Raw genomic sequence first — 72,089 nt, 5'->3', positions numbered from 1 at the left:
CCAGACGTCCCTTGACAATTTGCGTCGTTTTGAAGCAGATCCCGATGATTTTGTGGCACGATTTGTAACCATGGATGAGACCTGGATACATCACTTTCAACCAGAAACAAAACTACAGTCAAAACAGTGGAAGCATCCTGATTCACCAGCTCCGAAGAAAGCCAAGTCTGTTCCTTCAGCTGGAAAGGTGATGGCATCAGTCTTTTGGGATTCCAGGGGTATTCTGTTCATTGATTATCTTGAAAAAGGTCAAACTATCAACGGCAGATACTATGCTGATCTACTGAACCAGTTGCGAGAAGCAATCAAAGCCAAACGACGAGGGATGATCGCTAAAGGTGTCCTCTTCCACCAAGACAATGCGCCTGTTCACAAATCGGTGGTGGCCATGTCAACAATCCACGATTGTGGCTTTGAACTCATTGACCATCCTCCTTATTCACCTGATTTGGCTCCTTCTGACTTCCAACTGTTCCCCAAAATGAAAAAGGAACTCGCCGGTCGCCATTTGGCAAGTAATGATGACGTCATTTCCGCTGTGACTGATTTTTTTAGGGTAGCTGAAGAAGATTTCTTCCTGACCGGGATTCGGGCCTTGCAGCATCGCTGGCAAAAGTGTGTGAACTTGGAAGGGGACTATGTAGAAAAATAAATTACAAACGTGGACTTTCACAGTGAGGCTTAGAACTTTTCAGCCAACCCTCGTATATACGCTTTGGGGTTTTTGTTTACATGGTTACCATTAGCTCATATTTCCGCAAGATAACATCCTTGAGTATTGCCCAAAACACTATTTTCGTTTACTCACCGTTGTCATGGTTGTACGCATGCCGTGGGTTATGGGTCGGGAAGGCTACTTTCTTAATTATAAAGAGGAAAGTAGGGGTAGCTTTACCGGTCATAGAGGATGGGGTGCGTCACGATATGTGATTACGGAGATGTAGCTTTACCGGGAATGAAGGCACTAAAAAACTAAGTTACCGTATTCACCATATTTAATTTGTTTGGTTTTGCTTGCCATATATTACAAACAATGTAAATGAAATAAATGTATATACATGTAAAATGTAAGTTTACACAAAAAATATTCCTGTAAGCAGTTACTGTCATTTCATCATTGTAATCCTCACATCACTCCAGTTTTAACAGTTCAGATACACAGTCAACATATTCCATATCATCTATGTCCTGGTTCCGTAGATCTTGACTCAGGGATCTAAGACGACTGTCTATCTGCCGGTAGCGGCGTTTCCTCTGTGGAGCACTAGGGTAGGTTGTTAGTGGGGCACAGGACACTTCGCTCACTAACTGCTCCCTTTGGAAAAGTTCAACGACTTCAAAAATATTGGGGTGACTCTTTCTGGCTTGCTGATTAAGTTTGTGATGGAACCCTTCTAGGTGTTTTTTGTCCTTGGTCCTTCATTTCCGAAATGGTTCCACACCAATGGTGAAAACTGGTTACCCTCCACCCGTGAAGCAGTCACATAATCCATGAATGATTGCACTTTGAGGTCATCGGGGCTGTCAGCAATACGTTCAAACCAAATATTATCTACTTTGTCAAGGGGGCACAGGGGAAGAGCAGCAGCTCGACGTACTATCCTCCGCACATCATCGTCCTCCTTGTAGCCGTTCACGAGGTTCTCTTTCTGGACTCTCCTCCAATTGCACTGACAATAATGAAAAAGCACACCCGAAGAAGGGTTGTTGGGGGGAAAGCCGATCTTACTGCATTATGGGCTGCCAACTCAAAATACAGCTGAACAACAGGAGGACTGAAATGCAAGTTCAGGGTCTCAGCCAACTGATGAAGGTACTCGAACACAGCAGAGTAAGTTGTCTCTTTCCTATCTGGTAGTAGTCCATACACTAGGGGAAACATGCCTCCTTGGAACTGGGCTTGAATTGTATATATCTGATCGAAGAGACGAGGTGCAGCAAGAATGTTCCGTCACAATATATTGTATCTGCGTCACACAGGATCTTCATGTTCTTGTCTGTGGTGAAGAGGAGGATGTCGTTGCTGATCCGATGAAGGAATCTCTCGCCAGCTTCTGTCTCAGCCCACTTGTCCTCAAGGTGAATCTCAGGTCTGGAAGCAGGCAGTCTGGGAACAGTCCTGTGTCTCTGTCTATACATGATTATCTTCACAGAGTTGAAAGATGGAATCTCTGGCAGCAATCCGTCTGGAAATCTGTCATGGTTGCGCCGGAGAAGTGAAACCTCATCGTCGTAGATCGTTGGTATAGGGGTACACTCTTCCTTGGCAACCTCCATTTCGAATGGTACAGCAGGATGTGTGTGTTTACCTTCTTCCACGGCATGAAGTCTGCTGTGTCTGTATGCAAAAGGAATATTCATGAGTTGATATCCAAAAGTACATGCTCGCTTACGCTCGGGAGTACGTCTAACATAGTAACCTCTCTCTATATATATATACTTAGTTCTATCTATCTAACATCGTTTAATATTTCAAACATTTTTAGTTTACCCCGTAATTTGCTTAGCAATAACGTATCAATGTAAAACAAAATGTACTACCTTGTAGTCAAACGAGCAGGACGTCCAACAACAGTGCATCTCCAGTATTTCTTTTCTGCCTGACCTCTGCGACACTTGAACTTGTATCCATCAAAAAATAAATGTTGTCCTCCGCGCACTGTGTCAACGAACGTTACTATTACTTGTGCATTTGCCATGATGACTGAAGGTATAGCCCCATCAGATAAATATATATAATAAGAGATAAGAAATTGACAAACATGAGTAGATATGAGTTGGAGACGGATGTAGTTCTCATCAAAATTGTAAACATAACACACTTGGATGCTGTACTCTGTGATCCTAATAGGAAACAAATCGCATTAAAAAAGAGAAAATCATAGGGGTCGTTTTTTCCATTAATCGGTAATTGTCAGGGTTAACTGATCACAGTGTTTATTCAGTTAAGTAGCTTTGGTGGTACAATCTTGCAATGGAGAAAGTAGCTGTCCCGGAACTACGCTAATTTTAAAAAGTAGCTCTCCCATGCCGACACCAGGCCGTGTGCATCACCCGGAAACGAGCGTATGCTAAATAACATTCGGAATCGTTGGGGTACGAACCTTTTCGAGATAAAAAGTTCAAAAGGTATGTGCGAATGTCCACTTTCGCGATTTGGTAAGCTGTGTTCTGACTGGTCAATATCAAAGGTTACCTGACACGACCTCCCATAAGGTTTTGTTAGACTCGGTAGTGGAGTGTAACGAAAAGTACTGAGGATAAGTTTACTTACACTGTGGAAATGTAGTTTTCCCGGCTACAGTCATGAAACTGAAATGTGGCCTTTCCGGCAATAGTCATTTTTAAAATGTGACTTTCCCGGCCTGTCACCCATGTGGGTGTCAACAGTTGTTAACTGTTTTGATAGCAACTGTGCTGCCAGACGGCATCCCAAACAGAAAACGAACTACGTGCATAGGGGTGTAGTATAAAATCAATGCGCTTACAATCAATGAAAAATAATGAACTAGTTCTACGCCAGTGGGTATGCACTGTATTTTATCAGCACTGTCCCCTGTGTTCATGGAGACACATAGAAATAAATAATGCAGTTTAAGTCGTATAGGAACCGTTGTAGTTCAGTTTTACACTTTTAACTTTGTAATTCTTGTGAGAATGTACGAAATTGTCATGGAAAGGAAGTGTACTTCGAAGCCATCCAGGATATCGAAAATGAAGAGTCACAGACTGAAGTTCCACGCCATTCTATCAAGTGTCATACTCCAGCACGTCATATCTCGTGTATGGGATACAATGCGACAAGATCGCTACATGTGGACCTTCCATCTACATCAGTTCGATCGAGACTGCAGGACTGGTATGGCCCAAAGAATCAGTGTGTGAGAAGTGTAATTTAGACCCAGATGGCCGGCATTCGCTGTACCTTTCTTAAGACTTACACATCACCGTGCGTAGGAACAAAGCCGTACAAGCATGGAAGAAACTGGCGGCGAGTGTGATTCGGGGGTGAATTACTCGTTCCTGACGAGTCCTGACGCTTTGCACCGAGCTGGGTTCTACATGAGGACAGATTCGGTGGCGGGCTGACAAGTGTAGTGGTGGAGAAGCATATCTGACACTGAAGGCGACTTGTAAGGGAGTGAGTGAGTGAGTGTTTTTCTTTTTTTCTTTTGCATCACCTTATGACCTGGGAACAGCGTTTCGTGCGCATTTAACAAATCAGCTTATTTGTATTTTATAGCAGTCAAATTACAAAGTTATTTTATTTGTAAATAAATTATGACAAGACGACCAAAATGTGACAAAAATGTCGTATTTGCCATTAGAGTATGCATTGAATTTATGTAATTGTAATTCAGTCTTTGTGTCAGACCAGCGAGAGAAGGTATAGTGTTTGCTACATTTCTAGAATATCTGTATTCTTTCCTTAATACGAAAATGAAATTCAGTACATTTCTTCTCTCTTTGAATCCGAAGATAATGGTTTCGGCGTTTAATTTCAAAGTGCATCTATTTCATTTTCAGTCCATTCTAGTAGATGTTGCCATAGCTTCTTGACATGTATGCATTTATATACAAAATGAGTGATGGATTCTATTTCAACATTACAAAATGTACAAAGTGGTGATTCTATTAGTTTGTATTTGTATATGGAGAATGTGGTATTGAAGCCATTTGTGCCTATCACTTTAAGATGCTCGAAATGGTATAAAATTATATGTTTTCCATAGATTAAGTGTGATGTCTAGGTCTTTTCCCACTTAATTTGATAAAGCAGTTTTTGGTTCAGAGTTTCCTTGTGGAAAAGCCTAGCGTAAAATATGCTACATCCTTTCTTAATATTAAGTAGTATTTCCAAATTAGGAGGAATGGCAGGTAAATCTTTCTTAATATTAATTTTAGACAAGCTCTGTTTTGAATATTATTTACATGAAGATAATAATCCTATATATTCATGGATTATTTGTTTCAACCCCATACAGCTGAAAGAAATTTATTGTCATCTTTTAGGATTCATTTATATATTTTACATTTGATTGAAGGTAGTGGTCATATACTACTGGTTTCCTCCCTATTGTTGTCTGATCATTTACCTATATGTACTGCCTTCTGGGGTGGCCATTTTCATGTTTACTTTGCCCTTGTAATTCAGTCCAGGCTTCAGATACGTCTTTCTAGAACGGGCAGACGAGTTTTGGAATATAATGTCTTCAGAACTAATGGCCCCGTTTGTATGGGATTTAGTTGGCTCATTGGTTGTGAAGTATATAAAATATTATTCAATATTGAGTCATGCACGAATAATCTCCAGATCCATGATATTTTCTGGGATTTAATTGTTGCAAGTATAGCTTGTACGTTTGGACCACCTTCTTGGTATTGTTTTGTTATAAAACGTCGTTTTGCTCTATCAGGTTTATCTTTCCAAATAAAGAAGAAACACTTGTTTTGAAGATTCACTATCGTTTCGAATTTAGGGTTTGCTAGCGAGATGAAAGATGATTAACTGTTGGTAAAATCAAGCTCTTTAGAATAGTTATTATTCCTAAAGGCATAAGGTCTCTCAGAGTCCATATTTTCACTACTTTATTACTTTTTTATTTATATATTTTTTTCACCGCTTCTACTTCATTATGTTCAAATAGACTTCCTAGGAAAGGGTCTTTGAGTCCAGTTACGGTTGTATTCTCTGCAATATTGCAAACTTGAATATTGTTTCGAACCTATTCAAATAAATTTAGTTTTGACAATATTTATTTTGAGGCTAGAGAAGGATGCGTATATTTCAAGTACTTGTAATGTTTCTTTTAATGAGCGTTCAGACCCGTTTAAAATTATAGTTGTATGGTGGGCAAATAGAGTTAGTAGGTATTCTAAATCAGTCATAGTTATTGATCTTTTTGTTTTGTCGTAACATGTGGGTCGTAATTTGAAAGAATTCTGATGGAAACCCAAGAACACTAGAATTTATGTTATTATAGAATGTTTTGGCCAAATTTTGATAGATGGTGTGAAAATAAGAAGTCAAGACATTTCTCAATACAGGACCATTCAACCGAAACGAATGCTTTTAGAAGTATCAAAAGTCCTGGTATATTCGTATAATCCGCTTTTAACAATATTCAAACGATATCACTGCGAGCCCACACCAAAGTTAACGCTTTGAGCACACACGTGCATGAATCTGAAGTGTTCGAAGCGTTGATCTAGTCAATAGAAATGAACGAGGAAAAGGCGCGAATTTGACCGGATATGAAACCCTCTCTGTGTTATTGTACCATTATTTGTTCAGGTCCAGGACATCGCCCAAAAATAAGGTTCAGAAAGATGTGCGCGGCATACAAGTGAATTCATTTGAAGATTCATTTGTCATTCACAGTTTATACCTGCCGTTTAGGTATTACAATATCTCCTTCCACAAAATAAGGCCATGGCGTCAATACGTGTACAAGATTTGTCACATGTGCTCCCTACAGTGAGCAAAGTCATACAGCGAAAGACTGTGAAAATGCATCAACTGTTTGGGGAGGCACCTGTCATACTCCAAACACTGTCCTATCTGGAGACAACAAATGGAAATAAATAGAATTCAACTTCAAGAAGCATCAGTTTCTCTGATGCAAAGAAACTTGTTCACTCTCAGTATGGCACAGGAACCTATGTGTCAGCCGTTCAGACAGCCCCTGAAATAACCCTCAAAGTGAAGACATTATCTTTTGACTGTCAGACAGACTTTACATGGTTGACCTCCGAACAATCATATCAATAATTAGCTCAAATATCGGATTCATTTTCTGATATACAGATTCTATATATCAAGACCACTCATCACCTCTCAACCAGAACCAATCACCAGCACACAAATAAAAAAAAGAAATGTCGAACAAAACAAAACAAAACAAAACAAAACAAGAACTGAATCTCCGAAAGGACATGAAAGTGACAGTATTTCAAAGGGGTCAGATGATCAGATAATCAGATCAAACTATTTAATAAGTCTCCTGAAAGAATAGATATAATGAAAACATACAGCCACGGACGCATAGCGTATTGCCCTCTAAAGTGATACGGGGTACGTCCCCAAATCATTCCACCCAAAAGATAACTAACCAAAAATATATTGCTAATGCATGATATATGACAGTCGACTGAAATTAGCCGGAATTACGACGAACAATACGAAAGCATAGCTGAATTCAAACTTCTATAGTCGGTTACACAAGACATGGCAAACACGAAATGAACTGGATTGCCGGCTCAAACATAAAATGAGGTGAGAGCGGTGTTCCAGCTCAGCCCCCTAAGAGCGGCAGTATCGTGCCTGCCTTCGTCCTCACACAGACAGTCGGAATACCGAATAGACAGACAGACAGACAGGTAGATAGACGAAAGGACGGACCGACAGATAGACAACAGTGCACACACCCAACAATGGACAGATAGAAAAATAATAGCACTTCCATGATGGGATGACAGACACAGCCAAGGGGGATGACAAATAAAGGCCATAAATATAATATACAATAATTATTGGAAGTAACAATCAGGAACAGGGAGGAACAGGAAAAAGACAATGTACGAGGTAGTGACAAAGATTAAGAATGCAGATTTAATAATAACAAATAAGCCTCATGTGTCTTGGCTACATAATTTTTGGTTATAAGAAAAATATGTGGACGATGGTTATCCCGAATGTGACACTACAACGATATTTTACAGTGGAATTGTTGAGGACTGAAGACCAACTTTAACAACTGACTACTATTGGTCCAGGGCTTTAATCCATCAGCATTCTGTCTGCAAGAAACATCTACAGCAAACAGATAATTTCACTTTATCTCAGTTCTATGCATATCATTCTTTTTCTCCTGGAAAAATATCTCTAGAGGAGGATCTTCCATCTTCCTTGTAAGGCATAATGTACCATGTATTGCTTAAAAGTAATCATCATCATCACGTCGTTGGAGTACGCTTTACTCTGCATGTTGCTTTTACTCACTGCTCGCTCTATATTTCGCCATCTTCAGCTCTTCAGCAGGATGGTGTCCAAACCCTTTACAATCAACTTCCGAAACCCTGTATTATTTTGAGATAAGCTTACTGGCCACAGCTCACTCTAGGGTGGTACAACTATACACCTCATCAAAAGTAACGCACCGCCCACATTTTAAGAAAGTTGTGGTACATAAGGATGACTGTGCGAAAGAAAATGGTATTCAAAGACTGTGATCTTTGGGTATCTTTCTCAGTTCTCATTGGCAAATCACCTGTTAAAAATGGTACTACGTGAGTTTGAGGCAACATCTTTTAATGACAACAATACCAGCCAAAACAACCCCCTGAAAAGTATTGCCACCCACAATTATTAAATGAACACAAGACATCGAATGTGCTTAGAAACTGAACCTTATATGGGACAGTTCCACACAGAGAAATGTCTTCAATATCTTGTGTATCCACCTCTGGCAGCAATGGTCACTCTGACACGACATCGATATCTCATGCCCTCAATGAGCCTCCGGATCCTCCTCAATGGTATTCTATTCCACTCCTCCACCAACGCCTGGGACAATTCCTGCAGGGAATTGACTGGATGTTCCCTCTGCTTGACTGGCGACCCAGAATATCCCACAGATACTCCAATGGGCTTCGGTCAGGGCTTCGGTCAGAACAATGGCCATGGTATCGTGTTTATGGCATTGTTCCTGAGAAAGTGGCGAACAGCATGGGTTCGATGAGGTCTAGCATTGTCGTCCATGAAGACAGGTCGGCTTGCAAGACTGTGTTTGTCAAAATGAGGCACCACACGTTCATTCAGAATCTTATTCTGGTATCTCTGTCCATTAAGATTCCCAGATGACCAGATGATGCTTGCAGTCAAAGGAACAGCAACCCCACACCATGACACTGTCTCCTCGAAAGGGTACCTCCTCCTGGATGTTTCCCTGGTGGTATGCTGCTCCTCTTGACCTCCAGACTCGCACACGGCCGTCTGTAACGTGCAGGAGGAACCGGCTTTCGAAGCTTGGGTGCCATTTTAACTGAAAAGTCACTCAGGGGATGAAAAACGCAGCCTAATTTAACTGAGGGTAAACATGCATGTTCGTTTTGAGATGGTGGCCTGTTACCCGTGCGTTTCACGTGCACATGAATTTCCCCAAGGTGCATGCTTTAGGCAGAAAGTATGCACAGAACAACGTTTTTTCATAGAGACTTATCGTAAAAATCATCACTGGAAAAATTGTTAAGTTGGGGTAATTAATATTGGGTACTGCGTTTCTTTTGATGAGGTGTATGTAAACGCTAAAGGTAAATACTGGAGGAGTTTATACCAAACAATCATATGCATATATAATGAATGTTCAAACACTCTGACACAGAAGCTTATTCAGCTCATGATTTGTCATTTATTGACTCTAACCTATTGAGTGAATGTGAATGGTTAGTCCACGACGACCTCTGTGGATATGACAATTTTCCCTCAATACTCAAACCTGTGAACTGATCTGATCCTCTATCATCACGATGGAATTTTACAAAAGCTAGCTGGCCTTTATATGAAACTCTCTGTGATGCCAAACTTAAACTGAACCAATTTTGTTGATGTTCCTTCTGCTATAAAATACTTGTCTCACGAACTGAATATCATATAGTCTCAAATGCCACAATCTCGAAAACCATGCTTCAACCACAAATGTAGACAAGCCAGAAAGGAGTGAGTGAGTGAGTTTAGTTTTACGCCGCTTTTAGCAATATTCCCGCAACATCACGGCGGGGACACCAGAAATAGGCTTCACACATTGTACCCATGTGGGGAATCGAACTCGGGTCTCCGGCGTGACGAGCGAACGCTTTAACCACTAGGCTACCCCACCGCCCCAGCTAGACAGGAAAGGGAAGAAGGTGAGCACTATTTCAGTCGACACGCCATGGTGCATAATTTGAATAAACGTAAGCTTTTAAATGCTAAAGGCCCGTGAATGTCACGTTGTAGAATAGGCCTTCAGCAACCCATGCTTGTTATAAAAAGGCGTCTATGCTTGGCGACTAATGGGATCGGGTGGTCAGGTTCGCTGACTTGGTTGACACATATCATCGGTTCCCAACTGAAGTTATGTTTAAAGAAAATACATAAATGGTGTCTTGAAAAGTATATACATTTCTGCCGTGAATATAAATCACATAAAGACCAAGAATTATTTTGTAATGGCACTCCCATCAAAGGCCAAGTTCGGGGGTCTAATTTTGGCGCACATTCAAACCTTGAAAGAAAAATATTTGAAGGCACTCGGTTTGTTAAGTTTCCAGTTCCAATTGGGGAGCTTATCACAATACGCTCCTTCACATCTTTGGTGAGATCAAAACTTGATTATGGCTCCATCGTATGTGGTGAAGCCTGCAAAAACAACCGAAAGCTATTAGATTCAGTCATCCACCAAGGTCTAAGACTTTGTCTTGGGTCTTTCATGACTTCTCCTGTTGCCAGTCTCCACCTTGAAGCCGATGAGCCATCTTAACCAACGTATACAATTATCCTTACAGTATACATCAAAGTTATATTCTCACGAGTATAACCCTGCATTTAACTGTATTTTCAATCCTCTTTTTGAGGATCTGGACAACATAATGTTTTCTCTTGTTCCGCCTTTGGGACTAGGAGTCAAACCTCTACTTTCTGCTGCTGGCATTGAGGTGGAAAACAGAACACCTCGTCTTCTTTCTTCTCACTCTTGGCAGTTGGTGAGGCCAGATGTTGATGTTTAACACTGACAACATTATAAAACTCAGAAACTAATTAAGCACAATATAGACAAGAATTTACTAAATTAAAAAGTACATATAACATATACAAATCCTTAATTACAGGTGGGTCCAAGGATGGGGGGCAGTTGCTTGTGTCACTGTCATTGGAACCAGAACAGTATCTTCTAGATTATCAAATAATCAATTTTCACAGAAGTTGACGCCATTATTTAATATATATTTGTTTTAAGAAACATCATAAATATAAACAATATATATTGTTTTCAGACTCCCTTTCGTCACTTAAGGTTATTAAAATCTCTCGTGCAAACATCCACTTTCATCAGCAGTTATTGAATTAAATAATGAGCTTGCTACTGGCCAATACGACATCTTCCTGTGTTTGTTACCCAGCCATGTTGGAATCCCTGGTAACAAACACTGTGGCCGATTTTTCTGCTACAGCAGCACTCAACAAATCTGACACCACTTCTGATCCTATTCTCCAATTACTAAGCTACCATCAGATCGTATAATCGTGATCTGATACAGAAGTTGGACGCCCAAGTAGGTATTAATAAATTTCATAAAATAAAGCTAAGTATGGGTTACATCAACTTGGGCTGTCAGTCCAGATTTGAAGAGGGCATTTTACGTATTATGTCGTATTGGCTACACAAGATATACGCAGGAATATATGTTACCATCAGATCGTGAAATCAGTTATGTCGTGAAATGACTTAAAATTTAAGTCATTTCGTGCAGTGAATGAGAGGGTCAACCATTTCGAGGTCATTGTGTGTAAAAACAGTAAATATACTTCAGTCATTTCTTGAAATTTCATTTCATCTATATGTGATGGACAGGGGTTTGCGACGTGTGGCTGCTCTGGACACATCAAGTGTCAGCCAAACAGGTGTACATGCTTCAAACCCAAGCTGAAGTGTAACAGTCGCTGCCACAATAGTTTGAAATTGTGATTTACTTCTGTAGGTTAAGTTATTTAGTGAATTTTCATGATATGACTGAAGCGTGTTGATTGTTGTTACACAAAATAACTCGAAATGGCTAACCCTCTTAGTCATTTCACTAAATGACTGATCTCACAGTTTGACTGTAACATATACATTATTAGATACTTGCCGAAACACGTTTCTCAATGATTTGGAAAATTAAACTATAAAGTTGAAAAAAAACGCGATGAAAAAAAAGCCCGCGAAATCGGAGTTCAAACGATTCACTATATTTCACCCAGCGCTGGGGAAAAAGTGGTTTCAACAGCTGTACTGCGCTGCACCCATAACGCATGCGCAGTGAATAAGTTCGTGGAGCTTGAAACAGCATGCATGTCCGGAGTATGGGGTCGTGAGCAGTAGTCTAATCTTGGGTATGTACACAAACAAGTAAATAATCTACACCGTACTTGTTACATAAAAACCCCCAACTTGCTGATTGTGGTAAGCAGCCTCTGTGACAGAGAAAGCTCAATGTCTGGTTTATTGACACCTATATGTCTGCCTGCCTGTCTGCTAAAGACAATATGCAATAGGCAGCTTCAATCATTGACCACATGCAATTTGAACTTAACACTTATCAGGCTAAACAAAATAAATTGATTTATGACTCGTGCACCCGAATCCTGTCTCTGCCACATTATGTAATTAGGTAGGTGTGATACTTGTACACATGACATGTTTTTATGTCTGTTGGTTGCCAACAAACTACATCCATTTTTCTCGGATGACTGGATCTGATGGAAACGGGTGCAAACTCTTGGTTAGTTTCAAGTCCTGCATTGCACTTGGAAAAATGACAGTTTCCAGTCACGTAGTAGCTCACCATCTCAACTGAGATGATTTTTGGTTGGATCGAACGCAAATTGAGAGAATATGTATTTACAAAACCCAACATCTCTATATACATTCTTTATGGATAACAATTTCTTCTAGTGTATATGATTTTGTTTGACAACTGTATATGAACCCACACTGAAACGACGCATCAAGTACAATAAAAGAAGTTGTTATCCATAAAGAATCTTACTTTCTTGTGACTCGCCATACTTCTAAAATGCTCATAAAACAGAACACACAATGGGCCCTCAGCGTATCAGCAAATGAACCAGCCAATCGGAAGCCGTCGTTACACTTGAGTGCACGCCCATCCGCTATGACTGGGTTCGGTCTCCCGACGGCTTCGTGAGCCCAAGTACAAAATATTGGACTTTTGAATCGCGATTGTACGCTTATTATTTTGTTTATTTGTATTTTTACAAGCAGCAATGCATATTATATGTCATGAATAAGTGATAATTGTGTTTTGATTATGTTTGATTTTTGGGTTGCATGTTACGTTTAATGTAACAATGTAATTTGTTAAGTCCTAATGGGGTGGGCGACAATACAGATCATGATAAGCGTTGGCGATGTGCAAAATTCTAGACCAAGGATGCAGTGGTAAATGTAACATTCGCGTTCTTGTGAACCAGAAAATCAGGCTGCTTGATTAAGCGATATCAGAGGTAACAGAGAGTAAACAGTGTCACAGTCATGGTGTATTCCACATATCTGGCAAAGAATTTCGAAGGTTCCAGTCTCTAACTATTTTCCACTGTGAGTCTATAAAATTACTCTGTGGTGTTTTTCAATGCGATTTCATTTATTCCTTTAAGTATTCTTTGAAAACTGTAAAATGCTACTCGGCTTTTTGTTTTTGTATTGATATTGAACTGTCTTCAGGCAGTATTGCTTTTTCGATATCAACACACCTTTAAAGGGGTAATCCTTAACAGATTTCTAGTGGTATAACAAACTCGGGCGCTAAAAAAACAAGAATGATGATAATTACTGTCACGAGAGCTTTAACACAGTCTGTCTGGTTTCAGTTATATGAATGATATGTCTGTTAGACCGAGTACTGGCAACACTATGACAGTCAATCAGGGAGCGTGGAGTTGCGTCAAATAAACATGGCTGACCCAGAGGAGTTGATCGTGAATTCATATTAAAATAAGAAGTAAAATCAAATAACACAATTACTGAACACAAGATGATTCGCAGCGCGAAATAAATATGAACGGAAACAGAAATAAACCAACACATCAAGCTGTCAAATTGCATTTCAGTTTTTTGAGTATTTTATCATTTCCGTACATACAATATATAATTTCTAGGTCAGGCGTATTGAGCATGTATGTGCTGTTTTTATGGTTCAAGATTGAGACATCTGACATCTTACACACTTCAAGGTTTTCAATACACGTGATACAATGAAGGAGTGCGGAGATTGGTCAGGTCTTTTCAAGATTGATTGGGGTTTTGATCCCCGAGATACAAAACAATATTTAATGTAAGCAAGTAAAAGACACAGTTAATATCAACCTATTCTAATCACTATTATCGTTGCGTTATGTAAAGTGATTCCTTAAGATGTCATTTCATTTACAGCTGTAACCAAACAATAGACAACTGAATTAGCTAAGTATTGGAGAAACCACTCATCCTCGGGTATGCCATCCTCGATATCTCCAGGGTATACGGTCCGAGACTATAGTGGAGACTTCGCCTATAATTCATTTGATCCAAATAGTTACGTTTGAAACCGAAATATAATATATATTTAGATTATTTAAATTCACCAAAACTGAGAATAATAGAATATGGCAAAATGTGACCAGTGTAAGTCATTCTTACTAAATTTAAAAAACACAAATTGTATAAATACACAACAGATAACACCTCAGCACCTCTTGATACAAAGCTGGGTCCTGTCTTTACATGTAGCCAGTTGTCGCAGCGCACACTGACTCGGGAACCAGACCGGAAGCGAGGAGATGGACCAAGTATCAACAGGGCCCCATTTCACAAAGTTCTCGTAAACTTAAGATCTGATAACGTTTCTCGTAGTATTCTTACTTCCTTGACTTACCGCAATCGTAGCGCTACGGGTTTTTTTTCAAAACGGGGCCCAGGATCGTGAATTTCGGCTCAAAATTAAATTATTAACGCAGCTAGGGCACCATCAGCAAATTGATAAACCGCTTTAAACAAAGAAGCAACAGAAACCGTCCAAGACTGGGAAGAGCAGGAGTCACGCCACCGACCGAAGACCACTACAGCCTTTATATCAACCTTCGGAATTGATTTATGACGACGATGACAGCACTAGGACACGCCATCAGCAGACGAACAAGACGACTTGGTATGGCTGTATGGCTGGTGCAACGCCCCTTTCATGGAACCGTCTTGACCTGTTTACACCGTTAACGTAGACCACTATGTCGGTTTCAGCGACATGTCTGGGAGAGTGTGCTCGTTGCAGATTAAAGTCGGTTCAGTCTTTTAAGAAACGATGCAGAGTCCGAGAATTTTCGACTGGCACCAATCTGCGTTCAATAGGTTCATCCGTTCCATGGAGAATGGATCAAAGTATGGGGCGACATTTGTGGCCAACGAACACGAGCGGGTGTCATCCGGGGAAATTTAAATGCCCAGTGATACAGGGATGATGTGTTGGGGCCTTTTGCGGTTCCCTTTATTTGACAACAGCCAAGGCGACTATGCTTGTCGTAAGATCGGGTGGCCAGGCTCGCTGACTTGGTTGACACATGTCATCAGATCGCCCACTGCGCGGACCGATGCCCATGCTGTTGTCTGGTCCAACAGCCACAGCCACATGGGTGGAATATTGCTGAGTGCGGTGTAAACCTAAACTCACTCACTAACGTCAACGTCAACGTCAACATAAAGCCTTGGCCAGCGAGTTCTCCAGACGATGAACATCTCTGGAATCATCTTGATCGTCAGCTGAGAGACTGCATGCGTGTGCCACCTCCAACGAACCGACAGGAGCTTGAACAGACTCCCTCTTCAGCTTATGAAAGAAGATTTTGCTGACGTCATATAGGTGTGTATATGGATGCCCAGTTTGGCCAGGCTAGAGCTCGTTATTTACTGTATGCCGTGTACCTTGACTCTTGTCTCATCATGTGACTCTTTTGCACTTATGCACTGAATGCACACTAACCTGTGTAATTTGTACAAGAAATTACAATTTTAGGAGTGAGTGAGTATGGTTTTACGCCGCTTTTAGCAATATTCCAGTCATATCACGACGGGGGACACCAGAAATGTACTTCACACATCGGAATTCACAGAGAAAATTCAATCCGGGTCTTCGGTATGACGAGCGAACACTTTAACCACTAGGCTACCCCACCATCCCTTCAAATCAATGGAAATGATTTCTGTGTGTAAAATAATAATTAACATAAATGCCTTTGTTTCTGTGGTCAAAAGAAGTCTGTGAAAAGTTTCTTTTGCCCCGTAGTTTTATTGGCGACCATGCATTACACCTGATTTTTTTACATCATCTCTCTCGCTTCCGCAAACAGTAAAAAGTGCATTATTTATAAGGTATCTCTAGATATTACTGGAACCGTTTAGACCCTCAGTTATGTACCTGTATTAATCTCTCAAACCGTTTAATGAGCACGTGTATTGTTAGGTTCCCAGTTATTTTATTCATAAACTACTCCATTCTTTCCAAATATCCGTTCAGGGCTATGTCTTGAAGGCTCTCCTTTCAAGTGAGACCTGGTGGGAGGTTTAACGATTGAACTGATAAACACCTAATAAATACCCATCATAAGTGTCATAAACATGCACGTGTGGTTCCATGCCTCATTTCTGATTCCTCCACCTATTACTAGACCGCCAGAACTTACAGTTAAATGGCAATTGTCAACATATGACTCTTTTATGGTGTTGCAAACTTCAAAGCTCGATTAATGTATTGTAATACACTGAGATGCAAAGGAAACTCGTATTCTAATTTGAGAAATTTTGTAAGTGCAACTAACCATTCCATTGAGTGAGAATTTTACTGATAGCGTCCCATATGTCGTCACAAAACTATTCACTATGAATCAAAATGTGAATAGTGAACGTGCAATTTCACAATTTACCTTTTCAAGTCCAGTTCAGAATCACAAAATGCACAGGAGAATGGGTCGTTGGGTGGGGGTTTGGGTGTGTGTGTGTCAGTCCATGGGGTCCCCGTTCAACATTCCTAACAATTACGGCTGCCAAAGAACATGTTTGGCACGAGCAAAGGTATGCCTGACAAGTTTGTTTTCCACTGTCATTCTATAACCTTCAAATAGCCATTTCAGTTTCATGAGGCTCCCATACAACGTCATTTTTAACTTCGAAGTGTAGTTCTCTTTGGAATCGTCTGTGATTCCGCTGTATAAACCACCTTTACATCTTTAACTGTCAATACTTTCCATGTATATTTTTATTTCCCAATACTGCGTTTGGGTGTTGTTTCAAAATGTAACAGCAGTCAGATTTGCGTTTCATTTGCGGAAAAAGTGCGCCTGGTAAAGTGCACTACTCCCTATGTTACTGTATCATGTAACATTAATAATAATTCCAACTGACTAGAAATGATGACCAAGCAAATGTTCACTTGTTTACTTATTAAGATGATAGTCACGTGATAATATGGGACTATATAGGATGTGGCGTTTGTACGGGATAAGATTAATTCAGGTTTTGCATTGAACGAAGCAACGTTATGAAATCAGGGAATATTAACGAATGTAGCATGGTGTTGGTACAAACGTTAGGTGGCATAAAAGTCGTTGACTGTACTGTATTAGAAATCACTATGATAAGATAGGCATCGCAACGTCTTATTTGTCACAGGTTACTCCCGACACACTGGTTACACACGTAATATCTAAAGTTAACTGCTTGGTATCAGTAAGCTGATTGAAAGACACTTTGAATCCAGTCATTTAATAAAATCTACAATGCAGCTGGTTACTTCCCAAAATGAAAGTTTTGGTTTTGGATGTGAGAACAGCTAGAGTCTGTGTGACAGGAATTTCGTAATACTCGAAACGAATAATCTTGAATTGTGATCGAAGGGAGAGAACTCTGTTGAACCCCGTCTCATTCTGTCTTATAGTGCGTCTCAGTAACCTATAAGTAAATTGAGTGCGTAAAATAAATACTAAAGTGACACAGAATGTTTACCTTTTTAATAGTGTAGGTATTGACTCACATGTAGATGCGAGAATCATGATAATTAAGGCTTGTAGCTTTACTCGTTTTAGCCAAAATATGAGAGCCTCGTTTTCGCATACCGGTAGTACCATGTGACTGTATTACAACATGGCTTCCGAAAGAGACGAGTCGAGAGAGGTGATATTGAAGTTATTTAAAGTTGTTTCAGTTTTCCTCTTATTGTTTTGACCGACCGTATTTCCTCCTCAGTATCATCACTTTATTCGTACCGGTATATTAATGTCAGTTTTAAAGAAAACATGCATAATTGTGATCTTGCTTTGCCGTCCGTATGTTCTGGAATACGAACAATGTTGCACCTGACGGCAATCCATATGATTTAGATACGCGGTTTGTTTTAAATTACACATTTAGATACTTTTGGGCGTCTGATATAGAGCTAAATGAAAGCGAGAATACATCCTTAAAACATACCTCGAAGTCACGAGTTATACGCCAGGGAACACGATTTTGTTATTTATCTTCACACGCCACATATTGTGATAGCTTGTATTTCTGTTAGATCCTGTTGGTAATTTTTTGTTAGAAACATGATGATGTGGTTCTTTTGGAGCCAGATTCTTGTTTGCAAATAGTCCTGAAAGCAAACCCAATTAAAAGTGGTATGAAAAAAGGAAAGCCTACACTTAACCCTGGCTTGGCTATCCCCAGTGGCGGTGTAACATATTTCAAATAGCATAATAGTCAGTTTTCTGACGCAGGCAAAATCTGAAAGATTATCATGTAATATTTGCTTTCTCATTAAACTGGTTGTACATTCCTGTTTATGTTACAAAATTATTTGTAACTGTAAATATATCTAGGTGTACTGGCTAGTGACCAGTTACTGCAGTATACCAGCTTAACAGGGAGAGAGATGGGTGTCCTTTTAAAATTCCTTTTAAAACAAATTCCAGTGTGAAATTTCTTCAGTATGTCAAGGTTTGAAATCAGTAGTTTTATTACAACATATATCATAATTGGTGATTAACATGAAAAATTCAGAAATGGCGATAACTGGTCTTGTTAGCTATTGGGAAAGCACAATATACACTAGGGCTGTTACGATACACTCGCGTAGTCGGTGAATTTAACTGTAGCTCTTCATGAATACAATCTGTTATTCAAGGTCATCAGAACCGAATATGAATGAATGTTAACAATTTTTTATTGTCTGAGCATGTTTTGCTTGATCTCTTATTAAAGTGGGACATGCAAGACTGGAATATGTACTTGTACTGCAGTAGTGCAAGTCATGTTAGTTTGCAATGGCTGCACATGATACTGTGGACTACAACTATTAGTCTATTGCATACTAAATTTTAGTATCTTGTCAGATCACTTGTGATTACTATAACAAATTAACAGTTAACATGGGGATTCCGTACTGTGCATCAATCACCTAACTACAGTATTATTTTTGTGAGTTACTTTTTGCATTCATTATCCAGTATTAGTTATACATATCATATTCGCCACTTAGTATGTTCGTTGCATCCCTAATATACTCTGCAGCTCTTTCTGTTGGCCACATTTCAGAGAAACATGATTGAAAACTGTAAACATGCAGGAAACATCAGTGAATAGCTAATCGATCAAGATAAATTTTGTTTTATTATGTTAAACAGTGAAGCAAATTATTAAAAACCATTGAAAAATGTCGATAACTGGTCGCAGTATAGAATTGATGACACTGGACTTTAAAAACAAAAATGCTGTCCTATCATCAGTGGTCTATAAAGACTGTCTTTATACTTAATGGTCACATGCAACCAAAAAATCAAACATAATTACAACACAGTTATCACTTATTCGTGAAATATAAAATGCATCGCTGATTAAGAAAAAAACAAATAAACAGAATTATAAGCGTATAATCATAAAAATCAAAAGTGCAATATTTTTTACTTGGGTTTACCACCCTTGCAACGAAGCAGCCATGATGATGAATCCAGTCAGACCTGGTGGGCGTGCACTCAAGCGTGACGAACCTATTCACTGCGCATGTGTTAAGAGCGCATGAGAAGGTATGAGAATCTTCAAAATTGTGTTTTATGTTGCATGTGACCTTTAAATTAGGATAAAGGACTTGCATCACTGATAAGATTGAGTGAGTTTAGTTTTATGCTACGCTCAGCAATATTCTGTCTATATGGTGGAGGTCTGTAAATAATCAAGTCTGGACCACACAATCCAGTGATCAACAGCATGAGCATTGATCTGCGCAATTGGGAACTGATGACGCGTCAACCATGTCAGTGAGCCTTACCACCTAATCTTACAACAAACATAGTCGCTTATTATGTGTTGATGGTGTTAGTGGTGTGAGGCGTTCTTGTGCTCCAAAATGACTCCTCTTAGCTGTTGTCAAATAAAGGGAACCGCAAAAGGCCCCAACATATCCCTGTATCACCGGGCATTCAAATTGCTCCAGATGACACCCACTTTCGTTCTTTGGCCACAAATGTCAAAAATGTTTTGAGAGAGAAAAGTGTTGTAGGGAACACTGTAAGGGTAATGTGGATTGTGGGAGGCATGATCATACCTGGTGAAGCCATGAGGGTGAGTTAGCTTTCGAATCCTTGCTGAACAAGCGTAGGCACCCAAATGCTGCAATGCAAAAATGGTTAAGTGCAAGTTCCAGGAGTTTCCATTAACTCAAATTTTTGACAGTAAACCGTTTCATCTTGAAATGCTTCTTTGGTGAGAAAAAGTATTAGAAATGCAGGAAAGGAAAACAACAACAAATGGTATGACATCCATGACACTGGACATCTATACCTACCTTTGGATTCTAACTCTAAGCCTAAACCTAAACCCCAGAAAAAAATTCCACTAAATAAAACACATTGACAGAAGTGGCAAGAAAATGGTTGGCATGTAATGTGTTTTTGCCAGTGTTTACGAATGGTGTTTCAAAGTAACAGGACATTGGGTCCTGTGAGTCTCAGATGACTGTCTGACCCACTAAAAATTCACAGGACCCACAGAACAAAATTCAACACAGATTTCAGATTTAACATTTCTCATAATTGGCATTGAAATTATTAACATTATATAATGACAAACATTATAAACATAAATTTATAAAAAGTGAACAAGTGTCAGATGCTACAAATAACAACTTCAGACAAAGTCATTTTAATATATTCAATCAGACACTGGGGCCAGCAGGTTGGGGACGTCTGTCTGACCATTGGCAAATCGGTCAGATTTGTCAGAGGGTCAGACACTATTCGTGAACACTGTTTTACTGTTTCGAAATTTATAATGTAAGCAGAAAAACTCAATTCTTGTTTAATGATGCAAATTACTGAATGAAAAAAAATCCATATGTATATTAGGTCTCATTTATTAGTCATTTAAATCTCCAAAAGTAATTAGTTGATGTAAAAACTGTAAATGCATCGATTGTGTGACTCTCAGTGGTTTAATGATTGACTTTATTTTGTTGAATATTTAAGTTATTTTGTAATTTTTTATTGTTTGGGTGCAGACATCCTGCTTCATTGTTTTAACTGGACCCGTGAAGGTCCCGGAGTGGAACAGGCGTTCAGCTACCCATGCTTGCCAGGAAAAGGCGACCATGCTTGTCATAAGAAGCAAGTAATGGGATTGATTGGTCAGACTCGCTGACTTGGTTGACACATGTCATCGGTTCCCAATTGCGCAGATCGATGCTCATGTTGTTGATCACTGGATTGTCTGGTCCAGACTCGATTATTTACAGACCGCCGCCATATAGCTGGAATTTTGCTGAGTGCTGCGTAAAACTAAACTCACTCATTTGTTTTAACTGTTTACTTCAACTGGGTTTTAAGTTTCTTATCAGTCATTAAGAGAGACTGCAACTACAAGTTATTTTCACTTCATATAAACTATGCATTCAGTTGGGAATTGACTTCAGATGGAGTTTCAGACAGGTTAAGGAGAAAAAACACTATTGCGATACGAGAGTTTTGTGAAACGGGGCCCAGGTCACAATACACAGTGTTACACTATCGCAATCTCAATAGTTTCCCCACTCAATAGTAACCCCTAGGAGCTAGCAGACATAAAACATCATTGAGTGGAGCTTTTAGTAGAGCTAGACAACATTGTTGCTGTGCTGGTGTCAAAGGGCATTGTTTCAAGAACATACTTTTAAATAAAATCACATAAAATTATGTAACCCGTGAAGGTCCCGGGGTAGAATAGGCCTTCAGCAACCCATGCTTGCCATAAAAGGCGACCATGCTTGCCGTTAGAGGCGACTAACGGGATCGGGTGGTCAGACTCGCTGACTTGGTTGACGCATGTCATCGGTTCCCAATTGCGCAGATTGATGCTCATGTTGTTCACTGGATTGTCTGGTCCAGACTCGATTATTTACAGACCGCCGCCATATAGCTGTAATATTGCTGAGTGTGGTGTAAAACTCAACTCACTCACTCACTCACATAAAATTATGTATAACTACAAGAGTATTATGATGTATTTTGAAAGTTTAACTGTTTTATTCAGTTTGGTTATAAAGTAGAACTTTTACAAATAACTTCATCATAGACATTTGGGGTCATCCTAAAGGAAACCATACATGCTGAAAATTCAGCTGGTTTGAATTTATACTTCCAGTTACTCCTTTTAAATCAACAAAACATGATAACTGTGGCATCAACTTGACCTTACCTGGTAAGATTTTGGCAATCATTTAGCAGAGCATAAATTTGCCATTATAAAGTGTTGAAGCTACATGAACATGATAATACATACTATGTCATTTAATGCCAATATTTATCATGAAATAATTAAAACAGTGTTATCTTTAATTAATAAGGGTGTCATGGTGATATTTTGAGGATGGGTGTTTCACCAACCCTTCCCCATAACTTTGTATAAAAGGCTTATACTTTTTGTGAAATGTCATGAAATGTGTCGTTCACCTTACCTACTAGCATTGTTTCCTGAATGCTTCCTGCTCTGTCAGTCCCAAGTTGATATTTTGGCTTATGTTATTTTGAATGTTCTATGGAATGTCTTATACAGTATCCTTATATACTTTACATTTTTCCGTTTGTTGTTTTCTTGCTCGTGCTGAATAAGGTCGGTTACCAACATTTTGGGTTTTCCCATGCTATTAAAGCTGACATGTTAAATAAGTGGCAACTGCACTCTTGACACCTGTCAGTTCCTTTCATGTCAATGGCTTTCAGGGGTTCAGCATGTTGTATCACTTGTTCTTACAACAGCAATGGATGAAATCAACAACTGTATTTTAAGTAGAATAAAGAGATTGACAGAAGTTTTGGTCCATAAGGACCTTCCATGAAAGCGTGAAAATCATGTACAGTCGAACCCCTTTTATCCTGACGTGTTGGTTTCACTTGAAATCATCCAGATGGCAAGATGTCCAGTTAACTGGATCAAACAAAAAAAACCCTGAAAATTAAGTGAAAGCAAAAAGTGAAAATATTTTCAAGTACTTATATCAATATGTACATCAATAGTAATAGCAGTGAATCATCATAACATACAAGTGTACCGATAATACATGGAAGGCGGAACACAGGTTACAAGCTGTCAGGTTGTCTCGGACACAATCATGTAGCGCGTGAAGCTTCAGGTGGTAGATGAAAAACATAAATTGATGACAAAAGGTCTCTATTTGCCGTTTGCATAGTCTTTTTTAAATTTTAAATGCCCTGAAAACATGTGACGTCGCATCAAACTTATGCAGAAAGTAAACTTCTGGATGGGATCACATGACTTGGATCATGTGGCAGGCTATTTTTAACTTGCGTCACGACAGATAGTAGAGGTTGGTTTATAAGTGTTACATGCAGTACAGTTACAGTGTAGCTTAATGTATTCCTACTTACAGTCTTTTTTATTCCATTTGAGACCGATGAATTGCTCACCAACACAAAATCTAATAATTGCAACAAAACCAAATTTTGCACAGCCTCATGAAATCGACAGACTAACTCTGATGATGTGTCTCATGATAAAAAAGTTGTTTAACAAACGATCATCATTTTCTTGTCACCTTTCGCTATTTTGTACGAGGGGGGGGCCTCTTGCTGGTAGAACAGCCAGGTAATCAAAAAGCGTGTGTTGTGAAGATGGGGTCATCTCAAAAGCCGTTATCTGGTTACTACTTGAGATGTTCAATGGCAGTCAGTGTTGCCACTTTCAGAAGACGCTGTTGTCTGAGTCTACCCTGATGACGACTGGCTTGATGGTGGCATGGTCCAGTCTACTTTGTTCCCAATAATGTCTTTCTATTTCATTCTCCAAAATTTGGTTTTGTTGCAATTATTAGATTTTGTGTTGGTGAGCAATTCATCAGTCTCAAATGGAATCAAATGGACTGTAACATGTGCTTTGTTACTGATGATATGTTCTCACACCCGCCAAATCCCAATAAACAACCTGAGTGACACGCATCCCTAGTGTTTTGATGGCGAATTAAAGAATTCACATCAGATGCCTTCTGATAGATTAAGAATGAAATCACATAGTCGTGCGGTAAACGGTATTGATGTGACACATACACAGACACGTGTGCACAGATATTTCTGTCCAGATAACTGGATCATTTTTCAGTGGAAGTCTGTGGGAATGGTTTGAAAATTCGCTGTCCAGGCATGAAGCGCGTGGTCTGGTTAAACGAGTACAATTACACCCCCCCCCCCTAAGTAATGGAAGGAATTATAGCAAATTTAAAGGAATTGCATCTCCAATGTAAACAAACGCAGCCCACTCGCGAAACAATTGCAGCGATATCTGTAGTTTAGCGGTAATAACAGAAACATTACGCCCCTATCGAAAACAAGAATGATACTTGAAAGAAGATAGTCCATCTTTGGAGATTTCTCAGCTCAGTTTCGTGATTTGTTGGTCACATTCTGAAACTCACACATCAAAACATGGCGTCACTGGAAGGACCACCTGTCTCGGTGAGTTTTGTTTTTAGTTTCTCATAAGTCATGCCACCTGAGGTTGTTTACGTCTGAACATCGGAAGCATTAGGGGCATGACTTACAACGCTCTTTTGCAGTGACGATCTTTTCCTAAAAAATAATTTACAGCTCCGACAACACTTTATACCTAAACACATTCAACACAGGTGGTCAAAGATGGATAATTATGAAAATGAAAACAGAAGAAACTAAAAACAAAACTCCAAAGAGATGGGTGCTCTTTCCAGTGACGCCATGTTTTGATGTGTGAGTTTCAGAACTCGACCGACAAATCATGGAACTGAGCTGAGAAATCTCCGAAGATGGCCGATCTTGTATCAAGCATTAGCAACATTGTTTCCGATAGGGGCGTTGTGTTTCTGTTATTACCGCTAAACTACCGATATTGCTGCAATTGATGACACCGTGTTTACATTTGAGATTCAATTCCTTCAAATTTGTTGTAATTCCTTCAGTTATTAGTGGGGCCTGAATTAATGTTTCATTTCACATGAAAATTGTTTGGAAGGCGGGGTTTCCTGATGTGTGGGGTCCGAGTAAACAGGGTTCGACTGTGTAACACCTCATGACTTTGGGTTTAGCTTCTGTTTGAGCGGAGAGGCAAATGTATACAGAAAGCCATTAAAAACGCAATCTGCCATTCACACTTTCTTTACTTACACAGATATCAATATACATGAATTTAGCTGGCAGATATGTTCCAAGTGAGCATCTGTGGATAATTTCTTCTGAAAATGCTCAGTCAACAACAACATCAGTGATGCAACAACGACATCAAACAAAGGAAGGGTCACTTGCAGTCAATATCATGTGTATCCACTGTGCACTGCAAGACATTTCTCAGGAACAGCTGTGGTATGGTCTGCAAGTGATGTTGAAGGGCAAATGTCAATTCAGCAACTGTCCTTGGTGGCACAAGTTGACTTCAAACTTGCTGTCCAAGTTCATCCCATAGATGTTCATGTCTGGAAACAATGAAGGCCAGGCCATCACACGAACATTCTCATTATTCAAAAAGTGACTCGTTACACTGGCTGCATGGGGACCTGGATTCATCTGAAAAAATGACATCTCACCATAGTCTTTACTGCAAATTATTTCCATTAGCTGCCAATCACTGTTTGGCATGTCTGTGGTAGTACAATAAAACCATGGACCTTGGTACCGGCGATGACACCGTGGATGGATGCACATTAAGGTGCCAGACAATCATCACATCTAAAGTACCTAGACTGACCATTCTGATAGCCTGACTTCTTTCGTCTTGATTCAATCATGGTATTTTTCTCAAAGTGATTGAGTTTCTCAATTCATTATACATTTTTAGGGCTTAAGTGCAGTATGTGGTTGTCTGGCAAAGGTTCAGTTTTAAGGATCAGAGTTCATATGAGAGGAATGCTCGGGGACTCGGGACTCGGGACTCGAAAAAAATCTTCAATAGAGCTTTTGTAACTTTAGTAAGTTCCAGAACAACAAATACCAATTGCATTTTTGACGGCTTTCAGTATAAAAGGAATAGGATAGAAGATATACAGACATATGAATTATATTTTCACTTACACTGGATGTTTGTTGCCATCATGTATGTTTTTACAAATGCTTGGTATAAAGATTTATTTTTCCAGTCTTGTTTAAGTGAACATATAAGGCTGATAGCAAAGTCTTGTTTCTCAGGCACTGCCACATCATCATAAAGACCACAGTGCCTTTTGGTTTTCTTCCTATCAAATTCTTTTTAAGGATATTGTGCATCTTGGAAAAACACCATCAGTTTGAGAAATGGTGCAATACCTGAAAGAGATCCAATGCAGTAATTTCCATTTGCATGCGAGTCATTGACTGCGCATCTTGTTATGGGCATGGCAATCCTATTAGTTTGTGAGCTTGCTACATTGTTTGCAGTTAGGTCAATAGAATATAAATGTGGTCGTGAAATATTACATGACATGATTTAAAATTCAGTAGTATTTGTTTACTCTAGACCAGAGAATATTTCAAGTATTTAATTACTTAATACTGTGTTACCTTTGATGTGTAATAATAATTATTGTGTAAGGAGTGGTTGTGTGTTGGTATGCTGCCTGAACTGTTTACATTATGATTGTCCAAAACTGATGCATAGAATATTGAATGAAATGAATGAATAAACTTGAGTTAAAATGTAAGTCAATTGTACAAGGAATATTTTTAGGGTCAGATAATCAGTGATAAGGTAGTAACAGGACTAACTCATCCATTCCAATAGAGACATGTTGTTTAAAGTTCTACGTGCTTACGGTATGAGTGACATATACTCTTCAAGGAAAGTAGGGGATCTTCATTTTTTTATGTACGATTAAAAATATTTAGGAGATTTATCAGAGTCAATCAATGTTGATATGATATTATTGAATGTTTTGAGAGTGCATCACCATTTGCACTTCCTTACAAGTAATACAACCATAGCTATTTGGAATGTAGTTGCTTTTGAAAGATGATTGGTGTATGGCATGTAATTTGCATGTATATGATTTTCATTTTAAAACAAATGACTAGAAACAAACACTAACAAATGTGTGATGCAAGATGTGTGTCAAAATGAATGTTTTAAGTGATTTCTCGACCTTGAAAAAAATGTCAAAATCAAGAATGAGACCCCATGTATGTGTATGGGGCTACTGCATGGTGCACATGCATATCACACGTTGTGTTTAGGGGTGGTAATAGAGGGAAATGGTGGTGCATTCTTAAGGTGTCAGTCCTTGGTATGCTTATTAACGTTTACACTTCCTATCCATATTGAAAGGTCATTATCCCCTACTATATTTTAAGAGTATATATATAGCAATAAAGTGTCAAAGCGCATTGTATGTGTATTGTGTAGACATTGGTAGTGAAACAGTTGTAGACTGTAATCCAGAGTACACCTCTGTGGTATTTTCAGACATTTTCACGGTTACAAACTTTTTAAGCACAGTTTTATAGTGAGGTTGTAAAAATATGTCAAGAAAATCACTAGTTGTTAAAAAAAATATGGCAGGTGACCTTGAAAACACATGTGTATCTGCTATTCTTCATAAGCAAGAAAATAGTTTTGTTTGCATACTCTTGGTAGTTTACATTGAATAGTATCAAGGTCAAATATATCATTCTTGTACTTATTACCAAACAATACCAAGAGTTATATTGTGTGTGCACTAGGGCTATTCATTATTATATTTACTCTTGAAAATTTAATTTTTATGGTTAAAGACATGCAACTTTTCTACTTGTTAAGTTGCTCTTGAATATGATGGATGATATCTGTAATTAGCAGGGTGCAACTTCCCAGTGTGAAGATGGAGAGAAGGATGGTAACAATGCAGGTGTGGATGATGCAGTTGCTTCTCCGGAGATGTTAATTAAGCATCCCTTGCAGAACAGATGGTCATTGTGGTTTTTCAAGAATGACAAGAATAGAGACTGGACAGAGAATCAGCGTTGCATCACTTCCTTTGATACAGTTGAGGACTTTTGGGGGTAAATATTGTTATGTGTATGACTTGTACTTGAATATGAGATGTATACTTTAATATATTGATTAGTATATTAGGTGCAGTTACACTTTGCTTGAAGTAAGGGGAATTCAGACGAGTGAATTGCTTATTACATAATTGAGTGCACAGGCATCCCTTGCCACAACTCTTGTCTTGGGATCCATGGATGACCCCAACATTTTTATTAGACACCCACTTTACACACAGCACGGAACAAAGGTCAAGTTAAATTGTATTTTCCACTTGTATAACTCACACGCATAAGAAATGCAGGTTTTTTTAACCAAATAGAAAACTATGACTTTTTGGCATATAGTGAATGCCGATGGTGTTATCAATGATTTTTCTTGCATTTTGGAAGTAAAACCACATCAATAAAAGGTATCACCAAAATGCACCATACCAATGAACATGATGGTATGGACACACTTTTCGTGAAATTGAACATACTTATATTGTCAAGGCCATTTGTGGGTACAAGAGTGCACAAAAGTTGGGTTTATCACTCCTTGTTCAATGATGGCACTCTTTACTTAAATTGGAAGAAACCAGGCTATCAAATGTTTGGAAGCTGGAGAGTCCGTCCAAAATGTTGCTCATCATGTCGATGACCACAATAACCACAATTTACTGTCTCCAGCATCAGTACAACACTACACAGATCATAGACAAGATGGACACATTTTTATCCCCTTGGCATGTAATGCTGGGGGTGGGGGATATAGTTGACGCCTCGTCCGTCCGTAATCATTTTGTTTCCGGAGCATAACTCAGAAACAGTTCAATATTTTTAGACCAAACTTGATAGATATAGTAACCTATATTTGTGCCTTTTGCTATTTACAGATTTTGGGCATTTATAATTTTTTTGTTTTTCCATGGAACATTTTGGTGTTAGTCTTATGGTGGGATGGGCTTCGTTTCTGGAGCAGAACTCAAAACCCGTTCAGTATTTTTCTGCAAAACTTGGTAGATATATGGTGGTGCCTTTTGGTATTTAAAGGCTTTTGTGGTTTATTATTTTCTTGGTTTCCATGGAAATGTTTTGGACCTAGCCTGAAAAGTGGGAGGGGTGTTTCGTTTTCAGAGCAGAACTCAAAAACTTCTTACCATCTGTCCGTAAAACTTTCTAGATATGTATGGCAGACCCCAAAGTGGTGAACTATGTGGGAGTGATCACTTCCCCACCCTGCTGAAAACCATCAACCCTGGTGATGATCCACCTGTATCAAGACGGAACTTTGCTAGGGCTGATTGGTCATTATATCAGACACTGTGTGCTGAACACTTGAAGCATGATCTTTTTAAGAACAGTAAAGATCCAATACAGTCTTTTTCGGATATACCAAATGCCATTGCTGACAAAACAATTCCTAAGTCCTCTGCAATTCCACATATTCGTAAACCATGGTTTACTGATGAGTGTAAACAGGCCAGAAAATGTAGACGGATCACTTTTTGTGGATGATTTTAATATTTCCTGTCGTGGTAAAAATATGCGTACTATTGAGAGGCAACTGCAGTTATGCTTAAATAAAATTAATAAATGGTGTCTTGAGAACGGTTTCAAATTTTCTAAATCGAAACCTAATAGTATACACTTCTTTAGACGATATAAACCACATAAAGACCCTGAACTGTTTCTAAATGGCACTGCTATTAAAGTTGTTAAAGAGGCCAAGTTCTTGGGATTGACTTTTGACTCACATTTAACGTTTCTTCCCCATATCAAATCCCTTAAGACTAAATGCCTGAAGGCACTTGACTCGTTGAAAGTCATTTCTAATTGTAAGTGGGGAGACCAAGCTACCCTCCTACAACTTTATCGATCATTGATCCATTCGAAACTTGATTATGGCTCCATCGTATACGGTGGAGCCTGTAAAAGCAACCTTAAACTTCTTGATTCTGTCCATCACCAAGGTTTAAGACTTTGTCTTGGATCTTTCCGAACTTCACCCGTTGACAGTCTTTATGTTGAGGCCGATGAACCATCTCTTACACAACGTCGTATAAAATTATCCTTACAGTACAATACTAAATTATCCTCTAATGAATCTAACCCTGCATATAACTGTGTGTTCAATCCATTTTATGAGGATTTGTACGACACAAAGTCTTCTCTTGTTCCATCTCTCGGGCACAGAATTAAACCATTTCTTTCTTCGGCCGGTATTAAGCTGAAAAACATAGCTCCCTCCCGTCTTCTTTCTTCTCCTCCTTGGCAGTTAGTTAGACCACAAGTCGACCTAACATTAACTTCTTTTGAAAAATCCGAAACTAATGAATTACAATATAAACAAGAATATAATCAATTAAAAAGTAAATACAGCAATTACAAACCCTTGTTTACAGATGGTTCCAAGGACGGTGGTGCAGTAGCTTGTGCCACTGTCATTGGATCCAGAACAATATCTTCTAGAATTCCAGATAAGAGTGACCCGTGAAGATCCCGGGGTAGAATAGGCCTTCAGCAACCCATTCTTGCCATAAAAGGTGACTATGCTTGTCATAAGAGGCGACTAACGGGATCGGGTGGTCAGACTAGCTGACTTGGTTGACACATGTCATCGGTTCCCCATTGGGCAGATCGATGCTCATGTTGTTGATCACTGGATTGTCTGGTCCAGACTCGATTATTTACAGACCGTCGCCATATAGCTGGAATATTGCTAAGTGCGGCGTAAAACTGAACTCACTCACTCACTCACCCAGATAAGAGTTCTATTTTTACTGCAGAAGCAAACGCCATATTAACGGCTGTCAAATATATTCAAAGACACCCTAAACATAAACAATATATAATCTATTCAGACTCTCTTTCTTGCCTTAAGGCGATTTAAAAATATTTCTTGTAAACATCCACTTTTAATTGAAATCATTGAATTGCATAATGATCTTACTACTGGCCAATACGACATCGTCTTCTGTTGGTTACCCAGCCACATTGGCATTTCTGGGAACACACTGGCTGACCTTGCTGCAAAAGCAGCACTCAACAAATCTGTGACACCACTCCTTATTCCATACACTGATTATAAAGCAATCATTAGGTCTTACATCCATGATCTGATGCAGAAGAGGTGGGACACCCAAGTAGGTATCAACAAATTACATGAAATACAGCCGTATATTGGTTACACCTACTTGGGCTGTCAGTCAAGATTTGAAGAGGTCATCATGCGACGATGTATTGGCCACACACGATATACACATGAATATGTGTTTAAAGGTGACAATCCTCCTTTTTGTATCCCTTGTGATGAAAGAATCACAGTCAAGCATGTCTTGCTTGACTGTGTTGAATATTCCATCACAAGGGATAAGTATTTCAAATCAAGAACTATGACTGATCTTTTTAGTAATGTTAGTGCTCATTTAATCATTGCGTTTTTAAAAGAATTAGACCTGTTACATGACTTGTAAATAGATAAATATTTTATGATTGGAAGTTGAATTAGCAACTGAGATTGTTAGTGGCTGTATCCTCGAAGGGTGTTGAAGTACCATAAAAGTATTGTCCTCCTGAGAGGGTACGTAAGTCCCAAAACAGTTGAAGTCATATTTAATCTTCCATTTTTTGAGAAGTAGAATATGTGTCATTTTAAATTGTGGCTAATTTTGCATACAGTCGCCATCAGCCGAAGGGATGGTGTAAATCCAGCTAGGGACCATGCAGGTAGCAAAGGCACTGTAAGTCCCCATGGTGCCTAGTATGGTGATCTACCTTCGGTTGTTGGCGATCTATGGCCTGTTTTAATGTTGTACTGTCCAAATAGTGATACTATTATTTTTTAAGTTTCAACGCTAGTTTTAAATACTAACTGTGATAATCTAGTGGTTTTACTGTCCTTCGTCGACAGGTTCTTCATAATATGCTCATATATTTGGTTTTTAATGTCACGTATGTTCTCGTCACGATATGGTTGCAATATTGCCGACGTGATGTTAAATATTAACTCACTCACTCACTATTATCCCCCTGGCATGTAATGTGGGGGTATATAGTTGCCGCTTCGTCCGTCAGTCCGTAATCATTTTGTTTCCGGAGCATAACTCAGAAACCGTTCAATATTTTTAGACTAAACTTGATAGATATACTAATCTCAGCCTATAGTTGTGCCTTTTGCTATTTACAGATTTTGCGCATTTATATTTTTTTTGTTTTTCCATGGAATATTTTGGTGTTAGTCTTATGGTAGGGTGGGCTTCGTTTCTGGAGCAAAACTCAAAAACCGTTCAATATTTTTCTGCAGAGCTTGGTAGATATATCAGTCAGAAGCTGAAGTGGTGCCTTTTGCTATGTACAGGTTTTTGTGATTTATTATTTTCTTGGTTTCCATGGAAACGTTTTGGACCTATTCTGAAAAGTGAGAAGTGTGTTTCATTTCCAGAGCAGAACTCAAACACTTCATAATATCTGTTAGTAAAACTTTCTAGATATGTGTGGCAGACCCCAAAGTGGTGCCTTTTGGTTTTTAAAGGTTTTTGTGATTTATTATTTTCTTGGCTTCCATGGAAACGTTTCGGACTTAGTCTCAAAATGGAGAGGTGGGCTTCATTCCCAGAGCACAACTCTAAAACCATTTCATATCTTTTAACAGATCTTGGCAGATATATGAAATTGTGACTTTGCTGGTTACAGATATATGGCATTTATAATTTTCATGAATTCCATGGAAACAATTCAAACTTAGTCTAAAAAGCAATGAGTACACCCCCGGCGCATCGTCTGTCCATCCATCCGTCCGTCCGTAATCGTTTTGTTTCGGGAGCATAACTCAGAAACCGTTCAATATTTTTATCCCCCCCAGCATGTAATGCGGGGGGGGGACGAATATAGTCGACGCCTCATCCGTCCGTCTGTCCCCTGTCCGTCCATAACCATTTTGTTTCCGAGCATATCTCAGAAACCGTTCAATATTTTTAGACCAAACTTGATACATATAGTAATCTCAGCCAGTGGTTGTGCCTTTTGCTATTTACAGATTTTGGGCATTTATATTTTTTTTGCTTTTCCATGGAACATTTTGGTGTTAGTCTTATGGTGGGGTGGGCTTCCTTTCCGCAGCAGAACTCAAAAACCGTTCAGTATTTTTCTGCAAAACTGTCGGAAGCTGAAGTGGTGCCTTTTGCTATGTTCAGGTATTTTTTTTATTATTGTTTTCTCGGTTTCCATGGAAACGTTTTGGACCTATTCTGAAAAGTGAGAAGTGTGTTTCATTTCCAGAGCAGAACTCAAACACTTCATAATATCTGTTAGTAAAACTTTCTAGATATGTGTGGCAGACCCCAAAGTGGTGCCTTTTGGTTTTTAAAGGTTTTTGTGATTTATCATTTTCTTGGCTTCCATGGAAATGTTTCGGACTTAGTCTCAAAATGGAGAGGTGGGCTTCATTCCCAGAGCACAACTCTAAAACCATTTTATATCTTTCAGCCAATCTTGGCAGATATATGAAATTGTGATACATTTATAATTTTCATGAATTCCATGGAAACAATTCAAACTTAGTATAAAAAAACAATGAGTAACTCTCAGATTATTAGTCCTTTCAAACATGCGGGGGCCAGGGGGATATGTCATCTTCTGATGACTCTTGTTTAAACTTATCCTATTTCATGGTATGTACTTTTTTCTCTAGACTCATCACTGAATGGAACGATTTGAACTTTTTTACCTGGACCTCTCTTGTCCATCCGTCCAGGATCTCCATTTTGCCCTCATCATAATACAGCTTTCTAAATGTCATGCAAAGCATGTGACATACACCACCAGCTACCCACAAGTCCATTTCTGAATCATCACTCTCTTTCTTGTCACACTTGTGTGTGGACGTGTTTGCTTTGTGCAGTGTGTTTCAACTTAACTCTAGAACAAGGGGAAGGCTGACCAGCCAAAAAAGTGTAAGAAATATTCACAGTGTTTTCTGCGAGTGATCTCCATGTCTTTTGTGTGGACTGTATTGGACGGTGTAAATGGGACACTAGTTTAGGTAAATATGTAAGGGATCTTACCTTTGAGGAGTTAAGTGATTATACTCGGGTTTGCTTACGTTGTCTAGCTCATACTTTTTGGAAGACCTTAGGAATTTGCTGGACTCTCATCATGCACACAACCCGTCTTCGATCATGTCACGTGTACTGGTTGTCAAGAGTGCTACCACTCATCAGGATACTTCTGCCCTACAGGACCTTCGATCTACGCTCTCAGTCTATCACTCTACAGAACAGTTATATCGGCAACTAATCTACGTAGGACAAGAATCAGTTGGTCTTTATGCATGCCTTGTGGCCAGTCTCACTCCCATTGTTGTTGGTCCAGCAGTGACAGGAACCAGTCTATTTCGCCTTGACAGCTTGGTTAGCGGTTACTTCGTGGTCTGCTTTCCATGTGGTGAATTGAAGTGTTATTTCTTACGTTCAGCCACCTCAGTCTTTTCTAAATCACTGAAGCCTGCTAGTTTGTCAAAGTTCACTGGATGACGCTTCACCTTTGCGCACCCCTCCATCTCAACTTTTGCTGGAATGTCTCCCTTTGCTGAATCAGCACTTGTTGAAACAGCTCTCTGTGAAACATTACTTGCTGAACCAGTCTTAGTCGAAACTTTAGTCCTCTGTTCAGCATTCACGGGATTGATAGTCTTCCAAACAGAGCTCATCCAAACGGACTTCCTCGAAACATGCTGTTTTCACTGGAACAGAAGCTTTCACCAAACTGACATGTGTCGAATCGCCCAAAATGGCTTTCTTCCAAGTTGTGTTCAGTGGAATGCCGTTCTCTGGATCATCTGAATTCTTCCCCGAACTCTATTGGTTCCTATAGTCACATCTCCTCAGCCCACACATGACTTTCACCTAGTCGTTTTGACCAGTTTCCTATTCCTAGGATTTGTTCATTGGATAGACATGGTTGGTTTGCTTCACTGCGAAGATGCCACTCTTCCACTCATTTGCATTCTAGTAAGCATGATCCTGCCTCTACTTCATAGAGATCAGCTCTTTGTTCGAAGTCACCTCTTTGATCTTCATCTTCTCATTGGCATGGGAGAGCTTTTTATCCCCCCAGCATGTAATGCAGGGGGATATAGTCAACGCCTCATCTGTCCATCCGTCCATCCTTCCATCCATAATCATTTTGTTTCCGGAGCATAACTCTGAAACCGTTCAATATTTTTAGACCAAACTTGATAGATATAGTAACCTCAACCTATAGTTGTGCCTTTTGCTATTTACAGAGTTTTGGCATTTTTATTTGTTTGTTTTTACATGGAACATTTTGGTGTTAGTCGAACGGTAGGGTGGGTTTCATTTCCGGAGCAGAACAAAAACATTCAGTGTTTTTCTGCAAAACTTGGTAGATATGCGTGGCAGACCCCAAGGTGGTGCCTTTTGCTATTTACAGGTTTTTGTGATTTATTATTTTCTCGGGTTACCATGGAAACGTTTCAGATTTCGTCTCAAAATGGAGGGATTGGCTTCGTTTTTGGAGCAGAGCTCAAAAACCATCCAATATTTTTCAGCAAAACTTGGTAGATATGTGTGGCAGGCACCAAAGTGGTGCCTTTTGGTATTTACAGGTTTTTGTAATTTATTGTTTTCTCAGTTTCCATGGAAACGTTTTGGACATACTCTCAAAAGTGACAGGTGTGTTTCGTTTCCGGAGCAGAACTGAAAAACTTCTTAATATCTGTCAATAAAACTAGGTAGATATATGTGGGAGACCTCAGAGTGGTGCCTTGTGGTGTTTACAGGTTTTTGTGATTGATTATTTTCTCAGTTTCATGAACATGTTTCGGACTTTGTTTCCGGAGCACAACTCAAAAACCATTTCATATCTTTCAAAGATCGTGGAAGGTATATGAGACAGATCTTGAAATGGTGACTTTTTTCTGATTACAGATATATGGCATTTATATTTTTCATGAATTCCATGGAACCAATTCAGACTTGTTCTGAAAACACAATAAGTAACTGTTGGATGATTTGTCCTTTCAAATATGTGGGGGCCGGGTGGATATGTCATCTTCTGATTCTTGTTGTGATTTATTATTTTCTCGGTTTCCATGGAAATGTTTTGGACTTAGCCTCAAAATTGAGGGATGGGCTTCGTTTCCGGAGCAGAACTCCAGAACCGTTCTATATTTATCTGCAAAACCTGTTACATACATCAGTCAGAACCTATAGGGGTGCCTTTTGGTATTTACAGGTTTTTGTGATGTATTATTTTCTCGGTTGCAATGGAAACATTTCGGACTTAGCCTCAAAATGGAGGGATGGGCATCGTTTCCAGAGCAGAACTCAAACTCCGTTCTTCATTTTTCTGAACTTGGTAGATATACCAATCAGAAGCTACAATGGTGCCTTTGGTTAGTTACAGGTTTTTGTGATTTCTTAGTTTCTCGGCTTCCATGGAAACGATTCAGACTTTGTCTCAAAATGGCAGGATGGGCTTCATTTCCGGAGCACAACTAGAAAACTACTTAATATCTTACAGCAAAACTTGGCAGATATTTGAGGCAGACCACAAAGTGGTGCCTTTTTCTATTTACAATGTTTTGGCATTTTTATTTTTTCCGGTTTCCATTGAAACAATTCTAACTTAGTCTCAAAATGGGGGGATAAAACCATTTCGTATCTTTACAGATCTTGGCAGATATATGAGACAGATCTTGAAGTGGTGCCTTTTGCAGTTTACATATATATGGCATTTTTATTTTTCATGACTTCCATGGAAACGATTCAAACTTAATCAAAGAAAACATCAAGTAACTGTCAGATGATTTGTCCTTTCAAGTATGTGGGAGCTGGGGGGGATGTGTCATCTTCTGATGACTCTTGTTCTACGTCCTCAACCCGCCACCCAAGATCTCCTACACCTGACTGCCAACTATCATTCAAGGTGTTTTCATTGTGATACTTCTCCGCAATCCCAATCTCAACAAGTTTTCATTCGTGTGTCTTCTTTGGTTTCGTCTCCCCCCAGACATAGATATAGTTCTACAAACAGGAGATCTACTCAATGGGGGTCCGATAATAGATCTGAGAATGCTACAACTCCTGCTTCCTCGCATCTCTTTACTCAGATTGAACCGGATTCGTGGACTCATGTGCAGGAAAAGATTGCTCTGTCAGATCTGGCTGCAATGCTCGTAGCTATTACTATTGTTTGAAGTAAGCACCAATGAAGTTTGGATTTTGTCAATGAACTTTGAGTCTGAGCTTGAATAGTGGATAAACTCTACCTCCTGATGTCACAGACTCTGGAGGACTTACCACTGACAACGACTATGTCCTTGGATCATGCCTTTAAATGTTTTAAGAGAAATAAGGATAGCTTGTTTACAGCTAGATTCGCCTAAGCAGTAGGTCACTTCCATGGATTGCAGTTGTTCTCAACTGCTCCTTTGGCTGATGACGATGTCTATACGCTATATGGGAAGAGGTCTTGTTCAGCTTTCTTTCTTTACCTTACCAGTGGAGCAACCCATGCTTGCCATAAAAGGCAACTATGGCAACTGAGCAACTATGCCTGTCGTAAGAGGTGACTAACAGTTTCGGGTGGTCATACTTCCTGACTTGGTTGACACATCATCAGTTCCCATTTGTGCAGATCGATGCTCATGCTGTTGATCACTGGATTGTCTGGTCCAGACTTGATTATTTACAGACCACCACCATATACCTGGAATATTGCTGAGTGTGGAGTAAAACTAAACTCACACACTCACATAGACAGGCAGGTGTGATGCTTATACACATGGCTTATTTTATACCATTTTATTTTTTACCATCTCTTTGGAGGTCTTTGAAGAGTATATTTTAAAACTGAACTGCCAGCAAAACGTCCAAGAACCCCTTTCAGACCTTAAAGAAGAAACATAGGTCTGAACAAATCTGGAGAGTCACCATTACTCACCTTCTGTAAGCATCACTGATAAGTCAGAAAAGCAGATGAACACAGATTTAACAACCAATTATTGGGTTACTTTTCACCGAATGGTGCATGCTTTGATTATGATTTACGACTGTTGACATTCATTATATCACCAACTCAGAGGCCCAGTGATAAAAGTGATCTGAGCTTGGGATTGCTATGAGTGAAAGCTCCTTGTCTAATTGAAGAAATATTCATGCAAAAGTGCTTTTGTGTCTGTTACATTGATGTATTGAAACTTTTTGCTGTGATAAACTCTTGCATAAAAGCATAACCATTATAAGCATTTAGAAATTGGAAAAAAACATGAAAATATTGAAGAATCCTGCTAAGACACATCACATCTTGACCCAAAATGAGTCATAGCAGAATTAAAGCATTAATGAGACCATCACTATTACTGATAAGGACAAAGTCACTGTCATCATGGACACAGAAACCATGGAGCTGTGCAACAAATTCACAGAAGACCAAACCACCTACAGAATCCTCTTTAAAGGGCCACATAGCTAAATGGGAGATCTTTTTGTTGCGAGAGGCGATAACTCTCCTCTTAAAATGATATAAGCGATGGTCCAACTTCTCGCTTCCAATCTGGTTCCCGACTTAATGTGCGCTGCGACAGCTTGCTACATGTAAAGATAGAACTCGGCAAACGTGTTGTCATGGTCACCTTCATTGAAAACACAATAGTTTACAACGAAAAGCTATTAACTGACACATGTTTTGCTTTGATTTATAGTTTAGAAAGGCACCGTTTGTTTAATTTCCAAATGCACTATGAATTGACATAAAATTCAGGGAAAACGCCATGAGAAGTCAGTATATTGTGATGACATTTCCTATGACAGAAGACAAGACAGAACAAGTTTTGGGTGTTGTAGTATCTGTGAAATAATTAAAATTCTTTTTTATATGTTATCAGCTCTTATGTTATTCCCAACAGCAATTCTTTACCTTTTGGCATATTGAAATCTTAAAAATAGTTCCTATACTACCACCGATCTCCATGTAAAAAATCGGAGCTACACCTCCGGCGAACGAGTATCCCCTGAAAGTTCTTTATCGAGAATTTATGATTATTACACATCCCTGACAATTGAAGAAATTTCGTATGAAATGTAACAGTTAGTCAGAAATATATATATATTATGTTTTTGAGCAGCAGTTCCTCACTCCTCTGAATCCATTTAAGTTTTTGAATTCTGGCACTACTATATATTTTGCATCAGAAACACCACTCATCATAGCTTGAAATAAAATATTTACCTCTTGTAAAATTTGTTCACCAGTCAGTATTGTGAGTCATCTTATATATGTGAATATATTGATTCATTTCTTATAAAAAATTAACACCACTTAAAGCTCTTAACATAAATAGTCATTTACAGAGATTTCTTTCAATGAAAAACTTGTAATTCTGACCACACAAGTGGATGTGTATTATAGAAATACATTTCATATCTTTCTTGTTTTGGTAACTTTAAGTTGACAAAATATTTCCCATGACAGACCATGTACTATCCAACTTTCTGATTTTCATTCAGCAGTTCTTAAAGGAAACTTTAGTTTATGTCTGTTTGTTAGGGATTAACACAGAAAATGTGTTTGGTATCAAATATATGGTTTAGATGATATGAATTCGAATTTAACCCCACAATTATTATATGAAGATATGTTAATGCATGTATTAATTTTATATTATTACAAAAACAGTACAGTGTACAATAACTGAATAATGTCATGTATGTGTAATGTAATATTAAAGTACACACTCACCGGCATACAAAGAATCAGATAGAATTACAAAATTGTACAGTGCAGGTACAATGTAAAGTGGGAAATGATATTGACTTTATTGATATATTTCTGTTAGAATTTGAGACATCAATTTAATGCAACAAAACATAGAGAGCAAGGTCTAAAAAATAAGATATGAGCTTTTTCATGACTATCATAATGAGCTGATTATGGGAAGACAAGATGTATGTGGACACTGAAGGAAAATGTAAACCATTTGATGCTGACAACAGTAAACAGTACCATTTATTATATCAGATTGAAATTTATTATCAATATGAATATATGTATTGTTTAGTTGTGTAATGAAAAACAGAATTTGGAAAGTGTACTGAACCTAATGTTAGTTTTACTTCTTCTGTGTCTGAAATAATAAATTTAATAAATTAAAGTTTTTATTTTATTTCCTTTATTGAAACTTAAGAAAAACAAAACATTTAATATATGCTCTTAATTGATGATAGTTAAAATGCAGTCATTGTAGAAATTTGCAATATTTTTTATGTATTATTTGCTGATACAGTGAATTTACATTTCATGCATCACAAACCGTTACAGAAATAAAAAAAACAGATTTTAGTTATACCCATGTTTATCGCATTTGAATGTTGGCTACATGCAGGCGATGACTGACATAATTCGTCTGTTATTGAAATTTTACAATTACGTGACCATTGTTTCTCACTTTCCTCTGTACCTGCTAAATGTCTGTGTTGTTCAAAATCTCAATTCCGTCATGAACGACGCGATGAAATTACATGAAAAGAATTTCAGCTCCCCCCTCCCGTAGTGAATTCATTGAATGCAGCCATATCGGCCATAATGCTAAAGCAAGTACAAATGCAGTTCAAATACACTGCTGTGTCAAATGTGTGATACTGAGACATCTAGTGCCACGCTTCAATAACTGATTGCAAAACGTCAACAAAACGACAAAACATGACCCAAACACGATCAGCTGATTCCACCGCCTCATTTTGAACTGCCATTACGTGATTCATACTTGCAATGTAAGCAGTCATGCCTATCCCAGGTGTATCATAGAATCATGGAATAAATATTTCAGAAAATAACACTTGATATATCATCGTAAAAGGGAAAAAATATGCTGTCCGTGCACCAGCATGAAAGTTCCCGGTGAAGGTTACACTGGTTAACTCTCTCTAAGTGTAATAGTAACACATACGGCTCACATCGCGCATACGACATGCGCTGTCAGTTTAAGGTTTGACCGTCCATATCAGTGCACCAAGCGGATTAGTGAAGGGAAGATAAGTTCAAAAAGATCGCCCATTAGACAGCACAAGAACCCCCCCAGGAAGAGCACAGTAATAGCATAAATAACACTGTTTCAACAAACTGAACCATATATATACTCTCAGCCCCATTACACCAGAGCCACTGTCCAAACACATGAAGATCCATACAGAGCGAGAATAAGTTGTATGTATAGCCTTGATCATGGTTGATTGATGATGGCAGTCTTTGTTGTAGATTGCTTATTTGAGTTTTCTGATTTTAAGTCTTTATGGTGGGTTGTTAGGACGTACCGGATGAAGTGGTCAGTATTTTCTCAGATATGATCTGATAAAGTTTCAAAATTTCATCACCTGCCAAGATGCAGTCCCATAGTCTGTTCTTGAAATTTACAGATATTACTTTTTGTAAAAACGTTTGCTAGAAATAGCTCATCATTCATAGGTTCTTCAGTAACTTTTATAAGTTGTTGAGACTTGAAAAGACACTTCGGAAACCTGGTGATAGCTTTGACACTGTTTCTCTTTGTCGCCATTATACATTCTGTCTTGATAAGCATGTATGAGGTGTGTTATGTGTTGATTCCCACAGAGAAGTTCAGAACTTATGCAATTAAAAGTCCATTAAGACATATGTGTGAAACAAATAAACATGAATTTAATGTATTTGACGATTGTATGTAAAGGTGTCACTACAGCTGTACACAACAGTGTGGTAGTACAATACAAGAGCAGTGATTGTGGCTATAAAGACAATGACAGCAACAGTAATCCAGCTTGCAAGTAAGCCTGACAAAGTATACAGATCATCACACACACTGCTGGTCTTCTTGTAATTTGAGATGTAATGTGAGTCCTGGGTGCTTGCAAATACTTGTTCATTGTATATATTTCCTATGTGTTGTGTGGTGCCATTGCAAGTTGAATATCACTTTGTGACAGAACACATTTATGTACTACCTGTCTTTCTCTTTTATAGATTGTACAACCATGTACAGAAGGCCAGCAAGTTGCCTCCAGGCTGTGACTACTCCATGTTTAAGGTATTGTTTGGGACCATCCGTAAGATCACAGGCGGAGCTATGCCTGCTTAGTTATTACATTCATCTTGTAATATACACCATGACGTATAGGAGTACATGCTTGTCAGGAGTAATCAGAACCTAAAGTGGAACCTTTTGCTATGTACAGGTTTCTGTGATGTATTATTTTCTTGGTTTCCATGGAATCGTTTCAGACTTAGTCTCAAAAGTGGGAGGTGTGTCGTTTCCGGGGAGTAGAACTCTTAAACGTTTTCATATCTGTCAGTAAAACTTGGTAGATATGTGTGGCAGACCCCAAAGTGGTGCCTTTTGCTATTTACAGGTTTTTGTGATTTATTATTTTCTCGGTTACAAGGACACGTTTCGGACTTAGTCTCAAAATGGATGGATGGATGGGTTTCGATTTTGGAGCACAACTTGAAAACCATTTCATATCTTTCAAAAGATCTTGGCAGATATATGAGAAAGATCTTGAAATGTGGCTTTTGCTGATTACAGATATATGGCATTTAAATTTTTCATGACTTCCATGGAAAAATTCAAACTTAGTCTAAAAAAACATCAAGTAACTGTCTGATGATTTGTCCTTTCAAACATGTGGGGTCCGGGGGGATATGTCATCTTCTGATGACTATTGTCTACTGTTGCAGTCAAGTTATTACATGTGTTTGGCTTAGTGACAGTGGGGAAGGTTATACTAAAACCATACCAGGAGAACTCTCTTGCTACATATCAACAGCAGTTTAATGACACAACCATTCTTTTCCCACAGAGGTTACTTGTCATGTCTTCCTATGAACCTAATACGACCCTTTCATGGTGCGAGTGTTCAGGATTCATGATTGGTTGCAATCAGATTTTGTTGTGCAATCAGCGACATTGTTTCAAAAGTTATCATTCACAGGTAATTTGGTAATTCCTGTATGCTTCAAGAAAACTAGAACCAGCGGGATGTTTCATCTAGACAGGACTCGCTCATATAATGGCCAGATCAGTGGCCATTAGATTCTCGTGTGTCACATCAACACAGGTCCCCGGCAAATGAGGGATATCTGTGTCCCTACATTAGCTTGTATTAGTCAAGTTGGATCTAAGTCGGCGTAAAATTAGGGAGATAATTTGTGTTGTGATTTTTGCTGCTAGGGGATTGTATATGAAATATGGCCATATTAAAACAGGTTCGTAGGAGGATGTGACAAGTAACCTCTGTGGGAAGAGAATATGACACATTATACAGATGAAATTCTTTGACCACACATCCTTTCCATTTTGCAACAAGCACATGTCACAACACAGCACAACACCCAACTTCACTCAGCAAGACTGATTATGATTTTTGAGAAACCAAAACATCCAAGTACTGCTATATCCTTCTAAACTTTCTTGAGGCAGATGTAAGCAAAATGAGACAACAGATAACCTTCACCTTGACATTCTTTTGTTGCATGTTAATATCGATCAGTGAATTTGCCAGATCTGTGCGATTTATTGTGGTCTTTTGATTTTTTTTTTACAAAATACAATCTTCCTTTGCTATAAGGTTTGTTTTGGGATGACTCTCAGTGTTATGAGACACCCACATTATACATAACCAGGAAAAATTGCCAAGCTCATCTATTTTGTTTGTGCATTGTGCCCCGTCAAAACTGTGTAACAATGTTGAAAACTTGCAATCAGTGATATAGTCAGGCCGCTGTAATCTGGTCCTCATTAATCTGGATCCACTGACTTCCAAACGCTACCCACTGGGGACAAAATCATCCCCCTGCATATTGCATATAATTGACACCTTGTTAGTCCAATAATTCAGTTTCCACCTCTGAACGCTGGTCATTCGGAACGGATTTGACTATTTAAGTTGTAAACAGCTGCGTTAATCTGAATGATTGAAGTTGACTGCGCTGCTGATCGGTCCACCCAAAGTGACATATTGTTTGTTTAAATTATGTTGAAACTGGTGAATTGCTGACTTTGGAGAACATCATAGAGAGGGTGACAGCCGCAGATAAGCAGACTGAAAGTGAAGAAAGAGACATAGAAGACACTCACCCCTCCTTCTATAACAGACATAAGACTGTACCTCAGTAATATCATTACGTACTATGAGTGCCAGGGTGACATCGAAAATGCAGATAAAGCAATGGACATGCTCATTTCTTTAAAACAACCTTAGCAGCAGCCCACCATTAAAAACTACTTTTGTAAGTAGTGAAACAATGTGTATTAAATCCTGTGAATGTCTTTGATGCTTGTTTTGATTTCTTCATGTAAGGAAAGATATTAAGGGGAAGTAAGTGCATAGATTGTGGTTTCAGAAGTACAAAGTTCAGCCTGCTCCTTCATCAACTGAATAGAAGGCAGTACCAAGGGGGTATATATATACACATGCGCTGTATAGAAAAAATGTTTAACAATGTTAATGGTAATTGGCTACATACAGCACAATTGGAATACAACACAAATAAGAAGGGGCCACGGATACATGGTTGATGGCTGGCTATTATCTCTATATGACTTCCTGAAGCTTCCTTTGGTACCAGTTGTAGCTTGTGAACAAAGCTTGCCCGACTTCCCTTTTGTCCAGTTTTGATGGTATGGTCCTTGTTTCTTGAGGACATGTGCTGATATGGCAGGGAGCTTGATGTTTCTTGAGTCTTGTGTTGATACGCCACAGCCTTTCTCCAATGTAAGTTTGTTCACAACTACACAGAATCTGGTAGATGCATCCTCTTTGATTGGGGATCCCCTGCCGTTGATTTTTAAGGGTCTTGCCACTTTAGACTCTGATGTCAATGCTGGTTTGGTTCTTGATTAGGTGGGACATCTTGTGGCTGATGGGTCCAATGTAGGGAATAGTGACTCTGCTGGGAGATGGTGCAGGCTTGGGAATGGTGCCGGTATGTTTATGGGTCTTGGTGATAAGTTCCACAGGGTGTCTGTTGAGAGATGTGAATGTGTCCTCCGTGACATACAGAGACAACAGCCAGTCATTCACCGTGATCATGGAATCCATTTACCATGTGCTTGGGACCCACTTACCATCCTATGTTCTGCCCCTATTGTTTGTAATTGTATTGCATAACTAGCCTCCCCACTATTGTCGGTATGTTCTACCCCTTCATTACCATGTTTTTTTAGTGATTCACTGGCTTCCTCATGTCGTTTTTCTGTATCATTGTATTTACCCATCATTACCGTGGTATTTTAGTGATTCAATGGCCTCCTCTCATGTTGTTTTTACTGCATCAGTGCCCTGTTCTTATTTGTGTTGTATTCCATCAAGACAGTTACTGTGTTGTTTTAGTACATTACTGGCCTCATTTTTGTATTGTATTTTCAGTCTTCAGCATTGTTAAACATGTTTACTTTGTAGCGCCTCTGTATATGTTCTCCCTTGGCAGTGTCTACTGTTCAGTTGATGAAGCAGCAAGCATACGCTCTGAAACATGTTATCCACAATAAAAAAGCTGACATCCATAAATCGGCTTTTCTTATGCTTTCCACATCAAAGGATATGCAAGCCAGGGGAAATATGGAATTTACAAGGGTCTTACAGTCCTGTACACCTTTTCAAAACAACTTGTAACTAATAGTGTTGATGTAACTTCCCCATTCTAGTCTGTCCCTTCTAATGAAACGTACCCGTGGTACCTGATGTTGTTTTGTATAGGTCAGTATCATGTACTGAAGGGGTTCATAGTGCTACTGTGAAGGTCCTGTAAAGTATTGAAACAGTGTGGTGTGGTATGGTATGTGGAGTGTGGTTTGATGGTGTGTGGTGTGGTGTGGTGTTTAACCCCCTGGATGCCGAGTTTTTTTCAGGCGCACATTTTCGTAACGTTTGAAAAGTGAGCGTTGTGCGAGATTTGCGATCGCGTGGCCCAGGTTCTGCGTACGGCTATGAAATTGCACAGACATGTAGAATATTTGATTTCCTATCCGTTGGTATAAATATAATTGCGGCTACCTCAGGGGTTTGAGAAATAGACACTGCTAAAAATTGTTCAAAACTTTTGTGTGTGTTAAAAAACAGTAAATTTCTCATTTTTTTATCGTGCACCAATAAAAGCACTCTGCTACGATTTTTTTAATTTGGCATCTTTACGGAAAGTGTGAGCGAAGAAAATACAGCTTGATATCTGAACGACATGAGTGTATATGAAATGGATGTATGTGTTAATGCATAACGTCATACTCACAAAATCACAAATGACCCGCAATAAATGTCAAAAATCGATTTTCTACTATGACGTCAAACGTCGACAGAGAGGTCATGCATGTATAAAGATAAGGGGGCATAACTCAGCTATGGTTTACATTAGGTCAATGTAACTCAGTTCACATGGAGAGAATTTGCTGTGGATATGGACAGTATATTTTCGTGATGTTTTGTTCACAGTGAACCAAACTATTCCAATACAAATTTCCCCAATGTGAGAGGATACCTTTTGGTAGTTTCACAATTTGTAAGAAAAGATGCAAGTGTACTACATCAAAAATCAGGCAATAGCGATTTGGATGTCCCTATCCGATACATATTTTAGTTCTTAGATTCCCATATTCTCCTGTTTGTGTATATGTATTTTTATTAATTTTGCATCATTATTAACAGAGTAACAGCCACATTTTCAAACGTAATGAAATAACTGAAAATAATGCGACATTTTAGTTGACGTCACAGCATGTTTTGTGCATTTTGTGACGTCGGAAAAAGACTACTCTGGTTGCTGATTAGTATATATCTAACCTAATTTCCATTCAATTTTATAAAAGATATCGGCTTCTGTGTCAGAATTCAACACTTTTTAGCCAAAATATAAAATGAATGGTTTTATCACTGAAATAGTGTCCTGAATATATCAACAATTACACGGTTTTACTACATATCTTATTGTGAGCAACACGCGCACCTGCCTAGCATCAATTTAGCTTAAATGAAAATTTCACAACACCTGAATATTCATTGAGTATTCATTTAGGAAAAAGACTTTTCTTCTCATGATTATGAAATCAATTCCCTTCATAAGTATGCAATGAAAGGTACAAAGAGATCGCTTTTTCAGTAAAGAAGTATTAGAAAATGGACGTAATGCTTGTCGAAATTAAGACTTGACCTGATGTATATATTTTTAACAATTTCCGTATAAATATTGTTTGAGTTAGACATTCTGCCATCAGATATATTTTAATCGCATTTGAATTGACTTTATTATCGAAAAACAATGATAATGAATCATGAAACGTTTTGACAAAGTCGCACCTGGTCAATTAATATTCATAATAGTTTTGTCTATAAAAACGACACAAACCAATACAATGAACAAGACAATTCCTTTAAACAGTAGTATGTGTGCCCCTACATTTGATAAAATGTACAAATCATTTTCATTAATATTATCCGTTTTACTTCTAAGTTGGAATTAAATCGCTGTTTATTAACCTGTTCATATGTAACTGCAATATTTGTCCCAACGTATTGAATATTGCACATCACGTGAACTAAAGCACATGTTGCAGTAATGGCTACGTGTGATCTTCCAACACTTGTGTAGAGGCTTAAAATGTGGTATAATACACTTACTGAGTCAATTTCCCATGTAGATATTATTCAAACAATCAAAAGCTTTCAAAGAATAAAAACGGATACCTTATATCCACACATGATATGGTGTTGAACATGGATATATGTAGATACTGAAATCAGTTTCATGAAAAAATATCTGAACGATGCGCAAAATATACATCACAATACAAAAAGTGCAATCGGAATGGTATGGGCATTGTGTTTACTCTTGTTCAACCGACCTTCACCTCAAAGAAATTGCCTAATATGTGCAACAATGTTGACGTATGACATCACTACCGATGACCGATTTCTTTCAAAATGGCGGCTTCGCTGAGAACGGTACACGGGATTTTGCGACGACGTTTTGCTTGATTCAGGGATCTTTTGTATATAAATGTGAGATGTAAGTAATCAGAATTATTCTGACTATTTGTGTATTGTGATATGTTCTTATCGTTTACATTGTAAATGACGGAACAAGCCAGAAATGCCGATAAGTACCGTTGTCGTTCTGCGTGATTTTGCGTCAGTCATGGCGTCACGCTGCACTGAAAGTTTGACAGTTTCTTATGAATTACCAAATTATTTCATTGTATCTATTTTCAATTTGCTATTTTTTGCCACGATACTCTTCCCCTGAATATACTAAGCGTATTGAGCCATTGTAAGCAATGATTAGAGAGCTGGATGTTGGGAAATTTCCAAAAATGCTACGCAGTGTAAAATTGGAATTTTTCTTTGTTTACATTTCAGTCAAGCGCTGTCTTTCGAGCACAGCGTTCGTTTTCATACTAAATATATTTCGTTTCGTTTTGTCTAGACAGTTGGTATTGGTGACAAAGACCATTTGTAATTTGATTCTAAGATATATGGGGAATTCAATGATGCATTTGTCGCAGCTAACTATGAAGTATACATGATGTAATGGGCTTCTCAGTACCGGCCTTCTCGAAACGTGATTTTGTAAACACTATCCAATATGGCGGAAAGCGCACTTCGGCGTTCGTGTAAGTGTATTTTCGAAAACATCCCAACCGATTCTGGGTACATCGGTGACGTTTCAGAATTATCATTCCTGGTTACATGAAAACTTGATATCAGTGATCATTAATATGCTATTTTTGAAATTCATTACTCCCAGTAATTATCCGATTTTCACATTTCAAAACATACTGCAAATAACGCTGTTAATCTCGATTATGTACAGTTTGAAAAATGGCGACATTTACGATGAAGCCTATTTTGAAAGGCGATTTTCAGCACTTTAGCTTGGTCTGAGATGATAGTGGATGGTATCAATAAACTGGGAATTTTCCGCAGAATTCAAAACTGTGTAGTATTTATATATGCGTGGTATATTTAGAATTTTATTGGACTTCCAAGTGAGGTATGTAGAGGAAGGACATATATGTCCCTGTGGCATCCAGGGGGTTAAAGCCTGAAGGAATCACTAATTATGTGGACAGTAATCATGACTGGTGGATGAAATACACTTGATGTGTTGTGGTAATCTGTTTTATTGTACATCTCTACATATGCATTATTTGGGGTTTTTTGTGTCCATTCTCTACATTTGTACATACTTGTTTACATAAAATCCTGGTATTAATCAGGCTTCTGCCAACTATACCAAACTATGGCATAATGAATGTCTCCAGTTACAACTGGAGGTTGCACCAGATATATCACTGCCAGTTACCAACTTCTGGGGGCATAATGGTTTTTTGGTCTGAAGTTGCTGTCAATTCCATCATTACTTAACCTTGAAGGTCCGCTGTAGAATAGGCCTTAAGCAACCCATGCTTGCCATAAAAGGTGACTGCTTGTCGTAAGACGCAACTAAAAGTATCGGTTAGTCAAGCTTGCTGACGTGTTTGACAATGGTTGCCTACTGCACATATCGATGCTCATGCTGTTGATCACTGGATTGTTTGATCTAGACTTGATTATTTACAGACTGCCACCATATAGCTGGAATATTGCTGAGTGCTGTGTAAAACTAAACTCACTCACTCCATCATTGCTAAACCCTTTCAAGGACACTACAGATCTGTCATCAGGACAGATCATTTGTAGTTTAATCCACAATTTCTGACACTCGATCATCCATGTGCATGGTGTCTGCTGTACATGTACATATACATTTGTACATACTTGTGTACATAAAATCCTGGTATTGATCAGGCTTCTGCGAACTATATGTACATATACATGTACACCTGAATATCTCAGATCCCAGAGACAAAACTTGCTATTTCATATACACACAAGGGAAAAGTGACATCATAGCCCATTAAAGCACCCAAGATGTTAAACGATAAGGTGGGCCCTGTTGCTGTAAAAGCTCAACGTTCATCAGTCATATCATTACAGCTAGGATACCAGGCAGTGACACTAGGGAATGCTGAAAAATGCCCAGGGAAGGTCTTCTGTCAGTGCTGTCAAAAGAAGAGGGTATGGTGCTCAGGGAACCATTGCACTAAACTCAAAAGACAGAAGTCATGTCAGAATGAGAAGTTCTGTAGATTCTGACTTGACAGTAAGTCATTTAGTTACTTTTGACACTGTGGACCAGAACTTACATATGGAGTACACTTCATGACTAGTAATTTTGAACATTAAACCGATTCAAGGTCCACTGGGAAGATGTCTCTTATCTTACTTCCCACATAAATGTCATTTTCTGATTGACTAAGTGCTGCTCTGTTAATTTCAGTGTACCCCACTTACAAGCGAGGTACATTGCAATGTACCCCACTGTCAATGGCAACTCATTTGATACTTAGTAGTACCATTTCTTTATCTTCAATAACATGGAATCGTGCATGATGCACGGAAATATAAGATGTTTTGCAAATGCAGATCAAGAAAAGGAGATAACTCTAAATGCATGTTTCTTCTGTCATCTGCAAGATCTAGCGTTGACTACAAAAAGATTTGCCTTACATTCCAGTTAGTGGGTTTTGACAAAATGTTCAATTGTAGTCCCTGTGAATATTAGGAAGGAGACTTACACTGCTGCAATTTTGCTAAGACAATACCTGCGGGTCTAAAACAGCTTTTCATACAAGAAGATAACAGACCATGAAATACTTTTCTTTTCCCTGTTGAAACACAAATGTGTGCACCAACATTGGGTCAGTCTGTCTTCCAGAATGACAGCACAAAAAGCACATTGAGTTCATGCTCTTTACATAACTGTCAACAATCACCATCACCACTTTCAGTGAGGTTTCTGTTGCTCTGCAGGAAAATTGGATGTAATGAGTTGGCACTGGACATTTCATGAGGTGTGTGCCAAATCCAGGATTGAGAATAGAGGCAGATATTTGCACTGTTAATATGTTAGACATTTTGTGGTGAATGGTGTGATGGACAGAAGGGTGCTTTGATCAATCATCGTAACATAATCTATGGCCATTCGGAATTCAACGACAGAATGAATGTGTGAGGTTTCAATGGAAACATTTACCGGTTTTATATCAACAGATAAAGGACCGCAAAAATGTAAACAGAATGCCTTTATCTCCATTCTAACACGACTGACATGCGTTTGAAATTCGGACACTTTCAAGAGCACAGGGTTGTGATGGGGCGTTTTTCCAGGAATCGATATGGAATCCTCCAACTCAAGAACAGGATGTGCAATGATTTAGACAAAACATTTGCAAAGTACAAGAACTTTATTTTTCATGCTCAAACAACTTCTTTGTGTCTCTTACATATGGATACAATGCTGTCAGTTACATAGTGTAGAACCCCTAAACAATTTTAAGCAATTATATGCAACTGAAAACTCACCTCACCCCTAGAGTACATTACTATAGACTCGCCCATGACCTACAAGTAGGACGACTGTAAAGTGTTGTCGCTTCAAACTTTCAAACTTACTCACGGAAGTAGTTATTAATCACCACGCTGCTGTTGCCAATTTGGAATAGACCAGACATGCCAGTTTTAATATTGGACACGTTTACAGTAGACGTTGATAGTGCAACAACTGACGATGCAGCGGGGACCAAAGGCATCAGGTTAGGGATAGGCCGAATGTTTTCTTTGCTGTTGTGAAGGATGGCTGAGTAATGGCGTTCCAGTGCTGCCGATGAATCGGTGTTGTAGGATGATAAACTTTGATGGTTTTTGTGACCTGTTATTTTGACAATTTCTCTAGCCTCAACACCTGCATGTGATAAGATTGTTACAGTGGTGGACCGAACACAATGGTTGGTGTACTGCTTACTGAGACCACATTTAACAGAGATTTGCTTCATCATTGTTTTTAGCATGTTATGGCCCAAAGGTTTTGTGGTATACCAAACATCGTCACTTTCAGAGACTCGTTTGCATGGTTGTTGGTAAAAAGCCTGATTTTGGGGATTCAGTTTGGAAACAAATTTTCTAAATGAAACAACTGGACATAGAGGGGTACCGGTGGCCTAGATGCGGGGTTTAGCATATTCATAGTCCCCAATACCGCCTGGGTGGTTTTTAGTGGCCTCACTGTGAGTTATAGTAATAAACGTCAGCCAACATTGTCAACTTCAACTGCGAAAGAATTGACAGATAACACACTTTGATTCTCACATCCCCTGCGCCCAAATCCCAATGTGAGGTCAAACCAAACTTTGCTTTGAAGATCAACGGGATTATCAACGTTTTGCTGATTATGTATCTTTTCCAAATCCCCGTCCGAAATAGCATGGTGATGTTTGGCATTGTTGAGGCCTAACTGCTTTATTTTTCGAAGCATTGCATTAAAGAAAACAGTGAAACTCTCTGTCTTGTAGAATGTTCACGTTCAAGTTGAACGGTGGCAGACGAAGACGTCTGTGAATCGCTGCCCAGATTCCGACATATGAAGACTTTGAGTAAAAGTTGCCTTTGCTGTTCCAGACCTCTGCATAGAACTGCTTCAGGACTTTAGTCAACTCATCCACAGTGAGAGTCTCGAAATCTGGCAATTGTCCATGAAACTGTAGCCACTCTAGATTGAATGAAAGGAAAACAAAAATGACTTTATTGATTTATACTGAACGGTGAATTCTGTACTGCAATACACGTTATTATAGATGTGGGTTTTGTTTTGTATTGTATTGTTTTTATTTTAATTTGTTTATCATATTTATAGGTCTTACGTTTTAGGATTTTCACACCCCAGGTGGTAGTTTGCAAAGTAGACTTGATTTGGGAATCCAATACAATAGTCTCCAGTTCGGTGTCGATTACGGTCTTGAAACGCTTTGAAGAGGGTTCAAACTTTCCTTCATCTGGGAAAATAATGTTAATGTGTTTTATGTTTATTGCTGTTTATAATAATAAATTTCATTTTCATTTTAATTCATACTTTTTTGTGCTTTGTTTTGGAGTGGAAACCGTATGTAGTACAGTCTTGTACAACTGTTTTGTAGAGCGGTCTCGGGTATTACCGAACAAGCGGCCGTCACTGAACAAAATTCCATCCCCGCATATAAAGATATTGTGAGGTTCGTTTTGTGTATTTATTTGTGTCACGAGTGATAAAAAAAAGGGGGAATTACTAACTTAGGCGTGATGTGATGTTAGCAGTTCTGTAATACCTGGCACCGCTCTATGTGGAATCTAGCGTTAATTCAGTGACACTCAGTGTGTGCCGAAACATGTACCTGTCTTCTTGTTGAAGAATTTCACTTGTACTGCTTGATACCAGTAGGTCGTCATCGAACCATTCCGGTTTTAGATTAAATTCCTCTTCTCCGAATATCTTGTAGAAGGTACCAAGGTGAAAATCGCCTGTGTCTAATTCAAACACCATGTTTATTTACAAACAAAAAGGTCAGCGAGTGCTATGTATTCATACGCAGGTGAAGAGATCGACGTGTAATTAGCGGTCCTTTGATCTAGGTTTAACCACAGTCACGTGCAGCAGTCAACCAATCAGAATCGAGTATCTCATAATGTCGTGCTAGAATATGTATCTCATAAATATCAGTTAATGTTAAAGCTATACATTGAATTTCCCCTACTTTTTTATTGTAGAGATATTCTGTACCTGAGATCTGTATCACTTCTGACTTTCATTCCATTACCATTATGCGGAACAGGGAACATTGTATTCAGCATTTTGTTAACGTGATATCTCATAAACTGATGGACCCAATGTCTTCAAATGTAGTGACAGCCTACACTGGAAGATTAGACAGACACCAATTGATTTGGGTGATCTTGACCCAAACTTCAAGATCATGATGACACTTGGATCATTTCCAAACATGGAAACTCATAAATAATAACTCATAAACCCAATAAAACCCACCATATATGGCAAGGGGTATATAGGATTACCCTTCATGTCTGTCCATATGTCTGTCATACCATCTGCGTGTCGCCCGTACTGAACACGGAATGTACCCTATCCACTTCTCCACAAAAAATGCTCTCTGAAATTCAGTGAACTTATACATGAGCTTTCTTGGTACTCAAATGGTTTTTGTATAATTTGTATAATATTGTTTTTTTTTTGTAAGTTTGGAGACATTTGAACTTGTATACATTTTACTGAATTTCTTTATGATGATTGTGTAATAAGGGATGAAGGGGTCTGGGGGAGGGTGTACGTTGTCCACTTCCCAAAAAAGTCCCTGTGGAATTCAGTGAACTAACACATGGGCTTTCTTGGTACTCAAATGGTGTGCATCTCAACTTTTGGATTTGTATTTGTGAAGAGACATTTGAATTTATATACATTTTGCTGAATTTTTCTATGATGATGGTGGAAGGAAGGGCACTGTATGTTATCCACTTCTCAAAAACTACTCTATGGAATTCAGTTAGACTACACATGTGCTTTGTAGGGCCTCAAAAGGGAATCGTTTCATATTTTGTTTTCGTATTATATATATATTTTTTTAGTTTTACTGCTGTTTGAACTTACATAAATTCTGTTGAATGTCTTTCTGAATGTAGTGTTATGGGGGGTGAAGTCTATCCACTTCTCCACTAAAGCTGCTCAACAGAATTGATTGAGCTTCTATGTGTGTTTCATTGGGACTCTACAGGTGTGCATTGCATACTTTGTTCATCCAAATTCTTAATTTTGTCACTTCTACAGACGTTAGAACTTAACTGAATTTGATTCTATACCCCCATACAAAAGGGGTTATACTTCCACTTTTCCTCAAAAAGCACAAACCTCAGTTAACTTATATATGTCTTTTATAGAGACTTGAAGTGTGCATATCTTATATGTTTTTGTGTTTTGTATTTTGTATGTTTTGAGACATTTGAACATTTGTTGAATTTCTCTTTAATGACAGGGAAGTAGGGTGTTAAGTCTATCCACTTCTTCACGAAAACTTTGTTTCTGGAGCACAACTCGAAATCTTCAAAACCCGACAGATATGTTAGGCAGACCTCAGAATGGTGCCTTTTGCTATTTACAAATTTTTGGCATTATTATTTTCCTGGGTTTCCTTGGAAATGATTCAGACTCAAAAGGGAAGGATGGATTTCGTTTGCAGAGCACAACTCAAAGACCATTTGATATTCTGAACAGATCTTGGCAGTGATATGATTCAGATCTTAAAGTGGTACCTTTTATGTTTAGTGTTTACAGATTTACAGCTTTTATATTTTTATCCCCCTGGCATGTAATGTGGGGAGATATAGTCGACGCCTCGTCTGTCTGTCCGTCCATCCGTCTGTCTCTAATCATTTTGTTTCCGGAGCATAACTCAGAAACCTCAATATTTTTAGACCAAACTTGATAGATCTAAGGATCTCAACCTGTAGTTGTGCCTTTTGCTATTTACAGAGTTTTGGCATTTTTATTTATTTTTTTTTGTTTTTCCATGGAACATTTTGGTGTTAGTCTAGCGGTGGGCAGGCTTCATTTCCAGAGCATAACTCAAATACCGTTCAATATGTTTCTGCAAAACTTGGTAGATATGTGTGGCAGACCCCAAAGTGGTGCCTTTTGGTATGTACATGTTTTTCTGATTTATTATTTTCTCCGTTTTTATGGAAATGTTTTGGACTTAGTCTCAAAATGGAGGGATGTGCTTCGTTTCCGGAGCAGAACTCAAAAACCGTTCAATATTTTTCTGCAAAACTTGGTATATATATCAATCGGAACCTACAGTGGTGCCTTTTGCTATGTACAGGTTCTTATGATGTATGTTTTTCTCGGTTTCCATGGACACGTTTTGTACTTAGTCTCAAAAGTGAGAGGTGTGTTTCATTTCCGGAGCAGAACTCCAAAACTCCTTAATATCTGTCAGTGTTACTTGGTAGATATCTGTGGCAGACCTCAAAGTGGTACCTTTTGTTACTTACATGTTTTTCTGATTTATTATTTTCGATGTTTCTATGGAAACGTTTCTGACTTCGTTTCTGGAGCACAACTTGAAAACCATTTCATATCTTTCAACAGATCTTGGCAGATATACGAGACAGATCTTGAAATGGTGACTTTTTCTGATTACAGATATATGGCATTTATATTTTTCATGAATTCCATGGAAACAATTCTGACTTGGTCTAAAAACACAATAAGTAACTGTCGAATGATTTGTCCTTTCAAATATGTGGGGGCCGGGGGGATATGTCATCTTCTGATGACTCTTGTTTTTTTGTGTCATATATACCAATACATGGTTTATTTTCTGTATCTAGATTAGTTATTTCCTTGGTGTTATCAACATGTGATTTATTTTCTGTATCTACATAGGTTGTTTTGTTTATGTCATAAGTACAAATATAGTTCTGATTGCTTCTAAATAGTTAATTTCTTTATTTCATTTATGCAAATAAAAGTGTACATGGCAAAACTATTATTTAACATGTATACAAAGTTTAGAGTCAAGGAGAAAGTTTTGTGAGCTGCTGATCCTTGTCACATTATATATGAACATCAGTGTCCATGTCCCAAAGACCTTTGTAGGTCCCAAAGTAGAATAGACCCTCAGCAACCCATGCTTGCCATAAAAGGCGACTAACAGGATTGGGTGATCAGGCTCGCTGACTTGGTTGACACATTTCATCGGTTCACAATTGTGCACATCGATGCTCATGCTGTTGATAGCTGGTTTGTCTGGTCCAGACTTGATTATGTACAGACGACCGCCATACAGCTGGAATATTGCTGAGTGTGGCGTAAAATTAAACTAAATTAAACTCACTCACTCACTCACTCCATGTCCCAAAGTGGGAAGAAGGGGTTATGTGAGCTTTGCTCACTTCTACACTTGTTTAATTGACATCGTTAAAGTTATATTAAGTAGAATCAGATGTGCTCTTTTTTGTTAATATCCTACCCATTACGTAGGTTAACTGACCATATTTCTTTAAGCAGACTCGATGTGGTCTTATTTATAGTTCGTACTTCTTTCATATTGGCTTGTTCACATACTAGTATTTTTCACGTTTTAGTATAGTGTATTGGTCAGTGTCAATCAAGAAATTTTCAGCAACCATATAGCTGGAATATTGCTGAGTGCAGCGTAAAACCCAACTCACTCGCTCACTCCCATGATCCCCAGCACTTAGCCTAACTTTGATTGGGGTGGCTGTAACCAGTTGTTCATGGCACTGTCATACGATGAATCGTTCATGTCAATTTTGTTCCATGGAGAACAAACTCCCTCCGATGTACTCACATGAGATTTGTTACCTAGTATATAGCTGCTCAGCACCGGGTACCTTTTATACCACGTGTTTGACTCATGCTCATATGCGTAAGTTGGGTAAATATAGGCATAAATTATTTCATATGATGCTTTCATGGAAGCATTTGAATTGTAACCTACCTTTTTTTTCCCTGCATGGTAATGCACAGGCAAACTGTAGCACAAATGGGGTTGCGGAGCATAGAAAATATGACAAGCCTTCTATATATTGTTTTCCGTCTCAAAACAAATATCGCCACCATCAAAGGTACGCTCCCATTTCTTCACTTGGTTGTGCTCTCACATTTCCTACCCCATGTTTTGTAATTACTGACATGATATATGTTTTATTCAACATTTTAAGCGCCAGTCTTGGTATTCAGATCGTTCTTCGCCTCCATTACCCCTGACAGCTTCCGGTTGAACGGACTGACGGAACAAGAATAAGCAGAAATTAAAAAGAAATAGCAATTTGAGTAATTTTATTATGAACCTGTTGGAGATTATCTGTCGTCGCTATTGTTAGAATTTGCGTATCATTTATTCTACATAAAACACTTCTGGTGAATGAAGCAGAGGAGGTAACTGTAAGTATTCCATATTCCGTCGAACCGGAAGCTGGAAGGGGGGGATGGAAGCGAAGAACGGTCTGATCTATCATGAGATGCACTTAAAATGTTGAATAAAAAATATTTCACGTGAGTAATTGTTCAGCATGGGGTTGTAAATGTGAGAGCACAACCCAGTGAAGAAATGGGTGCATACTTGTGATGGTGGCGTTATTTTATTTTGACATCAAAATAATTGTCGAACTTAAGCGAGGAAAGTATGTGGCCAACCTTTGCTTGCTTCGCTCACATATAAGAAGAACATTCATTTTCTCTATGCTGCGCAGCCCATTTGCGCTACAGTTTGCCTGTCGGTAATGGTAGAATGTTATCATCATTACTAGGATTTTCAGGTAACACATCAAACAATGACATATCTGGTCTTGTTTGCAACAACATGTATGGTCTAATACATGTGCAATATATGAGTTATGGTTACACTATTACACTATACCGTTATAGGTGGTGCACCTGGTATATCAGTGTTTTGAGTGAAGACACTTTTGAATATTAAGGTAAGACCACAACACTATACACAGTACGTGGTCTTTATATTATTATTTTTTTATTTTCCATTTCCATTATTTTCCATCCAATTACAGTATATAGAGGATATTACATGAGTGTGCATGTCACACTATATTTACAACATTTACAAGTCCCTAAATGTCAGTATTTACTGAGAGTCGGGATATGCTGATATTTAGGCATGAGTGTCGTAAACTTAGTGTATCATGGGCACAAATATAATATTCTGTTTATTACTGAAGTCGTTAAATTGAGAATGATAAACCCAAATCGACTTTCAAACATGGGCTAGCTACCCACCTTTGCCACATGTAGAACACAATGTCGCAGAAGAACCGTGACGTCATGGCATTGTTCGTGATTTCATGTTACCATGATAATGATATTTTGCCCAAGGGCATTCTATGAAAAATATTAACCCTGATATGGTCGTAATATTGACATATATTCAGAGCAAACTCTTCCAGAATTTGCAAGAAAATCAACATGAATTCCTTTTACACAGTGTCGAGTGAAAAAATCACATGGGACCTAGCAGGACCAGTTGTTGGTTGGTTGGTTGGTTGCCACACTCAACATTATTCCAGCTATATACTGGAACTAAGTTATACAAATTTCAGTAAAAACCTGGAGATCAGAGTATATTATATAAACAAAACAAGTATACTTGAACGTAAATACTCATGATAGAGGTCATCAGCCCAACAATAGCCTGGAATAGTCCGACACGAGTGTTTGGAAAAGCCCAACATCATTGTTTGGAATAGCCCACTGTCAATGTTCGGAAAAACAGGATTAACTTGTCTTCACACATGAATATGATGTGTATTGAGAGGTTGGCTGTGTGTATTAATAATTGTTATATGTGATGAAACATAGTAGGAATTAGGCTAGATATGGCGTTACCTGTTCAGTAGTACCCACACCACTCCAGTTAGTATTGGAGCTGAATACAGTTTTTGACTTATGCTGTATTTTCTATTTTGACTATGTTCCTCACTTGTCTCAAACGTCATCTTGAAGTGCCCTTCATGACACTTGAATGTTTAAGGTTCAGATTTCATTTTCTTTGTGTCTACCTCAGTTTCTATGATGAAACGGACCCGTGAAGGTCCCGGGGGAGAATAGGCATTCAGCAACCCATACTTGCCATAAAAGGCGACTATGCTTGTCGTAAGAGGCGACTAACAGGATTGGGTGGTCAGGCTCGCTGACTTGGTTGACACATTTCATCGGTTCCCAATTGAGCAGATCGGTGGTCATGTTGTTTACTGGATTGTCTGGTCCAAACTCGATTATTTACAGACGACCGCCATATAGCTGGAATATTGCTGAGTGCGGCATACAACTAAACTCACTCACTCACTATAATGAAAAGCATTTTTGGTTGTCACATGAACGTATTTAGCACAAATCCTGATTTCTTTTCAGCATTTTGAGGGATAAGTTCTGGTTATGGTGCAGTTTTGCATGCACTTTTTTAACATCACAAATTGTCAGAATTTAAGGATAACTTCACAACATGTTTTTCCTTTTATTGTCATATGCTGTGCAGTTGGTTAATATTAATGTTGTTGGCATTAATACCGAAAGTATTTGAATATCAAAGGCGATAACAGCTTGTGTTAAGTGTCTTTGTGGTGAATTGTTAGCTAGGTTGAACTACAGTACAGTGGCACTGTTTTTAGTTAATGGAACTACATGTGAAAACTGAGGTACGTCTCTTACATTGACAGGAAGGAATACAGCCGGCATGGGAAGATTCTCGAAATAAGAACGGTGGCCGCTGGCTCATTAGTCTCAACAAGCAACAGAGGCATACAGATCTTGATAACTTTTGGCTTGAAACAGTAAGTTAAGGCTTGAAATCAGTCTCAGCAGTTGGTGTTTGTAAATTGTAGTTGGCATTGCACAAAGTAAATGGTTTGATTTTATGTTTTTGTTATTGTCTAAGATTATTTTCTACCTAAGGCATTCTAAAGTACAATATCATGATAACTTGAAGCACTTCTTTCTTCTTTGCAGTTACTGTGTTTGATTGGGGAGGCCTTTGATGAACAAAGTGATGATGTATGTGGAGCAGTGGTTAACATTCGAGGCAAAGGGGACAAGTTAGCATTATGGACAGTTGATGCTAATAGAGCAGAATCCAACACAAAGATTGGGTACTTCTACTTTATCATATCCATGTCTTACCAAGGGATCCTTACCCTATTACAAGACCTTTCTTACAAAGAAAGGCTTACTTGTGTCCTCTACAGAATTAGATGACTAGACCAATGATTATTCCCCTGTGGTCCTTCAATACTTCAGTCCTTGGTTAAAGCCTAAATTTACCTTTCTGGTAGTTTTTGTGTGAATTTGTTTCACTTTCATGATCCAATTAATTGATCTGTAAACGTGTTTCATTCAGAATAAATCTTCTGTAGCTTGTGTGTCAGTAAGCATGAGCATGCAAGCGTATAATAATGAGATTATAACTATGACTAAGATTATGATACAGTTGACTCCCTGGATCTCGAACCCCAAGGGACTGTTAAGACAGGTTCAAGATTTCATGTGACTAAAGACTGAAATACATTGTATATGTGCTCATTGTGTACATAATACTACATATACATTGAACTTGTATACGTGAGTGAGTGTCATACATACATCAACACTTGACGTGGTGCAAGAAAAAGACTGACAAATTTAATAGCCTCGTAGGTGATTGTCATGAAGTTAGCAGTCACAGCAGTTACCTGATCCCTATGTGTAGCAGTTCATCTTTTTGATGTTCCCACATGCGGAAGATGAAGCTGGTTAACTGTTCACGTGTGATAGCCTCAAAGATGATTGGCATTGACAGTGGCATTGCCATGGTGAATTCAGCTTAAGTAATCCTCACGTTAAATATTATTTAACCATGTAGTAATTGTTTGTTGACAACACAATGTCTGTAAATGTTTGTTAATGTGAGTACAGTTCGAGATTTAGATGCAAAGTTTATACTGTGTATGATTTGGTGATTTTTGGACTAATTTTCAGGTTTGATATATCATGTGTATGTGTGTCTCAAACTTCAAAATATAACTAAAAACATAATGAGAAATATATGATAAGAGGTTGGCACCGGAGATATGTAGAAGATTCGAGATTCAGGAGCGTGAGATCCAGGGAGTTTACTGTATCTTTAAAATGAATGGCAGTATCTGGGAGCACTTAGTTTCAGAATTTCCTATGGTACATGTTGGATACATATAGGGTTGGATAGGGTAGAATAGGCCATCATCAACCCATGCTTGCCATATAAGGTGACTATGCTTGTCATGAGAAGTGACTAACGGGATCGGGTGGTGAGGCTTGCTGACTTGGTTGACACTTGTCATCAGTTCCCATTTGCACAGATTGATGCTTACACTGTTAATCACTCGATTGTATAGTCCAGACTCGATTAATTACAGACTGCTGCCATATAGCTGGAATATTGGCTGAGTGTGGAGTAAACCTAAACTCACTCATTAGCAAAATCCAAGGTTACCAGGATGATAGCTTGAGGTGGCTATTGGGATGGGTGTTGACTGCTTTGGGACCAGTGGTTTTCGGAACTGAAAGTTGTTCCTACACCAGATGTGCTTGTAACTTCAGTGGATTTTGGGGACAGCATTTAGCAATTAGGGATTATAAGGGAGAGAGTAGATAGATATATTTGAGTTCAGTATGAAATGATAGATGTGCATGACTGAGAAGGTAGTTGACATAATGTTCATCAGAAAAAATGTTGAGTGTGCACCTCAAAGAATGGTGGACATGATTTCAGAATTCACTATATAGAGTTGTATCTCACTCACAGTTAAGAAATAATGCCAACATTATATTTCTGTTGCTATGTTTTATTTACTCATTTACCTCTTTTCTTGTCATTTTTATAACTGGATGTTTTCACATTGCAGAAAGAAATTGAAAGAACGGCTAAATATACCTGCAAAGTTTCCCATAGGTTTCCAGGTAAGTAGAAGCTTTGTACCAACTAAATCAACACAACTAGACTTGACTTGTGCAGTGACAGTGCTTGATGTAAGAGGTGACTAACAGGATTGGGTGGTCAAGCTCGCTGACTTGATTGATACATGTCATCAGTTCCGAGTTGCACACATTGATGCTCATGCTGTTGATCACTGAATTGCCTGATCCAGACTGGATTATCGACAGACCGCCAGCATATAGCTGGAATATTGCTGAGTACGATGTAAAACTGAACTCACTCACTGACTTGTGCCGTGACTGTTGTCATAAATCATATGATCTGTGAAGGGCCAGTAACTGATTTGCTGATATTTTGAAGAAATCCTGATTGCTGGTTAATGTATTGACAGCTGAGTGATCATTTTGACCCAAGGAACTCCGAAACTCCCCTTTGAAATACTACATGCAGTGTTCCATATTGCCACAAGATACCCGTTCAGTATGCACTATGACAATGTGCAATTTTAAACTGGTCATTCAATTTTGAATAATGTTCATAAACTTGTAAGCCTTTGTTGGTAATTGAGTCTTTTAGTATTCTAATCAAACCAGTAATATTTTTGCCATTCTTACATTTTATCACTTGTAATGCTGCATAGTTATTGATACTGATATTCACATAAGTGTTTGTACAGAAATTGTTCAGCCCCTATAAAACTGAATCAGTCTATTAACCAGCCACACTGATTGACTGGATTGATCAAGTAAAAGTTTAAGGTCAGCTATTTGGTCACATCACATCAACTGATGAGCATGATTATTGTTTCTTTGAAACTATCAATCATATAAATCAGGAACTAAATAAAAGTTGTGTGAAATTAATGGCAAAATAGTGACCATTTTTTTGTGAAGACATAAACATTGGCCAATGGTATATTGTTCAAAGTCCATGTACGACTAGTAAAGCTGTTACCTTTGACACAAAGGAATTGTTGTTCACCAAGCAACCCAGCGAGAACAGCAATTGTGATAATGTTCTGTTACAACATTTTTCACCTCCGTATCAATGTGAGAAATTAACAGTGTGATTCTCAGGATCTGAGTACCATTGCCCAGTGTTTGGGCAAGACAGAAAAATTAAGGAGTCATCATGACTTCCTGGTTTCATGGGAGGGAGTCATGGACATGTTTTGTGCTGTTAACTTCAGTCTGGAACTTTAATCAAGACATCAACTGCGACAGTGTAATAATGACAGGTCGGGTATTTAATTTAGTTAACTGGCAATCATTAAACTAAGTAGTTTTAAACAACAGCCACTGAAGTTAAGATTATCTGAACCAAGGGTCCCGTAGCATTGCATCAGCAATGACGCAAGCTTCTAACTTCACTGCATATTTGACATAATTTGTGCGTCAAATACAAGGTTTTCTGCATCTGAGCAAACTTGTGAGTGATTATCAAAACTTTTTTAACTACACAAGTTTGATGTTGAGTTTTAAGCAGATTAAAGATGCAGTGATGTTGTTAACCCAAAGTGTGGTTTGTGACTAGCAGATCAGTAAGTTTAGTAGTTTAGAAAATACTCAGCAAAGGTTCATTGACTTACACTCTGGCGTTTACCTCATTGCTTAACCTCAATGACATGGTAAACAATGGTAAAGTTAATTAAAATGGAAACACTTCTTGCAAACTTGCAGTAAAGATCACATATACTCTAGGGGGGTACTAATACATAAATCATTTATTGACACCGTCATGAATGAAACCCTGTCATTAAAACTACTCATTTTGACAGTATATTACCTTAAATCAACCTTTTTGACAACAGTGCACACTTCTCTTCCATGAACAACCAATCAAAGTTGCGCACCCCCGTGACGTGATGTGAGGTATACCTATGTGGGTTGCACTAGTATTCATGTACATTTCTAGGGTTAGTTAACCTTGTTTACAGGTTTGTCGAAACCTGCAATCGGAACAGTTGTTTTGTAAAATGAACGCTTTATGCTTTCACAATCTGCTTCCATTTAAGTTTGTCACCTGCATTACTTATTTTCTGAGAGACAGCTACAAGTCTATGTAGACTATTCTGTCAAAATCGCTTGTCATAATGGTTATAGATCATTCTGATTAAAGAAGTGTCATGCAAAGTCTTTTTGGTCATGATTATAAAATATATAGGTTATCACACGAGTGTGTTTTGGAATGGTTAATATCCTGCATTAGGAATAAATGTTGTATTTAACAAGCCTTGGTGACTCTTGGGGAACTTTTCATCGCTCAGTATTAATTAACCACACGTTTTTTAAGAAGAAATTTTGTGTTCTGCTTAAGACTTACCATAGATCTTTCATATGTACAAAAAAACACAAGTTTATTCGTTTTGTAAGGTCTGTAGTTGCACAAATGATGGAGCTTTAAATCTGTCATATGACAAGACCTTACATCTCAAAGCAACTATTAGTTTGCAAGACAGAAAAGGAAAGTCAAGAAGAAGAAAAAGCATGTGTTTGAATAAATATCAGATCTCAGAACCAAGTTAAAAACTAAGACCACAAAAATAATCATGAGATAAGATAGAGAGTACAGAACATTGAAATTTACAGATCACTACAATGGATTTAAAATGGCAGTACAAAATAAACTGGCTACAGGAAGTTACAGATGCAATGACAATAGAATGTATTAACGGTAGTTGTAACAGAAAAGTCTGTTAATACACCTGAATATTTAGGATGCTTGAGGAAGTTGCAGACCAATACTTACTACAAGTCTAAATATCCCAACTGCTGCATCAGTCCCTTCAACTGAACACAGTTCAACACAATGCATAGGACTGCCCATCCTCGATATCTCCAGGGTATACGTTCCGAAAAGTCTCCACTATACCCTGGACGCATCTACGGGTAGGCCCGATAATTTTATTACCTCCCTTTGCTGACTCCGCTTTCTCACAGTAGCCAATCAGAGTGGTCGTCGTTATAACCGAATTTGCCTGTGTCAACAAAGGTAGCAGTTGCAACTGCGAAGGTTTGCTACTCACAATTTGGGGAAATCATACATGCAACTTTATAGGTCCGAAACCTTTTTTAAACCATATGCAAGAAATCCATCTAATACTTTCAGAGAACCTACACATGGTTTGTTTGCCCAGCGGTTAGAGAATTTAAAAAGCAAAAGTGAGTTGTGATTGGTTCGCTCAAATTCCCAGCGTAGACACCTGATTGGATAAAAAGCCAGCCAAGGGAGGTAATAAATTTATCGGGCTGAGCCGTAGATGCATCTAGGGTATAGTGGAGACTTTTCGGAACGTAGACCCTGGATATATCGAGGATGAGGACTGCCATGAGTCATTCTAACTTGCACAGTGCAAATCATTACCAAAACTGTTTTTTTTTATTTTGCAAACACTGTTTTAGTTTTACATAAGTGTTCTTGACATGTGGAATTCGTTTTACATTTTTTTTCTTTCTGCACTCCTAATTTAAATGTATTATATTTTTCAGGCTCACCAAGATACCATATCAAAAACAGGCTCGACTGCCAAGAATCGTTTCACAGTCTAACATTTGGCCTTAAAAAGTGACTTTGCTGGACTGTGCATATTTGAATGCAGCTGGTTCCAGTGCTATGCTTGGCAGCAGGAAGTATTCCCCATCAATGGAGTGGTGGCTACCCTGCCAACTTGCCTGTCTGCGCACCAACATGCCTGTGTGTCTGTGTCTGCCTGCCTATCCACCACCAGCCTGCTAGCCCATGTCATGGGTTGTGGCATCCCCTTGTGTACAGTACATATAAGGCAGACACAAACACATAATAGCTGCTTGCTCCTGGACACTTTTTTATTCATGGATTTAACAGTTGAAAACATTTAGGATGAAAAGACTATCCACACTTATGAATGATCAATATGTGGAATACCTTATTCTGTATGGTTCCTCTTTGATAAAGTTGTGTCCAAGACCGTTGTAGAACAGCAGAAGTAATGTATCATATTTTCATACATATGTAAAAAATCATGTCCATGGTTCAGTAATTCTTCATTGTAGGTGATGAAAGCCTCAGAGCTTTGCAAGATTGGTGTGTTTACATTTCAACCACACGGAGATCTATACTGTTCATTTGTTATTTATAAATACTAGTTCACATTGTTATAACCAAGTTTACCTTCCTTTGGTTGAAATGGAAACAAAAAAACAATTGTCTTGCAAGTGTTGTCTCTACTTTTCATTATGTTCACTTTCTGTTACGTTACATGAAGCTCACCTGATCATGTAATTATGTTCTTGTTTTAATGTCTTTAATTTACATATGAAATCAAGTTACATCATGAAAGGAGGCCATTTGTTATGGTGGTGGTGAACTTGTGAGCATGAGAGGTGGGTATTTTGTGTAACTGAATGTTATTTTAGGGAAGGTCATAAAAAAGGACAAGTTAGTATGTTTGTCGATTGTAACTTTAATCCCTCAAGTGCAATTGGGTCAGTGAAACTGAAATTTTGCAGGATTGTGTCTGTCAATTTGCACTTTGTTCAGAAGGTCCTAATTGATTTGAAAAATGGTTACATAGTGAAAAGAGACATTTAGATAAAAGTATCACTTGGCCTTTGTTTTGAGAAGATGATATTCCATAGTTTATAGATGGGATGAACTTGTTTGTTCAATAATTTGCCATATTTTGACCATACATGATTTGAAGTGTGACTGTTGATCATGGCTTTAAGTTCTCTGAGGCTGATATCTCTTTCTTTTTATTTCTAAAATAGGGAGATCAGTGTGCTTCAGATTAGGCTAAGAATTGATTCTATTCAGATTACTATAATACAGAATACTGTGTGATAAGAGTGAACTAATGAAAAGTAGCAGTTTATGGCTTGGCTTGTCCAGGTGTCATCCCATTAGATAACATGGATCATTGCAGTCAGCCACAAGTACAGGCAACTTTGAGGTAATATTGACATTCACTCTCGTCATTTTTTGTTAGCGTTTCATCACCGTGGATCCCAGTTTCAGCACTAAAGAATCTGCTGGCTTCAGACTTGGCATGAGTGCTAATGGCTACAGGTTGATTAATGTTTGTTAAGGCATCATGGAAAAAACAAGTGATAGGAAAAAACAGAAATGCTTCCTCCTTTTTCTCTTGAGTGAGTCAAATGTATTATGTTGTGCCACAAAATCAAGTTGATAGCCACTAGATAATGTGGCTGTGAACCATTACATTTTTAGTGTATTTTCTGAAATTTCCACCTCTAATGTAGCTGCAGTGATAAACTTAAGTGGTAAGAATATCTAAGACTCTCACAGAATTAGACTCTATTAAACGTTTTTCAGTCATGCAAGGTTATAAATTTCATATTTTTCAACAACTCTAAATAGCAGAACAGTTATTTTTCACCATGTATGACCTTTGGCAGACGAACTTGGCAGCCATGATCAACTTATAAATCAACCTTGCAATATTTAGAATTGACTTTTTTGTGAGTACATTGGAATATGTGCCCTCCTAGAGTGAAGGACAAACATTTGATTGTCAGAGTTTTTTGTTGACATTGATAGAATGTTTGGTTTTCACTCTATGCATGTTCATACTTCAGTGAACTGACACAAAGTTAAAGTCAGTTCTTCTAACTATTTACAGCCCCATGTTGTACCTTCACAACTGCAAACACTTTCCATATAGTACTATATGCCAATTCAGATTTTTCTAATGGAGATGTTATATGAGTGAATGTATGCTCTATTTGCTTTACAGGAACATTTTCCGGTTTGGGGTCACAACATAAAGATTCAAATACAAACACCAATAGACAACAAATGTGTTTTTAGAAGTACCTCAGTTAGTTAATCACAGTGACTTTGCTTTATAATACATCAAATATAGGAGTCAAAATGACTGACACAATAGATGTATTGGGGAGGGAAGAACATACTGTCACACTATCTGACTTATACAAATTTTTGCTGACATTTTGTTGAAGATTAAAGATTTTATCAGAAACAAAACAATCCTATTTATTTATTATTTATTTATTTATTCATTTATTCATGCTTTGTAATTCCCAGGGGTGTGCCCAGGAATATGGAATTATCCACGTGTGGTTTTCATCAATTCAAGAACACAGTCGCTTGTAAAACGTGAATGTCAGAGTGTATCGTTCATGCACTCAGGCACATCAAATTTGTGGATATGTGACCTGCATCTGTTCCAAGAGAAAAGCTGTATATTTAGTAAACTGCACCATAAAATTATATTTCTCAATGAATACATTGGTTTGCTGAAGAGATGGGTTCATTTTCCTGCATGGGTACAGTGTGTGAAGCCCATTTCAGGTGTTATCTGCCATTATATTGTTGTGCCAAGTGGTTGAATCAATTAATTTAAGTGTTCATTGAAGAATTCTGTTAGGTACTGTTAAAAGAGTTGTAAAGAAACAGATGAAGCTAAGTATTCCTTTTTTTTAGATTTGAAGGTCAAAGAGGTGTAATTGAACCAGGTCTGATCATACAGAAACATGGGACTTAATATTTTAAAGTCACGCTGCATATGATATGTATTTTCCAATCTGATGTTACAGTTCAAATAGGCATATTCACTTGTAACTTAAAGTGCTTATAACATTCTTATTAAAATAACTGAAGATGTAAGAATTACGTGTTTGTTGCTGTCTTGCATGTGTGTCATTAGGCTATTTTGTCTAAAGGCAACATGGAAAGTATCTTCAGATTCCTCACTTCAGCCAAGGGTGTTTAATTTATAAAAGCTATGTAGTTTTTATGCATTACTTTCATACAGTGTTCATACTAATGCAGTAAATAATACTTTCATATGGGTTGTGTATTGATATCTCTGGATTTCACCTGCTCTGATCTTTTTTGGCCTTACTTTTCCAAGCTTCTCTTGAGTCTCAACCAATTACTCTTGAAGGCTGCACATTGTTCTACATTCCCCACCTCCCCAATCATCTAAAGTTTGTTTGGTCAAAGCATGTTGGTACTGTCACTAGTTTAAGGAGACTGTTCACAAGAATTGGTTGACCCCTTCATTATACTAGCTGAAAATCTGTTTAGTTTTGTTTCATTTTTGTGAAGTGCAGTAGTTGTTTAGTTACAGTGATGTTATTGATGTTATCCTCTTCACACATTGTTTATCTGAATTTACTGAAGTTATCCAGATATTTTTCATTGCTAAATGTAAACTGCATGCAGAGTGTCTAAAAACTGATTCCTATGTATTATTAATGCTAATTTCCTTTTCACTGTGAGTGCACTTTGGTGCAGTGAAATTGTCTCATTACAGATTCATTGTTTACTCAATTCGTATGATCCCAGTGTTCATGTGAAGATGTATACTGATGTTGGCTATGGTTCTGTGACCTTTTTCAACTTATTTTTTTTCCTTTTAGAAGTGATGTCCACAACATATGGTCTGAAATTAGTCTTATAATAAATAGTTCACTCTGCTGTTTTTTTCATTTTCAAAGACATTTTCTGAAATTTATTTTAAAGGTGATTAATGTGATGAGATCAGAGTAATGTTTGGTTGTTCAAAATGATCTATGTCCAGGAGCATTGTTGGTCATCTGTCCATGCGTACACGACTTATTTTGTTTTTGTTTTTTTCTGTGAAGCTAATTTAGAGATGCCTTTATTATTTCTGCAATGTGTGAAGCCATTTCTGGCGTCCCGTGCTGTGGTATTGCTGGAATATTGTTAAAAGGGGTATAAAACTGAACTCACTCACTGTTTTGGTGGAAAAATGTTGATTATTGCCACTTTATGAATTTGTTTGGCATGTATCACAACTGAGATTGAGGCATCATAAAATTGTTGAAGAAGAAACCCACACAGGAGATTTCAGCAAATCAGTGAAAAGTAAATATTACACTTTACACATGAAACATGAATACTTTAATTACGGTCAGCATTTCTGCTCAGGTTTTTCTCTGTCTTTCCCTGCATTGATAATGCTATTGAACAGGACCTTTTACTCATAGCCATTTCTGCAGGTAGTTTTTGACATGCAGTTCAAATATATGGTTTGCTGAATAACATTAGTTTTGTAAGACTGTTACAACATTTGACTTTAACTTATCCCTTAACATGCCCTTGTAAATCTAGTCTTACTGCATTTGGACATGTTTATTGAAACCACATATTTTGTGTACACTCTGTCTGCTTTGACCTTGTACCCTGAAGGCTTCCATGTTGGAAATGTAAATTTGATCATATACAGTGACTGATTTCTCAATTTGTGATTCCATGTGTTAGCACCTTGGATGTCTTCAGGTGAACAACAGAGTTCTACATTAAAGTAGTTTTTCCTCCCTGTTTGTTTCTTTTTGCCTATGTCATGAAGTAATACAGATGCATTTGCATGCTACATATTCAGTATTCATGTCTTCCTTGGATATCAGGAAGATAACGAAATTCAGAAATGTATCTTCAAATATGAACATGTTCAACGGGATCTTATTTAGATTATCTCATTGTCCTCTTCATAAAAATCTTTTCTTTTGTATGTTTTGGTAGTTGTCATCTTAACTTTCATTCAGAGCAGATAGCTGGTTTATGGGTTGTAAAATTATAAAGTGTAAGCCAGTACAACTTGTCAGCAGGAGAAACATGATCAGTTGCAAAGAAAAAGCTGGCTATTAGTGTTACTTTATTATTTTTTATCAAATTTTGTATTTCATTATTTTGCAAGGATGAATAGTGCAGAGGATTAAGGTGACTGTTGTAGATTCAGTTATTATACATTAGATCTTGGGGCAGTGTCAGTGTTTGTACATCAAACTGTTTGAAAAAGAAAATTGCCATAAAATGACTTTTACATAAGATATGTCATTACTTGATTACTTGTGGCTGAAGATTGTCAAAATCAATGGTCACTAAAAGTGACAAACCAATATGTGACATGACAATCGTCTTTGAAATATGTTTGTTTGGGGTTTTTTCATTTTTGTTTTTTGGGGGGTCTTTTTGAGGGGATAAATTGACATTGGATATAATCATTAATTTAATGTGTTTTGGGTTACAGTTGACAGTAATGAGGACAGATTTACTTACTAAACAAAATAAACTTGTAATCTTCATTTTGTTCTGTTTCATTGCTGTGTATTAGTATTCTACAGGTGAGGATGCAAAAATGATGTAGATGCTGGCTCGACCATCACTGAAACTAAAAACTGACTGACAGTCAAGTGAATTCATGCTGTCAGTCCAATTATTGTCTGTGGTGTCATCGGTCACTAATATCTCCAAAGAAACCTCTGGGCCATGAAGGTAGAAACTTCAGCTATTTACTCCTATCAGTGATGACACCCATACTCACTCAAAAAGATCAATATGGTCAACACAGCTGATATCCATCACAGTGATAGGATGGTGATGCGCCAGTGGAATCTACTAACATGCCAACAGTCTTGAATGAACAATTTTGCACACCAGTGGTTATAAACTGTACTGCCC

General features: G+C 38.2%; 1 protein-coding gene across 2 annotated transcripts; it reads left to right on the top strand.

Annotated features, from left to right (window-relative positions):
* The first annotated feature begins 17,903 nt into the window (after positions 1-17,903).
* LOC137283778 (eukaryotic translation initiation factor 4E-like) lies at positions 17,904-71,713 on the top strand. 2 transcript variants are annotated; one of them, XM_067815461.1, is made up of 7 exons: positions 17,904-17,957; positions 28,074-28,279; positions 42,266-42,329; positions 60,409-60,522; positions 60,698-60,837; positions 62,608-62,662; positions 66,128-71,713. In XM_067815461.1, the coding sequence occupies exons 1-7, from the start codon at positions 17,928-17,930 to the stop codon at positions 66,185-66,187; spliced, it is 669 nt and encodes a 222-aa protein (XP_067671562.1). In that variant the 5' UTR covers positions 17,904-17,927; the 3' UTR covers positions 66,188-71,713. The 2 variants fall into 2 exon arrangements, with proteins under 2 accessions (XP_067671562.1, XP_067671563.1); XM_067815462.1 differs by having other exon boundaries at positions 17,909-17,957; positions 28,077-28,279.
* The last annotated feature ends 376 nt before the right edge of the window (positions 71,714-72,089 follow it).

This window comes from Haliotis asinina, chromosome 5, assembly GCF_037392515.1.
Source record: "Haliotis asinina isolate JCU_RB_2024 chromosome 5, JCU_Hal_asi_v2, whole genome shotgun sequence".
Lineage (NCBI taxonomy): Eukaryota > Metazoa > Mollusca > Gastropoda > Lepetellida > Haliotidae > Haliotis > Haliotis asinina.
The sequence above is the reverse complement of the archived record's forward strand: the minus strand, read 5'-3'. Positions and strand labels throughout refer to the sequence as shown.

What these genes read in the sequence shown, in the direction of transcription:
- LOC137283778 (XM_067815461.1), top strand. Translation starts at nt 17,928, where the DNA reads ATGGCTTCCGAAAGAGACGAGTCGAGAGAG. An exon ending in AAAGAGACGAGTCGAGAGAG is followed by an intron (nt 17,958 to 28,073) that starts GTGATATTGAAG and finishes ATCTGTAATTAG; the next exon opens with CAGGGTGCAACTTCCCAGTG. An exon ending in ACAGTTGAGGACTTTTGGGG is followed by an intron (nt 28,280 to 42,265) that starts GTAAATATTGTT and finishes TCTCTTTTATAG; the next exon opens with ATTGTACAACCATGTACAGA.